The following is a 60,948-nucleotide window of genomic DNA, read 5'->3' as shown; positions in this document are numbered from 1 at the left end:
ATGAAAATATGCAATATTTCTGTACTTGCTAAATGCGTGTGGAATCTGTGCGAAAATCGCACGACATTTAATAAATGCAATAAAGAAATGGCAAAAATAAAAGCAAACACGAATTTCAGTGGTCAGACATTATTTGAGATGGATCAACGATTGGATGAGAACCCTAATTTGGTTGCAGACGTCAATACCAGGCTTAAGGCTGCAGGATCTCTCATTGCTGCTGCTGCGGTCCAAGGAGCCGCGACAAAAGCCAGAGAGCGGAGAAAATGAAAATCAAGAAATGGAGGAGTGTATGGCTGAGCGAATTGCTTTCGATGGGACCTAAGTATGCGATATACGAGAAGTTATTTAAGCACCACATAGAAAGTGATGTAAATACTTTCATGAACTTTGTTATAGTTGACCCGGTGTCATAAGGCACAATGGTGGAAAATATTAGGCTCGAAAAATCAAAAGAGAGAATCAAGCTTCATCTGTCCACAAAATTGAAGCTTGCCATCACGCCCATGTATCACTGGGAATTTGGAATTCGTACATGTCATGTTGGTGCAGTGTGGCCCACAAAACCGTCGGTCAGCATTCTAATTTCCAAAAACAGAAGAGAAGTGGAAGAAGAATGTGGAGGGTTTCTCAGAGCAATGGAACTTCCATCACAGCTTTGGCAGAATGGATTGCAAATATTTAAGGATACAAGCCCCACCGAGGTCAAACAGCGTCTTCTACGACTACAAAGAGGCTTGGTAGACTCATATATATTAATTTTGGCATCTATGGTGCTGACTATGATGCTGGAGTGTTTTGTGAGTGTGGCATAATCTGAGACTGACTCCGTTATTTCTATGTTGGACTGTCAGGTACACAACTCGGTCACCAGTCATTCCATTGGCTTATTTTGAAGTATAAAGTGGTGATTATTGAATTCCGTGAATTTTAAAAATATAAAAAAGTATTACAGATGAATTAAAAGCCGAAAGTAGTAGGTCAATGAACACCTAAACGTACAGGAACTCGAGACTTTATGAAAAGAATTTATGTATGTATGTATCTGCCGTTACAGGCACTTAGAGAACAGACCCCGGACAAGTCGCCATTTATGTCCTTAAAAATAATAATCTGCCAATACGCAGCCTCATTAATTCTCTGAATGGTACGTAAGTCGGTTTAAATTGACGTTTACTATTTTGATGAAAGGGAAGCCAATGAGACCATCATATTAATCATGAAAAAAATAATGCATTGCTGCCAAAATAAATAATCATATTTTTTGGATGGGCTTGAGGCTGGCTCAAATGACTGTATTTGTAAGTTTGGGACCAAGACCCGTCCATATTCTAAAGAATATGTCTCATATGGGGTTTTGAAAAAAGACTGTATTTCTATTAATGGATTTACCTTTTCAAACTTTCTACTTGAATAATGTTGAATCACCCTTAGGATATGTTGCCTGCTTTTTAAATTTGTCTTTTGACGTTTTATCTGTGATACGCAGGCTTCATAACCTCCGATCCCCTTTCAAAATTCTATTTTATTTAGTTCCGCCCATTGTTTTCTCGTTTAGGGCACACACTTTTTATCACTTGGGGACCATACGCCGCTTTTCATGGAATGGCACGGAAGTGTCACATTGAAGGTTCCATGATAACCGCCGAATGAACACATCTGCGGATGTTTCTTAATTCAAAATTTTACCATTTCATGTTTAAATGTTGAATTCTGCTTAAGCCGGTGCTAGGGGGCGTGGACGGTAACTTGCACTTTCCAGTACCGTCCATGAACAGGCTCAATCAAACCGAGCCTGCAACATTTTCAGTTTTGCCGTGTTGGGCTTTCTTTAGGGATTCTGTATTTATCTATTTTTGTGTCGCCTTAAAAAGGTGACATATAGGGGTTACTTTTGTCGGCGGCGTCGGCGGCGGCGTCTGTGTCGGCGTCGTTGTCGGCGTCGTTGCCTAATTTTTGAGTTATTGCCCTTTGTTAATTTTCATACTTTATTTTTGTCCGGGCCATTTCTCCTAATGTATAAAAGCCATGGACTTGAAACTTCATAGGATGATAGGTCTCATTAAGAAGAAGTGCAGTGCACAAGAACAGGTACTCTGCATTTCTTATTTTTTGAGTTATTGCCCTTTGTTTATTTTCATACTTTAATTTTGTCGGGGCCATTTCTCCTTAAGTATAAAAGCTATGGACTTGAAACTTCATAGGATGATAGATCTCATTAAGAAGAAGTGCAGTGCACAAGAATCGGTACTCTGCATTTCTTAATTTTTGAGTTATGGCCCTTTGTTTAATTTTCATACTTAATTTTTGTCCAGGCCATTTCTCCGAAAGTATAAAAAGTTATGGACTTGAAACTTCATAGGATGATAGATCTCATTAAGAAAAAAGTGCAGTGCATAAGAACTGATACTCTGCATTTCTTATTTTTTTGAGTTATTGCCCTTTGTTGATTTCTTACTTTATTTTTGTCCTGGTCATTTCTCCTCAAGTATGAAAGCTATGGACTTGAAACATCATAGAATGATATATCTTATTGATAAGAAGTGCAGTGCACAGATATGCTGCTCTGCACTTATTATTTTTTTAGTTATTGCCCTTTGTTATTTTTCATATTTCATTTTTGTCCTGGCCATTTCTCCTAAACTACATTGTTCACAAGGCGACACATCCGACTCGCGGAGTTCTAGTTTAAGAAATTGGCTGATATGGGAAAGGTTTTTATTTCACTTCGTTTTTAGGCAATCTTAAAGGCTTAAAAGTGTCCAACTTTATATTATCTGCTGGCTTAATTTGTAGAACCACAATGAGAACGGTTTGTGATGGGTTCGCGATCTATGCGATGATTTTGTGAATACATTGAGAGAAATTTAGTCGCACGATTTTTTCAACATGTTGGAAATTCAAGCGACAAGATAACGAAGACTTACGACTCGTGCGACGAAATTAAGAGCTTTCGAAACATTTTTTGAAACTATCCCGCGAATGCCGTTCGCAAGTGTGTCGCTCAAATTCGCAGCCCAGTGTGACTGGGGTTTATGCCCCCCCTCCCCCCGAATATTGGAACGCATTTCCACCAAAATATCTATTAAAGATCACAAATATGTCGCGAGAATATCGCACGACCACCGCAGACATCTTTTGTTATTTGTTTTTATGATTGAGAAATTTTTGTTATTTCGGAAAACTCGCAACAAATCATGCAAAAATCGCAAGACAATAACAAATAAAAAAATCAGAAAAAATAAAAGCAAACTTGAATTTTAGCGGTTAGACACCTTTAGAAATGTATCAAGTATTGGGTGAAGACCCGTCTTTGCTGCAGGCAACAATGTCATGCTTAAGGTTGCAAGATGTCTCATTGCTGCTGGTGCGGTCCCAAAAGCCATGACACAGAGCGAAGAAAAAGATAAAGAAATGGAGGATTGAATGGGTGAGAGAATGGTTTTGATGACTTTTAAGTGTGGGATGTACAACAAGCTAATGAATCACCTAAGAAAAAGTGATAACGTTCTCCCGGAGTCAATCAACATCATGGTGGAAGATTTTGACCCTTTTCATCAAAAGAGAGAAATTAACGTAAGCTGTCCACCCGACTTAAGCTTGCCTTCATGCACATTTACTCGTACCTTGCCACTGGCAATACGCACACATCGTTGTCATGTGGGATATGAGTAGCGTACAACAACGTCTCAAAAGTTGAGCGAGAGGTATGTCCGGTCATATTTGATCAAGATCAGCATCAAATGCAAACATGTAAGGGTACAAAATCTGCCGAGGTAAGACAGTGTCTACAACGACAACAAAGCAGGAGTTAATTGCCGTGTGGCAGTCGTAAAAAGTGTCCCGTATTTCACTTTATTGTTGCTTCATTTTCTGGTCCTTCGGGATCATTGAGTCCCGCAATATTGAGTATTGAGAATTAAGTATCGCTCAAGCCGGTGATAGGGGCGTGAGGATTGTTAAACTTTTTTAATTATCCCTCGTGTACAGACATCATAAAATTGAGTCTGCAATATTGGTGTATTTTTGCTGTTTTTAATGCTTCCGAGGGATCACTTTCTTTCCAGTTTTTTTTACTTGATTATCTTGGTGGCTCTGGTAGACACCAACTACAAGTTTATGTGCTATTATTGTTGCCATTTATGGTTGAGACTATGATGTTGTTGTGTTTCTAGAATGCGGCATACTCGGAGCCTGGCTCCATTATTTATGTGGAGAGCCTCTCAGGTAGATATTTTGATATTTACATTGTCATGGCATATTGAAATTTCAACAGCTTCTCTGAAAGATGTCGGGTACAGATTTTAGCGCGAAAGTGGAAGTTTGTGTTTATCTAGGGTCTAACCGCCCGTTACGCCATAAAAAGCTTTCCTGTTGGACTTCTATACCAAATATGTCACAAATTGATGACTATTTACTTCCGTGCAATAACTACAGCGTCCTAGCCGTGAGTTATTAGACGAAGTAAAAAAAAATACAAGAATAAAAATCAACAAAACAAAGGCAACGTTCACAGGAGGCAGCATCCGACACACCGTAGGAGGGAATCCAGAGGGCACCAAACCAAAACCGGGAGTGGATACAGTAAGTCACTGTAAAGCTGTCAACGAACACCTTAACGTACAGTAACCTGATACCATATGAAAAGTTGAGGTCGCTATGATAGTCCTTAGGTTGGAAAGTAGCCATGATAAAGACGCTTGTGCCAACCAAATAGTCTGTCTTGGTCAGCCGTACTAAGGGCCTACGCACAATCATATCTCCCTCCTTGCCATATGTATGGATGAAAGCATTTTATAATGTATATGCATGCATGGGTGTCTGTGCGTGACAGCAAATTATTTTTTTAAATTTTATTTTGGCATTCCACTGAAGGCAGCGTTAGTCAAACGGGAACATGTCTCCATTTTATATCTTTATCATTCTTTACAAATATAAAAAGGTTACCTCATGTGACTGTATTTGTTCAGTTTTAGGTCGAAAACTTAAAATATTCTAAAGAATATGAGAAGAAAACAAAAGACTACTATTTGTTTCTATAGCTTTAACATGTCAATCCTTATTGGAAGTTGGCTCCTATGAGAAAGGACTTCATCTAACCTGTCCTTAGGCAGTCTTAAGAGCCTTTAAGTGTCCAACTTCATATTATCTGCTAGCTTACTTCTAGCTTAATTCGTGCAAACTACAAGAAGAAAGGTTTCAGATCGCGATCTTTGCGATGATTTTGTGAAAACATTGATAGAAATATTGTTACACGATTTTGTCAACATGTTGAAATTTCAAGCGACAAGAAAATGAAAGACGAGAATTATAATCAGCAAGGCAATGGCAACGTTCACAGGACGCACCCCCTGACACATTAAAGAAGACATGCGACTGACTCGTGCGAAGAAACTGAGAGTTGTCGAGACATTTGCGAAATATTCTTGCGAATGGCGTTCGCAAGTGCCTTCAATGGAAAGGCAAAACAAAATCGTCGTCGTAGTAGACGCTGTCTGACCTTGGCGGAGATTGTATCCTTACATGTTTGCAATCGATTCTGCAACAGCAGTGATGAAAATTCCATTTCTGAAAAACCCTCCGCCACCTACCTCCATTCCTCTTCTGTTGTTTGAATTTTGAATGATTCTCATGATAACGGTCATTTATGACCTGACATACCTCTTGCATAACTTTGGCGACGGTTTCATTCTGAACACACATGTCATGTACGACAATCCCCAGTAGTAAGGAACCTAAGCGTGATGACGGGCTTCAATTGAGTGGACAGTTGAAGTTTGTTCTCTCTTTTAATGTCTAGGGCCTGAATCGTGACTGTCCTGTTTTTGTTTGGGGTCCGCCTGGGCTCCTTGCCACTAGTTCTTGTTGCTGGGTCATATGGGGGTTGCGTTCATTGAACGCCGCCATTCCTTGTTGATCTTGTTTATCATATTTTGGACCGTAGGAGCAGCAATGAGACATCTTGCAGCCTTCACCATTGCAATGTCGTCTGAAACCAAATTAGAGTTCTCATCTCAAAGGTTGATCCATCTCATGTCCGACCACTGAAATCCGAGTTTGCTTTTATTTTTGACTTTCCTCTCATTTGTTGTGCATTTAATGCAATGTTTGCATAAATTTCGCGCGTTTTTCGCAATTTTGCGAAACAGTTGACAAACAGGTATCACGAGAATGTCGTGCAATAGTCTCATGATATATTTGTGAACTTTGTTACGAGCTAAACGCAACAGAGAAGATAATGCAGCAACAAAGTTTACAATTTTTAATTAACGAAGAACAGTTATTTTCAATAATACAAAATAAATATGAAAGTAAAGTTTAACTCACATTTATCCACGATACAAATTTAACAAATGTCCTAAAGTTTAACTCACAGTTCGAAATTTAATTGTCCGCAACTCCAATGTAATCAATGTCCAATGTCCACAGCAGAATTATTACAATATGTCTAACATGTCCAATATGTCCTACACAGAATTACAGAATCCAAACTTATATATTTCTATGTTAGCAGTACAAGAACACACAATCAGTATATTAACATCACACAATATCACAAATTAGCACACACACCGAAGTACAAACATTCATCATATATATACTATCAATTAACAATCTAGAATACTTAGCTACTTAGAGGAAGAATATTCTAGAATGAACAGATCTTTCTTGAACGAAGATGAATGAACATGAAAAATTATATAAACATCAAATAAACAAAATTATTAAAAAAGATAGTGGCATGAGTAGGAATCGAATCCACGACATCGCGATTATCAGACCTGCGCTCTACCTTCTGAGCTATTCAGGAAACAGATACTAAACTCATTTAAAATAAAGCATATATTATACAACTTTATGATATATTTTGCAGGAAATGCATATATGTCATTGATATAAGGACGTGAAACCCCGATCGAGTTTTGTCGCTAAAAAATCGCAAAATGTGCCTAACATTTGTGTATCAAACAACTCGCGAGGTGTCGCAGTTCAGTGTGTCAGTACCTTAACTTATGATGCTTATAATGTTACATAAGCGTTTAAAGTAAAGAGAAATCTTTGTCTTAGTTGAACTTATGAAACATGTTTGCTGTTAATTTCTTTTTTTTCAGGTGTCGGATATTGTTTGTCATACGTGTCTTCTGTCATAATTATCAACTTATATTTCAAGAAAAGAAGGACTTTAGCAAATGGTGTTATGATATCAGTCGGAGGGGTAGCTATTCTATTGATCCCATCCCTTTACAGGTACTTTTTTAATAATTCCCACTATATATCTAGTTATATCTGTGTATGCACTTATGTATCTGTGTCTCATATAAATATTCACGTAAATATTCATGATGGCAATATTTTTAATTAAGGACCAATGCTATCAAATAGTTCAAAATCTGTATTCAGGTTAATATTGACAGATATTCGTAAGTATATTGTTCTCACGAATGTGTCTTCATTTCAGGTTTTTAATTGACAAATATGGTCTGTCACAAGCACTTTGGCTGATTGGTGCATTCCTTTCTAACATTTGTGTGCCAAGCTGTTTATTTCGGGAGCCAAATAAACCACCCCAAAGCAACAATGCACAGGCAGGAATTAAAGAGAGCATTTCGGTTAAAACAAATGAAAACCAGATAAAATGTTGCAATGAATCTAAATTGAATTTGTGTTTGTTTAAGAACAAACGTTTCACACTGTTAGTTATAGCTTTAACTATTTGTACATTTGGCCACATTAGCAATTTCATTTTAATTCCCGCCCATATCAAAACACTTGGGTTTAGCAACACTTATATTACAATAGGTGTATCTATAACTGGTGGTGCAGAATTGATTGCAGGGATTGCTGTAGGATGGTTTGCAGATCTGAATTTTATTCAAAAGAAATATATATTCGTAGTCTGTATGTTTCTTGGAGGAGTTTTTGCATTGATATCACCACTGTTCGATTCTTTTACGTTTATGGTAGTATACGCCGGAGTTGCTGGAGCGTTTCCAGCGTCATATCTTGCCCTTATATCAGTCTTAGCGATTGAAAGAGTGGGCATGGACAATTTCCCAGCAGCCTTCTCGATCATATATGTCTTTATGTCAATTACGTCTTTGATCTGCCAGCCTATAGCCGGTAGGTATAATATATTTACCCGGAACTTTTACAAATTTGACTTCATAAAACACACTGATTCAAATATTCATATTTATGTTTTAAGTAATTACTTAGAAACCCTTGTCTTATTTTTCTGTTATTGTATAACAGTTTTACAATGATTAATGTAATACTTAGAAATATAGTGACCGATCAGTCAGCCAACAAACATTTGAGGGACAGAAGCCGAAGGAACACATTTTTGTTAAGTATATTATACGTTTATGTAAATGGTTCAACTCACCCACATTTTCTTTAATTTGTTTTTCTTTATTTCTAAATATACATATTGTTATCAGGTTGGATGGCAGATTATTACGGAAGCTGGTATCCTGCATTTACCTTAACCGGCATAAGTCTAATTTGTGCTAGTGTAACACTTTTACTAGAACCAGTTGTCAGCCGGTATGGCATGGGCAAGACATGTTTTATAGAAAATGTTAATAATGAATTGGCATCTCGAGTAAAAGTAAACGGAGTACAAGACAGTAACGAAGGTAATTTGAAGAATGCCGATACAGCAGAAACAGACTTACCTTAATAGGAAATATGAATCCAGATATAATAAAAACATATAAAATGAAAAGTGTATAATTAACTATGAATATACTATATGACATCATTTATCGTAATATCAAGTGCAGGGATGCTTTTTAGATGACACTTATTTGAAACACTTAAAGAATGTATTAAACACGTTTCATAAAAGAATAAAAAGTATCATGTGTTCATGTGGTTAACCTTTTGCCTCATATAGACTTTTTTGACGGCTTTTCATCCCCTTTTGAGGCCTCAAATAATGAAAATGCCCTATTTAGACCCCAAACCACTGTAAAAAAAATATGTTTCTCATTCTGATACTCTTTTGTGTTGTAGCAAATACAACCTTATCAACACAAAAAAATGAAATGGCAGGAATCAGACACCATGGTTTTATAATTGTATACATCATCAATTGGCCAAAAAAGCAATTTTATTATTTCTTCACTTAAAGGACCTGCTTAAAAATAAATCTGTCATGCAGGAAATCTAAAGAATTCTGGCCTGTATTCAGAATTGATACTTACAATCTTTCTCATTGAGTAAAAACCATATAATTGCTTAACGTTCAAGACAGTACTGAGCTTCTCAGTAAAATGGTATTGAGATTATAAAGTCAATTTTGAGTAAACTAGGGTAAGTTGATAATTTGTGAGATTAGGAGAGGGCTATCTTCTTGCGTCTTCAATAAATAATACTAAATACCACTTAGGCTTGAATTATTTTAGTTCCATATACATTAAAATGGATCATATACAGGAACTGCAGAATTAATTCCCTGTAATTTTACATCAGAAGTTGAATTTTATCAGAAATTTCAAATGACATATTTTTAATTTGAATTAAATTAGCACCCTGAACATTAGTTCTTAGCTAAACTTTTTGCTGCCAAAAAGGAGTTAATTTTTACGATTTCCAAATGGAAATTTCTTAAATTTCCTTTTATCCATGAAAATAGCTGTGTTTATCAAATTGATTGTCGATGTTTCTGGAGTTCATTCCTCGGATGATTTGTCGAATGCATCTAAATATAGACCTATATAAATGTTTTGTTTATGAAATATTGAAAAATAACAGTAAAGTAAAAGTTACACCAAAATGTTCGAATATTGGGATTTACCTATAATTCCCAATCTATACATTGAAAGATATGTTAAAAAATTAAATCTAAAAGATATTTTCATGACGTCATGAATAACCATGACATAAACTTTGAAGACGTTGAAGTATTTTAAATTAAAAAAAGAAACACTATTAATTAAATTGTACGTAGAAAAACAATATCTTTCAGCTCAATATGAGTTAGCATGTATTTATATATTTTTTACTGAACGAGTATGATATAGAGGATATTTGATTTTTCATTGTGTGATTCACAAGTGACCATCAGAGTTTTATATTTTCACTCGTGGCTACTCCATTCGTGAAAATATTTAAAATCTGATGGTCATGAGTGAAATTAATTTCGATCACACACAAACAGTAAAATATACTCTATATCATTTCATGCATTTCGGAAAAAAGTAAAACACTGTGATAACATGAACATCTCATCCACCCGTGGTGCACCCAAATATTTACTATGTCTACACGTGCGAGACACTATTCAAAGTAGTTCTGAGAAATTCGATAAAAGTAATAAAAATCTGGGCTTTCAATGTTCGTTTCTTTACTTATAAGCACAATAATAACATTTTAACAAACATTTTTTTATTTTTATCTAATGTAACACAATATTAGAGAAACTGCAAATACATCAATGATATATATTCCTCCGCGTCAGGGTATGACGCAAAATTGAAACGTTCGCCATATTTTCTTACATATTTTTTATAAGTAAAATTGCGTTCTTGTCAAGAAAAAGTGGTTTCATATTCACCAAGTGTTTTATCAAAAAGATTCAATCACTGTCATCGGATTCTATAATGCGAATACGTGTATGTGCCGGTCGAACCAGGGGAGAGAAAACTTGGGAAGAAATGGAAGTGGATGTACATTGGTTGTAATTAACAGCTGACATCTGTGAAAGTGTTTGATTTTCAGACACCGAAGTGTTGGGGGAAATGAAAAGAAACCGGGCTATTAGGCCAGAAAACATTCCCATTCCACTAGGACCTTGATTCAATGAAGCAGCACTACTTTGAGGCTGACGAACATCCATGATTTCCAGGTTGGAATTTGTTTCTCAACTTCCTTATTTGACAGTTTGTCCGAAATTTTCTTGCTCTGTTCGTGACTTATTCTGCTGTAATTATTCACACAAATAACGATTTTTATGGTCTGAAACTTGGATTATTTGGTTCACTAGAGAGCCTTGTAAGTAGTCTCTTTGATGAACTGAAAAGATTTAAAAAAAAAAAAATAATACGTAGATTATTAACTAAATAATGTTTAATAAAATTCTTGCATTTTAAGTAATTGTTAAATTGATCAGACCTAGGAAAGTCGTATATTTATGGACTATTTATACATTTATTTATATAATCTGCAAATTTACAGATTTTCAATTAAGGAAAGCCTTAATATCTAGCTTGATGGTCTCTTACAAATAAATTGCTCTGGACGGTCACTTTTCAAATCTCAAAATATGTTTAAAATATGTCAGTTTATATCTTAAATAACTTCTCAATGTCAGAAGTTTTGAAGCTGAGACCTTAAACCGAGTGTGCCATTATCATTGCTGTAAGGAATAGGCATATTAAAAAATTCAAAATAGCATACAAACCCAGTTACCTGAAAAAAAACACGTTCGGGTGTTGTAAATATTCATGACTCGGTAGCCATTTTGTCAAGTTTGCAACCAATTTTCTCGCTTGAACCAATCGTTCATCCACTTCACGTCCCGTATGATAATGTATGTCCTATCCATGCATTGCACGCATCAAATTCATACCCTCGCTAATAAAAGCTTTACCACCACTTACATTGCTTTGATTTGTTTTGATAAATGTTTATTCTCTATTCTGTTTCTTTGCACTTATAATTTTAAATGAAATTGTTGAAGCAAGAACAAATTGCGTGTGTTTTTACCGGATATAAATATCAAAGTTGTTAATCTTTACATTACAACAATTGATGTGTTAATGGAATGCAATAATTGATTACAAAAAGATTCCCGGCAATATTTACGTAAGTTATCGATTTCTTTCTAAGTTTCTTATTTCAAAACCAATCAGGCGAGAAAAATCTAAGATGTATAATTGTTTGAGTATATACATTCATGAAACGTAAACATTTTGTAACATATTTGTAATTTACTACATGGTATAACTGCTAAGGCAGAGTCGAACATTCATATCTAGTAGTAGCAAATATGAACTTAGATGTTACGCACAAGGTCTTTTTCATACAGCATAGTTCACTAAGAAACAGTGTAGTTCTTTAATTCTTATTCAACTCTTAAAGATATAAAATCAGACTTCTTGCAAAATATAGAAGACTACGCTACATATATCACAGTAACTTCAAAGAAACATCGACTGGACATTGTAAAGTGACAAAAACAGTGGTTTGAGAAAATACAACTTCAATTGATTTGACATTTACCTGGAGATTCATTTCATGTCTGTCACTTTTTTAATACTAGCAACGTAGTCAAGTTTGGAATCCAATGTTAATGACAATATGAATATGACAAACTATTTAGTAATTTTCAGCCATGCTTTACGTGTTATAGACGGAAATATATCTTTTGAAATGAGAAAAACATCGTTTTCAATTATTTTGTACACTTATAATATAATTTTCAATTTGCATATGTTTAATTTTATAACAGGTTAACAAACATTATATCTCAGAAATTTGTAATATATAAAAGAAAATGTAGTCAAAGGTTTAGATGTTCAACTTACATGTAAGAAGTATAGTTAAAAACATGGATTATGTACTAAATATCATAGGATATTTTTGGGATTGCCAATTCTATTCTTGCGTAAGATCACACCATTTACAATTCTTCTTCATTTGTAAATATCGATAAATAAATATAAAATAAATTAAATGTTTTAATGAAATTGACATTGACACATTTAATGTATCACTAAATATAAGTATAAATATTGTCACAGTTTGAGGAGAAATTTAATGTTAATTTTCAATTTCATGCAAATGTGTTATTTTTGTTACTGCTATCATCATACGTTTCATGTTTGGTCAGTGTATTTTCGTAAACATGTTAATTTAAAGCCACCAGTAATGTCATTAGGTGAACTAACAGATACATAATTTCATACAATTTGGTTTGTGATGGAAGAGAAAGCAAGAAAGAATGGCAGACATGAAACAAAAGCTGAACAAGTCATGGACACGGGATATGCCTGGATAATACTGTTATGTTAAATATAAAATTATTTATTACATAAAATCACTTACATATCCGGCCATGTATATCTTCTCGTAATCGTTTCTTAAATAAATTAATAATATGTAATATATGGCTGTTACTAATTTCTTTATTTTAAAACAGTAAACAACTGACAAAAGGATGGAAATCTATATTACCAGACAATATTTGAGTATTAGATACTTACGATATTTTAGAAAGAATAATACTGTCTATAAAACTAATCATTATGATTAGAACTTGGGATACCAAAATAAAAATGTATATATTACAACAAACAACAGTGAAACACAATACAATCTGTTACTTTCCAATTGTGTTACACAACAAAATTACATTTCACTATTCTAACTTACTCACATAGATAATGGTTTCGTATTTACTATTTTCAAAGCAGTTATTATCTTTAACTGTTGGAACTCATGTGTCTCGGTGCTATTTCGTAACTGAAAGCATATGTTCTTCTGTCTGTGTTCACCTACATGTATACCTTCAAAATTAATTAAAATACTTGCTTCAAGACCACATTAATTCATTTTGCATCAAATTAAAAAAGAAAAACTGACAACACGATTTAACTAAATACCTACAGCACCTACATTAAGATAATCTTATGAAATTTAAAGTAAAGTCATTAATTACGAATTATTCAATGGATATATTCGATGTATATACATGTTACTGCCATTTTCTTTTTACTTATAGGAAGTGTTATCATTTACCTGCTTGGGATTGGCTCTTTGAAAGCATTTGGTGTGTTGTACACAGAGATGTTGGATCACTTCTCGGCAGGATCTGGAAATACAGCTTGGATAGGAAGCATAACCTGGTTTCTTGTACATGTCCTTGGTTTGTTTATATTTGTTTAAATTATCATAACTCATACATGTTGGCGGAGGAACAATGTTTGACAATTTCATTCGCTTTTATTTTCTTTTCAAAATCTAAAAATCACGAGATAATGAGAAAATATTAACAATGGAGACGTGTTAAGTCCTCGTAATATTCAAAAACATACCAGACCATATGAAATAATTTTCTGATAACTGAAGATTGTAACATTTTGAAAATCTGTTATTCAGCACCATTGGCAAGTTTTCTATGCAGAAGATACTCCTTCCGATTGGTTTCGCTTGTTGGTGGTTTAATGGTTGGATGTGGTTATTTCTTGTCCGGATTTGTTACTCTAATTGAACTTATGTACTTGACCTTTACGATAATTGGTATGTTAAAGATATTTTTACTATATAAGAAAACAACAAATCTAGTGACGATTCTGCTTATTTCAGTTAATCCACAAATATGCCATGAATGTACAATCTTCAAAAGCTGTCAATAATCCGCGAAATTTTTGTAATGCTAACTGTTTAATGCTATATAAGACACCATGTAAGTATGCCCGAAATTCTATGATCTACGTACAAACATATTAAAACCATATTACTGCAGGTGGCCAACACTACAAAAATTCGAAAATCTCACGATAAGTATTTGTATTACATTTGTATGTTGTGCATTGTAAATTTGTGTTACATATAGTACCAGAGATAGCACTACCACTAGATATAGTACCAATGTTTCATATCTTAAATTACCTTGTCTTTCGAACTGTTTTCATCAAGGTAATATGCTCCAGAATGAATCATATAAATTGTATAAATAAGATCGGTATGGCTTAAAATAAATAAAGTAATAAATAAAGTTATGTTTGTAGCTACAAATCACAATATTGTGTGGTACTAGTTTGGCACACGTTTTGACTGTATACGCGGGATAAGAAGTTTTGCAATGAAAGGGAAATAACTCGCACAAAAATAGCCTATACACACTTGCAGAATTCTCGCCCCGACAATACATTTCTGATAATTGTGCACAATGATTATGTTATTTACATAGAATTACAAAATACATATTTTATTTTAATATGATTGGCTTTCGTCATTTAATGAACTTCTCTGTTAACATATATAGATAGATAAACTTTATTCATACAAAGACAATATGCTCATCAGTACACAGTAATAATACAATCAGCAGTAAAATAACATCAATGGCATGATATAGCATGCTATACATAAAATAGGTTTATTAAAAAAGCCAATTCTGATTCATCATAACATATCTAGACTATAATTATATATGTGATACATATAAAATGTATATGATAACATCAATGACATGATATAAGCATGATATACATGAAATAGTTATATTACAAAGTCGATTCTTATTCATCATAACCTATCTAATATATTATATATATGACACAGTGAGAGGACAAGGTTAACGTTGATACAATGCACTGTCTCTTTTATCAAAACTTTTGCAAACAAATATTGCTAAATTTTAAACAATCCAAATATTTTCAGATTCAAATAGTTCTCTAAATTTAATTACATTAGGTCTCTTCCAAAAATATTTTTTCATATGCATTTGTCTAATATCTTGGTACAGGGGACATTCAAATAAAAAATGAAACTCATCTTCTAGAGTGTTACAAAGTCTTCATTTTCTTTCGTCAAATGATATTTTTGTGGCCTATGCCATCTACCCGCTTCTACCTATAAATAATGTGATGACGCTCTCAGTCTTGTTAATGCTTTTCTAATTTTAGTAATTTTTACAATGTCTAAATATAGCTGATATCAAAAACATGAAAAAAGTTTATATGTCCTGGCTCTTGTCGAATTTTCTAATTGAGCGTTCCATAGTTGTAAACAATTATCATACAGTCTTTGCTTAAATACATCTATAAAAATATTTTTGTTTCCAACTCCTTGGAATAGCCACACATGATTAAAACCAAATGAGTCTAGTAAAAGTTTAATATTATATGCCCATGAAATCTTATTAAGATACATTTCTAAATCTCTTAACATCATATCGTATACATACGTCTTATATATTTTGTGCATTCGCATTCTAATATTTTATACCAGTATCTTACTACACATATTAACCTGTAAGAAAGTAAACTTGTTCGACCTAATTCTCCATAGACAAAATTATTCTGGGTTTGGGCACGTACTCCTAAAAGTTGTTTACAATATTGTAAATGTATTCTTTCAATAACATTTGTTTCTTTGAAACCCCATATTTCACATCCATAGTTTAATATAGGATCAACTAACTTATCAAACAGTTCTAAGGAGTGCTTAACATCAATATTAGTGAATTTAACTAAATAAGACTTGAGTTTGTATATTGCCTTCAACGCCTGGCCTGGTAATGCCTCGTGCGTTGTGCTTAAAGAACCACCTGTGGTAAATTTAATACCGAAATACGAATTTTTTTTTAACAATGTCTACAGTGTGACCTTATAACATATAATATATTTCCTGTAATGCCTATCTTAAGTAATTTATACCGTATTATATCACGTACAACAAAATCAAATACCTTGGTAAAATCTACAAAGGCTACAAAAAATATTTTTTTATTGTTAAGCATATGATAAATTATTCCTTGTAGAATAAACATATTATCAATCGTTCCCATACTTTTTTGGAAGCCTGTCTGTGCTTCAATATACACATTATAATCCTCGGCCCAAAAATTTAATCGGTTATTCAAAACTTAAGTAAATAGCTTGCCTATAGTACTAAAAAAGTAATTGGTCTGTAATTTCCGGGTTCATCTGTATCACCTTTTTTGTGTATAGAGATGATGTATCCTTCAGTCCACTTTTCAGGGAAATAACCGAGGATAAAAATTTTGTTAAATGAATTTTTACGGAAAGATAGGAAAAATCTATTTTGCGACCCATATTTAAAATTTCATTTAAAACCCAGTCTGGACTAATCTTAACTCATTACAAGCTTTTAAAACCTCAGCAGAAATCACGTGTCTCACTTTTGCACTTTTGCACTATTTGATGTAAATCGGCTATAATTTTGTTGTTACAATTTTAATGTCGAATAATAATTATGTTATGTTTAGAGGTAAAAGAGAAATCTATGTCTAAGATGAACGTGTATTATTAAACATGTTTGCTGTTTAGTTAATTTTATCAGGTATAGGAAATTGTTTGTCACACGTCTCATCTGCCATTATTATCAACTCATATTTCAAGAAAAGAAGAACTTTAGCAAATGGTGTTATGGCATCAGTCGGAGGGGTAGCTGTTCTTTCGTTCCCATCCCTTTACAGGTATTTCGTAAATAATTTTAATTGTATTACTAACCAACGATAGTGCTTTGTTAAATTGATCTTTAAACGTCTGTTGTGTATAACTTCGAATAATTTAAACGATATCGAAACGTACTTCTATATGTCATGAATAATACTGACTTTAATGTCATTCTCTTCTTGACTCCATGATGAATCCGATGCCATTAAAGCTGTACACCTCAAGATGAGCAAAAATATTTCGATATAATCAAACCTGAGAAAAATGTACTAAGATTTTAGGAAAGGTATAAAGATTCAAAATACAAGTAATAATTTTCATGCTATTAGCGATTAATGACCAATATTTAAGTATTTATAACTGCGTTACCAACGCAGTAAGGTCTATTTTTGCATATTTTGTCCTCTATATAGCTATTTACATAGGTTGTTAGTGCCATTGATAATGGGAAAATTGCATTCTTTTGGTAACTTTACAATACTATACTGTTAAATACAATTTCAAATTTTCATGAAAATGAGCATGAATCTGAAGGCGTGCTACTTTATTAAGCTGCACGACTCCAGATGAGCAAAAATATTTCGATATAATCAAGCCTGAGAAAAATGTACTAAGATTTAAGGAAAGGTATAAAGATTCAAAATACTTGTAATAATTTACATGTTATTATATAAGTTACACATGGGTTTGTGGGTAACAGTAAAAATATCATCCAGAGGAAAATACTGTAACAGTATTTTTACCAGGGATGATATTTTTACTGTTACTCACAAACCCATGTGTTATTTATTTTATTACCCCGAACAAAAATACTGTGATGATCTGAAATTGTCAACTAAATCTAACTGTAACAAAAATAAACCAAGAGTAACAATAACTGAACTGTCCTTACCTTTTAGGTTTTAAGTGTTCTTTAGGCCTACTTGAGAAGTTTTCTTTTTCTTTTATTCTTTAAGCTAGTGATGATATCTACAAATCATAAACATACAATAGGCTAGGTTTTATTTAGAAAACAAAACACTAACCAATTTACACGGTTATGATCTGTTAAATCTGATCCTTCTGTTTCCAGAATATTCTTAGCATGGGTTTGACAAAATAACGATGATATCCTATGTCTGTCCACCATATCTGTAACGTTTCACTGATTAAAATTGTTAAATAATCCTTTGTTGCATGCTTAAATCTTCTGTATGTTCGAGTTTGATACATAATTATTTACATTGCAATTACTTCCGTTGGAAACGGATGTTCATATTTTGACTATTCAACAAAAAGATATTTTATACGCGAAAAGCACACAAGGGTGCGATCAACTAAATTTTATGATTGTCATAGTTACTCCAGAAAGAAATTGATGTCCTATCGGGGTTTAACGTCGTAAAAAAGAATGAATAGAGAAAAAAATGGCGGCCATTCATTTAATTTTATTTAGAAAAAAGACCACGTGACCAGATTTTATACTGTTAAAAAATACTGTTACCTATGTAACAGTACAAAATTCTTAGTCACGTGGTACACTTGCATTAACAGTAAAAATAACTCCCAGAGGTCTAGGGGAAATTAGCATTACGAAAAAAGTGAGGGGTAATTAATAATAGCGAATAATGACCGATTTTTCAGTATTTATAACTGCGTTACCAACGCAGTAAGGTGTATTTTTTGCATGTTTTGACCTCTTTATAACTATTTACATGGGTTGTTAGTGCCATTGATAATGTGTAAATTGCATTCTTTTGGTAACTTTACAATGCTATACTGTTAAACTCCAGAAACTGAAATCTTCAACCACTATTTACATGTTTTAGCGGCATTTCTCGGATATATTAACAAAGTCCTTGTCAAGCATTTTTAAATTTACAATAGATAAATACTTCATTTCAGGTATTTGATTGACAAATATGGTCTATCACAAGCACTTTGGGTGATTGGTGCATTCGTTTCATTTGTGTGGCGAGCTGTTTATTTCGGGAGCCAAAAATAACAAGTCCAAGTAACAACGCACAGGCAAAAATTGAAGACAGCATTCCAGATAAAACAGATGAAAACCATAAAAATGTTGCAATGCACTTAACCTTAATTTTTGCTTGTTAAAGAACAGACGTTTCATACTGTTACTTTTAGCTTTCACAATCTGTTCATTTGGCCACTTTACCAATTACATTCTAATTCCTGCCCATATTAAAGCACTTGGGTATAGTAACACTTACATAACAATAGGTGTATCTATAACTGGTGGTGCAGAATTAATCGCAAAGATTGTTGTAGGATGGTTTGAAGATATTAATTATATTGAAAAGAAATATATATTCGTAGTTGGAGGAGTTTCTGCTTTGATATCACCACTGTTTGATACTTTTACGTTTATAGCAGCGTATGCAGGAGTTGCGGCATCGTTTCCAGCGTCTTATATTACCTTAATACCAGTGTTAGCGATTGAAAGAGCGGGCATGGAAAATTTCCCAGCAGCCTTCTCGATCATATTGGTCTTTATGTCAATTCCGTCTTTGATCTGCCAACCTATAGCCGGTAGGTGCAACATATTTACCAAACACATTTTCTTTTTCTTTTATGCATAAATACTAGTTAAAATGAAATTTCCTTGATATCAACTTTAATATCAAATCTGTTTTCCCCACTGGTAGCCCTCAATTTAAGAGTTTTTCTCATAAATACATGAAGTATTGAGCATGTCTCCAGTAGTTCAAAAATCAACGTTTGTGATGATGTTATCTAATTCATACAAAATGAACGATTTCTGGTTTTAATAATTTAACACTTCAATTTATAAAATTACAAACTGAAATCATGGGAAACTCATTGGCTTTTCTAAAATCAAATGTAGTTCTTGTCATACTAAAATAGAATTGTAAGCACAGTAAACGTAAAGTACAGGTTTAAATGAAATGTAAAGGATTGTTCTAAAATAAACTCTTGCACAGTTAATGTGGTGGGTGGATGGTTTAAAACACATACAAGTTAATGTATTTCGGCTGAATGTCTTTTTAGTGTGATTTTTAGCGACAGCCATTTTTAAATTTGTGTATTTAACCGGATGTAAAAACAAAATGTGTTTGATTCAGCGTGATTTGTTGGATTTGTTAATTCTACATGCATAAGAAAACTTATTTGAGGTTTTTTTACAGACAATAAATAATTGTTGACAGATGAGTTAACGTTCGAGAAGTGTTTAGAAATGTGAAAACATGGATTTTTTGGAGACTTTGTGTTTTTACTTATCCTTCCTTGTCATTGCTTTTACACACTGCACTGTATTACTTAAAAATGCTCATCTTATTATTATCTTTTCGATTTTGGTTATACTAATTTCTAAGAAATAGTACAAAGCAATGAGGGTCTCATAGAATTATAGGGACCAATCAGTAGGCCCACAAAGATGTGTAAATGGTTGAACCCGTCCATATTTCCATAATTTTGTTTCGTTTTTCTTAATTTTTTATGTTTAAACTTATTATAAAAAACAAATTTTGATCAGGTTGGATGGCAGACTATTACGGAAGCTGGTATCCTGCATTTATCTTAAATGGCATTATTCTAATTTGTGCTGGTGTTATACTTTTGATAGAACCAGTTGTCATTCGATATGGCATTGGCAAGAGCTATTCATTAGAAAATGTTGATAATGAATTGGCATCTCGAGTAAACGGAGCTTATGTACAAGACAGAAAAGAAGAATACTGATTTAGTAGATGAAACACAATTACCTAAATAGGAAATGTAAACCCAGATGAAAAAACCAAACAACAAGAAGCATATAAATTGAAAAATTTTGTATATGTTAAACGACATCATTTATCGTATTGTCAAGTGAATGGATTTTTCTTTGGCGACGCTTACTTAAAACACACCAAATAAATGTATCAAACACGTTTCGTAAAAAAAAATAATAAAAAAGTCTCATGTTTCCCGATTTTTGTATAGTGGATATGCTGTTTTGTCTTTTATCATATACCTTTATTATGCAGGAATTATCTATTCTTTAAATTGGCGCAAAGATGTGATTCTGCATTAGATCAGTGGAAACTTAGATAATTTTTCTTAAATGTTATATAGTTTAAAGGAAGGAGGCTTCGTTTTTACTTTGTATTCCACCTTTAACACTTAACAGTCTTGTTAGGTTCATGACCATGTTATGTTGTTTTGTTTGCTTCCGAGGGATCATCTTTTTTTCCAGATTTTCATACCACAGAGCAGCAGTTGTCGAGTGCCGTGTGGCAGCTGTAAAAACTTCCTCTTCTTCCCTTCAGTGTCATATTGTTCTGGTCCTTTGGGATTATTGATTCCAGCACATTATATATTGAAAAATGAGTACCTATCAAGCCGGTACTATGGTTTGTGAGGGATTTTGATGTTGCACTTTTTCAAAATCCCTCATGTACAGGCTCGATCAACCCGAGTCTGTAATTTTCGTGTCATTTTTTTATGCTTTCGAGGGATCTCTTTTTTCCAGATTGTTTACTTCAAATGACAACAGTTCAATCCCATAAATGCACCATCAATTATACGTTGGCTAGTCCTTCACTTAAGCCATTACCTCTATCATTTTCTTAAAACCCTAACAAATTATCTGATATGCCAAATTACGTAAATATATATATATATATATAGTGTTCAGCGTTTTGTTTTTGCAACACAATCGGTATGTCTAACAGGGGACCAAGCGATGTTCCAACGTTTCTGACTCGAAACCAGATACGATTTTTGAAAGGCAAAACTACAGTGTAATGAGATTCATCGTCTACATCTGTTTACTAACGTCATTTGGAGGGAACTAACGTCATTTGGAGGGATGTTTATACGCAGCAATGATAAACATGAACTATCAAGGTATCTGCTTCATGAAAAATACACAACCCGTACTTAAAAGTTCTTATTTTATGTTCAAGTGATACTTTGCATTCAGAAAATTACATATTAAGCAGTGTCTTCGGTTTTTTTAATTTCAATAAAATATTCTTCAAAGATGTAAATCACTTGAAGTTATGAACTATTACAAGTTGATATCCTCACAAGAGGAATTTAAAAAATATCAATTTAATGTTACTTTTTTATTTCTACATGTTCTGAAAATAAATACTCATTGATATCTATTCCGTGTATTATACAAAATACGAAAACATTGCTGAATTTTTTCAGTAAAGGAAATAAAGATAAAGAATGGGAGGGAGTCCAGATGGAGGGACTCCCTGATTTCGTGTCACTTGAGTAGCGGCGACACATAGAATCACTTCTCTGTCGTCTGTATATCCGTCCGACCGTCCCAAAGCTTCTGTGGACTGCTCAACAAACTTCTACTGGTGCAATTTTAACTGTACAACTTTACAAAATGATCAGTACCAAAATAGAGAAAAACATAACCCCTAAAGTAAGCCAAAAGCGACAAAATTGAAAATGTTGCAGGTTCGGTTTGATTGAGCCTGTTCATGGACGATAGTGTCAAATGGAAACTACTGTCTACGCCCCCTAGCACGGGTTTAAGCAGAATTCAACACTTAAACACGCAATGGTAAAATTTTGAATTTTAGAAACATCCGCAGATGACTTGTTTTACATGTAGTCGGCATGTTACAATTAAATTTTTTTTTCTTCAGAATTATGGCGCATGTTTGATTTTCATTTTTAAAGATTGTCCGGACTACTTCTCTGATATGACTTACGCAATTGTATTTGATCCGTAACCGGACTGATCATTGCCTCAATTACTTGAACATATTACATGGGTTTTTGGTTGAATAGTTTTTGGCTGCAGTATGGCCATTGAATAAAATATTGAGTTTTTTGTCGCTTGCAACATGCTACAAGTAGCCGCGACATATTGGGGACAAACTGTCAAGTCACCTAAAGACAACTGCTTAAATGGTAACCATCAGGCGACTCATGTGATCATTCTCGTACAGTTGCAAAGCAAAAAAAAACAGCAACCGTTTGGTTTAAAATTAATAGTGGTAATTAGAGGACTATGGTGAGTGGTCATGATAGTAAATATCATTACCCTCCTCCCCCACAAAAAAAATAACAAAAAACAAAAAAACAAAAACATAAAACACACATGATATCGACACTTGAACCAAACTAGACATATTCGTTACAATAACAAACAAACAAACAATCAAATAAACAAACAAAGAAACTAAAAATAAACAACAACAACAAAAAGAGCACAGAATATTAGTTCATAGACTGGTATCCTTTTGTTCTTTTGTTGTGTTCATTGTGATATGGTAATTTTTGTAAATCAACAATGCAAACAAAGCATTACGATATGTTATCTAAATTAGGATTAAGATGTAGAAGAATAACACAAATAAATCTATAAGACGAATAATTTGTTTTCTTGAAATATGAAACCTTAAGCACTTGTCGGGAGTAAAGTGAAAAGGTGAACATTGTAGATTAATCTTTCAACGTCGCATTTAATATAACTTTATTCCCTACAAACAAGTGACGATAATCTCCAATTTTACTGAAATGAAATAATTTTGAGGGAATTATTTGTTTTGTTAAAGAATTTAGAATTTGTTAGGATAAAGGTTTCTATGTAGAAATGTAATCAGAAAAAAACTATTTTCACGTCTTAGTGAATCGAATATAGCGTTCAATTTTCACCAGGACAAGTTGGTATCATGATGTGCAAACATTGCGTGTGTTGCCAACAGCTTTAGGAGGTCGAATAGAATCGAGAATAATTATGATTTATAATTTTCATCAAATATCAGAAATAACCATGTCATGCAATATTTGTGTAAAGAAGACTTTTTAAAGTGCTTTATAACTAAACTTTATTTCTACGTGCGATCCTTTGACTTGATATTTTTGTAAGGGGAAAAAAACAACTATTATATGCGTTTTATTTTTTAACTTTGATTATATTGTACACTACTCCAATGTAAGAAAAAGTCTGAACAAGTTTATTTGTTAGCTGTAAAAGAGCCTTTATTAGTATTTTTTTTCCAGAAAAATCCATTAGAGTCAGAACAATGTTTTTTTCTTTAAATTCATAACAGTTTCATTGAATCCTCAAAAGTTTTCTGTTATAGTAACCGAGTAAGAAAATAAATCAATCTAAAGAAATGTTTCTGAAGATATACTCTAGCCATAATGATCCATTTGAACGGTCTAAAATGATCTAAAATGATGATGATATTTTGTTAAGAAACATAATTTAACTTAAAGATATACTATGCTCATGTTTGAGTTAAATAATATAATCACAGAAAGTTATTGAAATATATTTTAATCACAGAAAATTATTGATATCTATGAAATTCTTATTGAACATTTTAACTATATAAAAGAACGAATAAACTATGTATGAGAAGCCTTGATATTGTGACCACCTATATTAATTATTATGTAGAATTTAAAACATAACAGATCTACTTTGTGTGAAGTCAAAACATGTTTTTTTATGTATTTTATTATATATTTATTAAGAGACTGTGTAGCAATAATCAATATTTTCTTACATTTTAGCATATTAAGTATATTTTTAACTATTTCCTGCCGATATTATACAGTGATGTTATATCAAAATACCAACTTATGATTGTAAATTAGACGTACATTTGATTTTCATTACATAACTTAATTTGGATACAATTCTTTTTCATTACACTTTGCTATATTTATTATGCTGGCCAGACACCGTCAATTTAAACATCGCCTTCACCTAGTCACCAACGTTATGTCGTTTGTTTACATACATATGGACCATCAAACTTTATGTTTAATGCCAAATAGATATGTATTTGATAAAAGGATTTAATTTTGGTGCCCATAAGTATTCGTTAATTGATAGTCAGAAGTTTACTTTTAGTCAATGTTGCTTGTTATTCAAAATTGACCACTGCATTACCCGAAACACATGATCTGAATGAAAAACATTGACACCTTTGAGTGTTTTAATGGTTCTCTTCGATTGTTTACACATCATTAGTGTTATATCAGTACTTTAAAATTTTTATTTTACATATCTAGCGGATTCAACGGTTTTTCATTGTAATGTTAATTATTGTTACGTTTATACAAAAAAACTCGATCAGGTTACCTTTCTTCAGTTTTAAAAAGTAAGTTAAGACAAAGAATGGGAAGATAATTTACATACAGTCACGCAAATCTTCAAGAAAACACACGGGAACCATTCGGCACAATATATTACCCGACATCGTCACGGGATCCAAGAGCCTATGACATACATAGTCACTATAAAAGATTTTCTTTCCTACACAAATATTAAAGTTTATTGCGTTGTATCCGACCCCCAACACTTCGTCCACAACCGTTTTACTTCTATTTCCACTTTGGAAAAAGGATGTAGAAAAAAAGTTATCATTATCCATGCCATTAACTTTAAAGAAAACTTCCACTTGAGTAAAATTTCTTTATAATACTATCATAGAAATATATTTTTTTCATAATAATCATTCGGTTGGATTAACAAGTTGTTACCTACAAAATTACTTATTGTTGGCCTTTGAATTCTTGATTACCATTCTGTCATGCATTTGTTGTGGCACCCAAATGTATTCTTACATTATGATTAGGATATTGTCGTTTGATATATCTTAATGAAAATTTAACAATTATTTACGCTTTTACCATTTTTACCCTTCCGTGCGAAAATGCGACAATTGCAAACTGACGTTTTTAAATGAAAACCATATACTTTTCTCAGTGATTATGGTAAATATCAGGTACTGTTCTCTTCTCCAGAAATTGAGCTCACAATAAATATAAAAAGCGTGAATATTTGAAAATAATGCATATTCCTTGAATCATGTATTATCTAAAAGTTGAAATAAACCAATTTTGACTTGATTGCATAAACAGTTAATCTAAAAACAAGTTTAACTCTAGTTACTTTACGATTAAATGACCTTTATTACCTTTGTACATAAAATGCATAAAAATAATTCGACTTTTGCTACCCTAATCCATGCCCTTGCTTATAGAAACTCTACCATCATTTACAGTGCTTTGATTTGTTTTGTTAAGTACGCCATAAAACTGTTTATTCGCTCTTCCGAAGCGTTTGTACTTCAATAGTATATAATTGTAAATTAAATTGTTGAAGCAAAAACGAAATGTGTATTTCTTAATAACCGATATGAATATCTAGCAAAATTGTTAATCTTTACATTACACCGGATAATGTTTTCATTGTTTTTTATAACTGATAATCTTAAAACGAAGGTTCCCGGCAGGCAATATTTACGTGAGTTATCGTCTTCTTTCTATGTTTCTTATTTTAAAACCAATCGGGCGAGAAACACTTAAGATGTATAATTGTTTTGGTATATACATACATGAACATACTTGTATTTTACTACACGGTATAGTAGTAGCAAATATGACTTAGATGTTACACACAATATATACATGTAGCGTAGTTAACTACTGTGGGAAATAGTGTTGTTCTTTAATTCTTATTTCAGCTCTTCAATATATAACGCCACACTTATTACAATATTTAGTAGACTACGCAACATATACCACAGTAACTTCAAAAAACCATTGGATAATTAGAATGTCCATAAACAAAGTTTTAGAAACAGCAAAGAACAACTTAACATTTGAGATTCGTTTCATGTCACCTTTCACCTTACGTAGTCTAGTTTGAAATCCAATGTTAAGGAAAATATGAATATAAGTTCAGCCATGCGCTACGTATCACAGACAAAAACAAATCTTTATAAAAACTCGTTTTCAATTATTTTGTACGTCTATAATATTATGTTGCATCTTGTCTAGGTTTAATTTTATAACATATTACCGCTTCAATAGATTTTCTTACATATCTGGAGTATTTAAAAAGAAAATGTAGGTTTAGGTACATGTAAGAAATATAGGTAAAACATAGATTATGTATTTATATGTCAGAGGAAATTTATTGGGAAAGAAGTATAATTCTTTGCCCATTCTATTCTCGCATAAGATCACAAATAAAAATAAGTGAATATAAATAAATAAATTCAACGATATAATAAAATTGACATTGAAACATTTGATAATTAATATAAGTCAAAATATTGTCAAGGTTTATACAGAAATTTTATGTTAAACTTCTTTTTAATGTCATGCAAAGATGTTATTTTGTTACTTTTGTTATTATACACCGCGTTTCATGTTCGGTTCATGTACTTTTAAATGTTAACTTTAAGCCGCTACAAATTTATATTACATTGTAGTTAAGATCCGTGACATAACACTGAAATTTATATGAAGTACATGCTGCTATGATCATGCATTTAACACATAATTACTTCCGTAACTTACAGATGCATAATTTCATACAATTCGCCTGTTGTGGATTCACCTTTAGTGATTGATAGTATTATGGCATCTGATGTACCATCAAGTGAAAATATCATGAACAAATTTATACCACTAAATGAAAAAGACATAATCAAACTTGTGAGTGAATCAAAGTCAACAACATGTGAGTTGGACGTTATGCCAACACCAAAGCTGAAAGAAAATCTTCATTTGCTTGCACCTGTTGTGACAGAAATCGTGAATCGGTCATTGTCGTCTGGTGTTTTTCCTGAGACGTGGAAGAGCGCTGTTATTAAGCCCCTTTTTTGAAAAAGAAAGGCCTTCCCTTAGAATTGAAAAAAACTATCGGCCTGTATCAAACCTGTCATTCTTTGTCGAAAATTCTTGAAAAAGCTGCAATGAACCAAATTTCAAGCCACATTGAGATCCAACAATTTGTAACCATCTTTCCAAAGTGCATACCGTACATTTCACAGTGTTGAGTCTGCTATGATGAAAAAATGTACAGTGATCTGCTAGAAACAGCTGATAGCCGCCATGTGACAATAGTTGTAATGATTGATTTAAGCGCCGCCTTCGATACTATCGATATTACAATATTACTTGAAATCCTACAGAAAGACTTTGCCAAACAGGGTATTCCATTAAAGTGGATCGAATCTTATTTTAACCAACAGAGATATGAAAGTTGTCATTGAACAGTCCTCATCGGATACTGAACCACTGAGGTTCGGGGTTTTCCCCTGGGTTCTTGTGCTGGACCGGTGATATTTACTCTCTATATAGCTGCCCTTAACAAAATAGTCCAGAAAATATCCGGCGGATTTGTATGGAGTATGCAGACGATCATAAAGTGGCATTTAAAATTAGAGCTGGTGACCATCACAGCGAAGAAATCGTTCGCTAAAAACTCACTGACTGTCTTAATGATATTGTGTCATGGATGACTAGATTTAAGTTAAAAATGAAACACTAGCAAAACAGAAATCATCATTTATGGTACAAAGACATCAGCTGAAGAAATTAACATTTCCAGTGTCAATGTTGGTGGGGTCGAAAGTCAACTGTGTTGACAATGTGAGAGACCTTGGAGTAACAGATGACCAGCACTTTAAGTTTTGACATACATATTCAAAAGAAGTGTCAGAATTGCCCACATGCAGTTAAGAAAAATTTGAAAAGCAATCAGAAAACATCTCACTCAGAAATCTGCAGAAATCCTTGTTCACGGTTTGATTCATTCACATTTAGACTTTTGCAATGGATTATCGCTGATATTCGCTTGATAAATTACAACGTGTGCAGATTATGCTTCTAGAATTGTCACTGGAGCTGCTTTCTATCAATCCAGTGCTTGAAATTCTTTAAATCACTCCCCTGGCTTCCAATTCCAGCAAGAATCATGTACAAAATTATTGTGACTGTGTTTTCGTGTTGCAAATGGCACCGCTCATTGTATCTTCGTAAATTGTTCACTAAAATGCCAGAGTCAGTACAGGAAAAGACTGGAGATCCTCATCATCTAGCCACATTCGGTTTTGATATACCATCAAACAAATTCAAAACTTGCTTATAGATCCTGTGCCACTGTGGGACCTAAATGGTGGAATTCATTGCCAGACTATCTGAAGGACATTACCAATGAAAATCAGTTTAAGGCCAAACTTAAAACATACTTGTTTGGACTGTTTTTCAACTAGAGTTGTAGATTGGCTGTGCCATCGAGACTGGGTTTGGGAGTGTCTTGATCAAGCATATGTGTATATAGTCTTAATAATGTACAGCGCAATCGAATATTTAATACATTTTTGCGCTATATAAATGTCTTGTATTTGTATTTGTGCTAGTAGAAGTTATTTTGTTACTTATGTTATCATACATCGCGTTTCATGTTCAGTTCATGTACTTTTAAATGTTAAATTTAAGCCGCTACGAATTTATATTACATTGTAGTTAAGATCCGTGACATAACACTGAAATTTATATGAAGTACATGCTGCTATGATCATGCATTTAACACATATTTACTTCCGCAACTTACAGATGCATACTTTCATACAATTTGGTTTGTGCTTGTAGAAATATGCCGAAAGAGAAAGCAAAAAAGAATGACAGACATGAAACAAAAACAGAACAAGTCATGGACACGGGATATGCGTGGATAATATTGTAAGGTTAACTATAGAAATATTATTACATAAAAACATTTACCTGTCCGACCAGACACACCTTGTCTTTATCGTTTCTTAAATAAATTAAAAGTATGTTATATTTCTTTTTAAGAAACATATATTCATAAATATTAGTACATGAAGAAACCTTTTCTCTTTTATACACTATTTGCTATTTAAAAGCTGACAATCAAACTAATTGTTTTACATGCCATGTGTTGTAGTTAAATCACATGATGCAAACATTAATTATTTAGTATTAGATACGTATATTTTAGAAATAATTGTTTATAAAATTTATTATTATTATTGGAACTTGGAACACCAAAGCAGAAATAGTATTTCTCAACATAAAACTCATATTTCTATTTTTCAATATTCAATACGTTCTAAGCATTTTACCATTTTTAAAGGAACCTTTGTCTGCATTAATAATTTCAAACCTCTCAGTTAGATGAGCACTGAGCAAAGTTTCTACAATATGCTTAACGATATCATGTATTCAATAGTTGCAGTTAAGTTTAATCATGTAATGCCTTAGATGTTTTTTTAATGGAACAAGATTTTCTATCTTTGTTCTGTAGCAGCATCTCAGTAGTTACAATAAAACTCTAAATTGTAAAGTACAGAACTTAAAAAATTGTAAAAATGAATATATTCTATTGTATACATTACAGATATAAATTATTCGATAAGATTTTGGAACGAAACAGACCAATTTTGCTTTTTACTACAAATCGTCACAGTGATATATACATGTTTATAATTTCTTTAACACCAATAATTACGACTATTTCACAATATTTTAAATCACTTGCTCAAATGCCAAACTGATATATTTAGCGGTAATTAAGAAACAGACTTAATCATTATCTAACGTAACACCTGAATGATAATGTAATGAAAGTAACAGTTAGGTCATTAATGATGAATGATGCCATTTATATGCATATAAATGATGCAGCATTTTTTGGTATACCTATAGGATGTGTTATCATTAACCTGTTTGGGATTGGCTCTTTGAAATCATTTGGTGTGTTGTACACAGAGATGTTGGATCATTTTTCGGCAGGATCTGGAAATACAGCTTGGATAGGCAGCATAACCTGGTTTCTTTTACAGGTCCTTGGTTCGTGATATGTATTTGAAATATCACAATTCTCACATGTTGACTGATAAACAATATTTTGACAATTTCATTTGCTTTTATTTTCTTTTCAAAATTTCAAATTAAAGAAATAATGAGACAAATTTAACAATGAATACGTGTTAAGTATTCGTAATACTAACTTACATACCAGACCAAATACAATAAAAGCCTGTGAACTGCATAGTCTAATATTTTGAAAAATTTATATTCAGCACCATTGGCAAATTGTCTATGCAGAAGATACACCTTCCGATTGGTTTCGCTTGTTGGTGGTACAATGGTCGGATGTGGTTATTTCTTGTCCGGATTTGTATCTCGAATTGAATTCATGTACTTAACCTTCACGATTATTGGTATGTTGAAGATATATTTAATTCAGAACAGAGCGAATTAAGAAATGATGCTGCTAATGGCAAGACTGTATTTCACTTAATTCAAAATGCACGTATTTGATATTGACAATTATTGAGCCTTAGCAGTAAGAATATGCCATGTTTGTACAAATTTACAAAAAACCGTCAATTATCATAACAACTTTGTAAAGCTTACTATTGAATGCTATTTAAACATTGTAATGCTAACAGATGGATTTTATATAAGATATTAGTGTTTACAGTTAAAGGGGAACTATTTATATTAGTTCGACGTGTTTTATGAAACTTGTTTGCTGTTAAATTCTTTTTTTCCAGGTATCGGATATAGTTTGTCATACATCTCGGCTGGCATTATTATCAGCTATTATTTCAAACAAAGACGGACTTTAGCAAATGGCGTTATGGTATCAGCAGGAGGGGTAGCTGCTCTTTCGTTCCCATCCCTTTACAGGTACTTCGTAAATAATTTCATCTGTATTTCTATCCAACGAAAGTGATTTGTCAAATACATCTCTAAACGTTTGTTGTGTTTAACATCGTAAGTATCTATACGTTATCGATACGTTCTCATTACGTCATAAAAAATACTGGCTATATAGCCATTATCTTTCTTGATTACATGATGATTTAATGCTCTAACCTTCAACAACTGCTAAACTGCAAGCACTGTTCGCATGTTTTAGCGGCATTTCTCGGATAATGGCTTTAACGAAGTCCTTGTCAAATATTTTTTAAATTCACAATGAATAAGGTAGTTATATATCTGTGTCTCATATGCATGTTTGTGTATGGATGACACTGACCAAGGACCAATGCTATCAAATAGTTTTAAGATCTGTATTAAGGATAAGAATGACGGCTTGTTCGTACATATATTGTTCTCCCACGAATATGTCTTCATTTCAGGTTTTTAATTAACAAATATGGTCTATCACAAGCATTTTGGGTGATAGGTGCATTCGTTTCAAACATTTGTGTGGCAAGCTGTTTATTCCGAGAGCCAAACAAATCACCCCAAAGCAATTATGCAGAGGCAAGAAAAGAAGACAGTATTTCAGATAAAAACCAGAAAAGATGTTGCAATGTACTTAAGTTAAAAATTCATTTGTTTAAGAACAGACGTTTCACACTGTTAGTAATAGCTTTCACTATCTGTTCATTTAGCCACATTATCAATTACATTTTAATTCCTGCCCATATTAAAACACTTGGGTATAGTAACACTTATATTACGATAGGTGTATCTATAACTGGTGGTGCAGAATTGATCGGAAGGATTGCTGTGGGATGGTTTGCAGACTTGAATATTATTCAAAAGAAATATATATTCGTAGTCTGTATGTTTGTTGGAGGAGTGTTTGCATTGATATCACCACTGTTTGATACTTTTACGTTTATGGCTTTTTACGCCGGAGTTGTGGCAGCGTTTCCCGCTTCTTTCCTTGCCCTTATATCAGTGTTAGCGATTGAAAGAGTGGGCATGGAAAATTTCCCAGCAGCCTTCTCCATAATATTTGTTTTTATGTCAATTACGTCTTTGATATCCCAGCCTATAGCCGGTATGTATAACATATTTATCGGGAACTTTACAAATTTTGACTTTCATAAAACTTTTATACAAATGCTTTCTGTATAACAAATATTTATGTTCACTTATCCTGTAAAAACACTTGAAATCGAGTTTTTACTTAAATTCGTCTAATTATTTTTTCCTTTTTCTTTAATTGTATTACATATTTAATACTTTAAAATATTACACAGCACGGTTCATGATTTATTATTAGTGTGAAATAAGCATTTAAAGGGAGTCCGAAGCCCAAAAGAAACACGTTTAATTGTTAGTTGATATATAAAATAGTTCAAACCACCTATATCTTCTTAATTTAGTTTTGGGTTATTTTTCTTAATTTTCATGTTTTAACTTATATTAAAAAAGCACATATTTTTTATCAGGTTGGATGGCTGATTATTACGGAAGCTGGTATCCTGCATTTATCTTAACCGGTATAATTCAAATTTGTTCTGGTGTTATTATGTTACTAGAACCAGTTGTCATTCGATATGGCATGGGCAAGACCTATTCATTACAAAATGTTGATAATGAATTGGTATCTCAAGTAAACGGAGCTTATGCACACGATAGAAAAGAAGGTAGTTTGAATAAAACTGATAAAGTGGATGAAACACACTTACCTAAATAGGAAATGTGAATTCAGAAGGAAAAACAAACAAACAAACATATAATGTGAATACAATATATTTACTTTTGTTTGTTTTGACATCATTTATCGTATTATAATTATTAAGTGCAGGACACTTACTTGAAACAAACTAAATACATGTATCAAACACGTTTCGTAAAAATGATTAAACGTGTTATGCGTTCTTTTTGTTAATTGTAGCGATATCGTTTTGAGTGAAATATTTTATATCATTAACATAAATGATTTATAAAAAAATAGAGATTTGTGATTGTAAGTAAGTGATGTTAAACTAACCCAATTATGCCCTCCTCATTTCGACGATGCAATCATGGAGACTGAAAATATGTTTAGAACAATAATATTGATATGAATGGAAAAGTGAAAGTACAAAAAATAACTAATTCAAAGGTTATTATGAGCTACATTTTTGTTAAAAGGACATTAAAACTGTAATTTTTTCAATAACATTTGTGAATTTGAACTTAAATAAATTTGCATAAGCGCAATCTGAGTTCGTGTTTAATATTGTATTAACATTATATTAAGTATAGGTTTCTATTATTAACTTTTATATATTTTGATAAAAACCAAATGTACATTCGAAGTGTTGTATAGTGGTTATGTTGTCTTGTCCTTTATCATATACCTTTGATAAGCAGGATTTATATATTCTTGAAATTGGCGCGAATATATTCTTCCTGTGTTAGATCAATGGAACCTTAAATCATTTTTCTTTAATAATACGTAATTTACAGGACGAAGACTTCGTTTTTACTCTTTGTTTCGCCTTTTACAAAAAATAAAAAAAAGTATTGTCGGTTTCACGACTATGTTACGATGTTTAATTTTGTTTGCTTGCTAGGAATCAGAGAACTAGTCATTAAGTTCAAGGGGAGCGGTGGCCTAGTGGTTAAGGTGCCCGCCTCTCAATCCAGGGATCATGGGTTCGAGTCCTATTCGGGTCACGACCATGTTTCTTCATATGACACCAGTACTGGTTGGTATCAGGAAGCGGATTCGAACGTGATTAATATAAGTTGCAAGAACTTCTTTCGAACTCGAGCTTAAATAAAACATGTATGTTTAAACCAGTTATGTTCATTGCCTCAATCTATTCAGTAATATCGTTTTGACTGACGGATGTTTATGCACAGCAATGATAAACATGGACTATGAAACTATCTGCGTGATGACAAATACACAACCAGTACTTTAAAATATTTTTATTTTATGTTTCTGTGAGAATTTGCTTTCAGCAGATTACATATTTATCAGTGTCATCGGTTTTCGATCACTAGATATTCTTGAAAGATGTAACTCACTTGAAATTATCTACTGTTTTTCAAAAGACTAGTGTTGAAAATCAGATTTCATTTTGTTGGTATCAGTCTCACGTCACTGTGTTTCTTTTATTTATAAGACCTTAAATAATGATTCATAGATATCTGTCCCGTAGAATGTACGTAATATCAATGTTTGCACGAAAACATCGAACCGGTTTTTGCTTTAGTTTTTTCATTAGTAAAGGAAGTAAAAATAAAGAACGTAGAGGGAGTCTATGCCTCCTTATTTTTGTGTCTCCTGCTATAAGTAGCAACGACATATGACAATGTCCACTCTGTCGTCTGCCTTCCCGTCACAAAACTTATCAGGACTACCCAGGAAATTTCATTAAAACTTAACAGGAATGATCAGTATCAAGTCTTGTTGTACACATAGTCAGCATGTTCCAAATTAAATATCTTTGTTAGAGTTATGGGTTATAGATGTTTTGTATTTTAAAAGTTTGTCCGGACTACTAACATGACTACTTACAGGACTGTACATATAACACGGGTTTTCCGGTTGAATATTTTTGGCTGCAGTATGGTCATTGAATGAAATGATAATTTTTCAGTCGCCTGCTACACAGAAGCTGGAACATGCTTCAACGTAGCCGCGACATAAGGGGAACAAACTTGACAGTCACCTCTCAATACAACTTCTTCAATGGCGACACATGTGGTCATTCTCATACAGCTGCTCAGAGTCTATCACAAAACTAAAAAGGACCGCTGGGCTCAAATTTCAGAGTTGTAACACGAGGACTTTGAGGAGCGGACATAAATATTATTATCCAAAAAATACCACACAATTGAATATCAGTTCGTAGACTTGTATTTTAAAGCTAACTCATTTCGTTTCGTTGTTACATTTATTTATCATTATGTAGTTCGTTTAGCAAATGATCAATGCAAACAAAACAATACGGTATATTACCTAAATTAAGTTCTAGGAGAATAACAAAGCAATATATATAGGACTAATTCGTTTACTTGAAATATTTACACTTAATACTCGTCGAGAGTAATGAGAAAAGGTGAACATTGAGAATAAGTCTTTCAACGTCCCCATTAAAGTTCCATGATAACCGCCATATAAACATCTCAGCGGATGCTCTATATTATGAAAAAATGCCATTTTATGTTAAAAGGCGGTGCTATGGAGCATGGGAGTTGAATTTTCAAGTTAAATTCATGAACAGGCTCAATTAAACCGAGTTTGCAGCAGCTTAAATTTTCTGTTTTGGACGTACCTGAGGGGAAAAAAAAACAAACACACTATTATTAGTTGGTTTGTTGAATTTTAAACACATGTCGGTCATGCATTTATGTTGACGTTAACTTAACCGTCCATATTTGAAAAAATCTAACCGGAAATAACAGATTTCTCCGCAAGTAACTGACTATTGATCCAACATAGTTTCAGAATCAGGCATATAAACATTACAAAATTGATAATAAGTAAGCAATTTAGAAAGTTCAATATGTTTATAATTAAACCGCTTTTTTGAACATTGTTTCTATTATTTATATAATACGTAAAAAACTTCCGCCAGGAATATGCATTTAAGAATAATTAACAGATAACAAATAAATATAGGAGTAAAATTAAGCTGTATGTTAAATGTCTACATTTTAATTGTCGATTTCTAGATACAATATGTTGTTGACTAAGGTGCACATGCTCTGGTCATTAGCTTTTTAATAGAAAGCTCAATTATATCAAATTAAAATAAGCATTGGATACGGTTAAAAACTTATATCTAGTCAGTTTGTTTTCATATTCCCATGAAAATAACATCCTAAGAAAAATGCTTACGGTTTAACAGTGGCAGAAAACAAAAAAAAAAGTTTCTTGTACAATTTAATAAAGTAATACCAATAAAAATTGATATTAATTGACAGGTTTAGTTTCGCGCTAAATAGAAGATTTTTTTTTTTTTCTTGAAACAACCTAAACTATTTTTTCTTTATTTTCTACTATATTAAATGGGTGTAGGTATAAAAAACAAATTGACCACAGGGCTAAGTCAATTCTGCCAACACAAGCATGATTTTGTAGAGGACTTAAAGGTGATGTTACATGCAAAATATATAAACTGTCTTAAGGCATTCTGTTTTTCTCTATTTTAGGCCTCGTACATTTAGAGAAGATTGGTTTTAAGGCATTTGTCCCCCAGGCAGGGGCAAATTTTAGCTCCAATAAAGGCTATTTCTTGTCGGCGTTGGTTAAAAGTTTTGTTAAAGTGCATTTTCTCGGAAACTTTAAATTTTATTTACTTCAAACATGTTATACTTTTAGCCCTGATTAAACTTTTTGATAAAGGGATACTCAGACAAATAAATGACAAAAATATTAAAATTATCTTATGTACTAAAATAACGTTACATGACATTTGTAAAAGTCCAAGCATGCATTTCTGTATGAATTCTATATATTTCTGGTTTGAAGCATAATTATATCTATATAATATTATGTTGAACGAAATTTAGACGCCTACAGAATCGCCGAGTAGTTTTAAAACTAGTTATGTGACTTAAACAAACTCTGGAAGTAACAATTACAGATATTGTAGATGTTGAATGATTTAAACAAAACTATATCATTCATTTGACATGTTATTTAACGTTTCCAGAGTTCCCTGCGACAACTATCGTGAAATCTATCTCGTTTTTACTCAAATTCAATAAGCTGCTTACGTTAAGCACTTGAAACACTTGTGGCATTTTTTTCAATGGAATGCATTTTTTAAGAGTAGGCATATTTATTTCGCATTATTACGCATTTTCTCATATCAGTTATACCCCCATTAAGACTTTGAATTTCTTGTTTAACTTTTAAGCTCACCTGAGCTAGCTCACCTGAGCTAGCTCAGTGTGAACTTTGAGGATCGTTACACTCTGGTGGTCACATTTTTTTTGACTTAATTGTCATCAAACATGGTCAGCATGCTTGTCTAGGTAATTGTTCGGATGAGTTAAATGGGTCAGGTGAGCGATCTACGGCCATCATGGCCCTCTTGTTTGTTTTTTTCAGATTTGAAATGCATGTGTAGGCGGAAAAAATAATCCTGAAAGTATTTTTTTTGTTTCATTATTTTCCTTTGACTTAGAATACTTGCCTTTTTTCAAAAACAGTTGAAGGTAATACTTCAAACCTGTCATGCCCCCTTTTATAAATATTGCTTTTATTTTACTATCCAGCACTGATAAACTGATAAAACTGAAGTACGTTTCACCCAAATTGCTGGACTTAAATCACTTTGTAGCGGTCCACTAGGCAATGCTTCATGCTAAGTATCTAAACTCTTGGCATTGTAGTTTCATTTTTAAAGCATGTTTTAGCTCCTGTGACCTACTACATCAGACTGGGACCATTTATATAATTTTGTAGAAGACCACATACGGATCATTCCTATTTTAAAATCCATCAGGACTGTGGTTAGAAGGAGATGCTATTTAAAGACACTGTGTTCAACCACGGAAGGACCCCAAACAAAACAGGACAGGGCGCAAGACAGAGCACGGACAGGATAATCACTTAAATGATACTGTAAAAAAAATAATAGTTACTGACAAGGAAATAAAGGAAAACAAATAATTGATTAATGAATAGGCCCACATAGTAAAAGGGTACAGGGGAAGGGACACGAAATACGGGGAAGGAAGGGTCAAAATTAAAAAAAAACAAAAAAAAACAAAAAAACAACAACAAAAAAACAACAACAACTAGGGGAAAAAAATATGATAAACAAGATCAACAAGTGAATAACAGATGAGTTCTGGTATACAAAATGTAATGTCTACTGGTAAATAACTTAAACAATATTAAAAAACAAAATCAGCTTTTTACTAAAAACAAACTATACATTCACTGAAAGTTAGGTATAGGTTAAATATTAAAAATAATGTCTCTCTGGGGATAAATATATGAAATTTTATTTCTTCGTGCGATCCTTACTTGATGTATTGATGAGGAAAAGAACAAAAAAATGCAAAAAACCCTATCATATGCTTTATATTTGTAATACTAATTCCCTATTCCAATGTAAAAGTGTAGTCTGAACAGGTTTTGTCACGAGATGTAAAACAAAAAGTACGAATGACTTTATGTTATTTTACGAGAAACGTTCATAAGATTCTGAAAAAAGCTTTGCCATTTCAAGAACATATTCACAGGATCTTAGAAGACTCTCTTTGAAAGATTTACTTTAATATTACACTGGAAAGAAAATAAAGAAATCTGAAGGTGAAGTAATGGTTTCTGAAAATATTTTGACGTATGATAATAAAAATGTCGGAATGAATTATTGATATTTTCTCAGAGAAATAATTAACTTTACTGTTACGTCACAGTGTCTTTACAAATGTACTTTACCAACTAATGACTGTAAAAACAGACGTAAATTTGATTTGGAAACATTATTATATTTGGGTACAAACTGCGCAATATTCATTATGCCCTAAAATTGTTATTGTAGAAAAAATTAGCTTATCGGCATATTTGAGTTGTCCAAAATTCAGCTATATAGCATATAAACAAACTCCTACATACCGGTTGGTTTTACGCCTTTTTGGTCATATATCTAGTCATTGTCCACCTAACCGGCTTCCCTTGATTACTAACCAGAAATTACCGATTCCTCTGCAAGTAACCGACTACTGGTCAAACATGACTCCTGAGTCAGCGATATGAGACAACTGAGCAATGTTCGGAATCAATTGCATCAAAGAAATTTGATCGAGCTCGAGGATTGAACTAGCGACCCCAGAATTAGAAGTTCTTTGCTCTTCATTTTAAGATGAGTCGGCGAAACAGTTAACATTCCAATTAGTATTAGAACAGAAAGCGACAGATCATTAAAACTAGCCACACTTACTTTGTTTTCCGACGCCATCTTTGTTTAAATAACGTCTGACATTTGTCCGCAAAAATTACGTCACGTCGTGGAGCATCATGGGTAATATTATAATGTACAACAGTTTTGCGTATTTGGGTAACCGTGTGGTTAATTTGTCGAATCAATTGTAAAAGCGCGCGGTAACATGCCCCCGATATTTACCACTGTATTTAACATACTGTGGTAAAATATAACCATCGTTTATACAATTGGCTGCAGAATATCAGTTATGGTTAAGATTCAAAGCTGGAGGTATGTAGGGAGGAGATTCATTATAAAAAAAAGGGTTAACAGCAGATTTATTATTTTTACAAACATAAAAGCACATAACAATAAACATCAAATAAAATGTAATCATTTCAAATGGTCCATTAAATCAATATTAAACACTTTTCTTCGAGAAAAATTTCTGACTCTTAGATTATTAGCAAATATTTTATATATTAAACTTATGTTTTAAATGTATGTTTATACGCAGTGAGACAAATTTTACTGATTATCTAAAACGTCATATAAAAGAGATATAGGCACTATTCAACATGTTGATTTTTTTTGTTAAGTGGTTCCAGTATTCCTCACTTGAATACTGTTGAATCACACTTGGCCTGCTTTTTAAATTTGTCTTTTGACGTATTTTCTGTGATATGCAGGCTTCATAACCTCTGACCCCTTTTCAAAATTCCATTTTATTAAGAATTGTTTTCTCGTTTAGGGTACACGCATTGTTTTACTTGGGGACCATATGCCGCTTTTTATGGAATGGTACTTAGTGTCATATTGAAGGTTCCATGATAACCGCCATATGAACACATCTGCGGATGTTTCAAAATTCAAAATTGTACCAGTTTATGATAAATGTTGAATTCTGCTTAAGCCGGTGCTAGGGGCGTGGACGGTAGTTTTCACTTTACAGTACCGTCCATGAAAAGGCTAAATAAACCGAGCCTGCAACATTTTCAATTATGTCGTGTTGGACTTTCAGTCTTAGAGCCTATGAAAGGGACCGGTTTCGTGTTTTATTAAATGTATATCTAACACCATCGTATATCTAACACCATTGTTTTGTAATAGGGTTATAACGTGCATATCCTTTTCTTTTATCTTGTTGTATTTATCATCACCATTCAAGAACATTTTTACACAAATGGATACTTTTTCCATTTCAAGTAATTTACAGTTTCATAATCTGCAGTGAGTTAAGTCAATAATCAGACTTAATTAAACAAACCAGAGATGCGAATATTCAATTTTGGCATAATGTGCCTCCTGCAATGCTTCCTTATTTCTCCTTTGATTCAAAGCTCTGTTCCATCTCAATTGATGTATAGTGAAGTTTTGTGTATCGTTGGTAGAATTTCTATTGTTAAAAAACTATCGCTTAAAAGTGCTGGACTCTTGGATCCCAAGGAACCAGAAAAATATATGAAGTGAAGTACCGGGCTTCCACACAGCACTTGACGCCTGCAGTTGTGATATGGAAACTCGCCAAATTGACAATCCAACCAGAAAGTACTTACAGTGCTTTGATTTCTTTTGATAAATTATGCATGAAACTGTTATTTGTTTTTTTTTCTTTAATAGTAATATAATTCTAAGCACGAACGAACCGCGTATGTTTAAATGTAGTATGAAACAAAACTGTTATCTATACATCACACTGGAAACTGTGTTAATGGTTAGCTATAGGTGATCATAATCTTAAACAAGTTTCTTTGTCGGCAATATTTACGTGAGTTACTTTTTCAGCTATTTATCTCAAATCCGGACCAGGCGATGAAAACATAAGATGTATAATTATTTGAGTATATTAATTCATGAAATGTAAATACATGTGTGTATGTTGAAAGTTTAATCATTTATGACACATTACAGAAATGAATAAGCTGTTATTATTTTATATGTCATTGTAATTGTCATACATAAATGTATTATTCCCTGCGGTCTGGAGACCGCAGGGTATTGGTACGCGTTTAACTTTTGAGGCATGGAGGAGCACGTGACCTGTTTTCGGTACATGGAGGAGCATGTGATCTGTAAACCGTACATGATTGGTTAATTGACATTTTCGAAAACCTAGCTAAATACCGTTTGCCGGTACGTTACGGATTTACCTCTAGGGAATTAGTCCGAATTACACCTATTAAGAACAAAAATCTATTACGTGATATTTCTAATTTTTTATGATTATTTTACCGTTTAAGGTGGAAAAACTTGAATGATGTGTTTGAAAATTATCAATGTTTCTTTAAAATCTAGCTCAAATTTTACAAACAATAAATTGTTTACACTGAAAATCTACAAAATTAAAATATTCGTAGTGGCATCTGCCATAATAAATAGAGATATTTTCTGCGTAAACTTGTGTGTTTATTTTATTCTTTGTTTGCTCGGAATTATTCATAAAATGGTTGGCCTATTTAATCATTTTCTTGAAAAGAAATAATTGTTTTATGTTCTTCAACGGTCACCAGTTCCAAAGACCTTCTTCTATATTGATCGATTATTGTCAAGTATATTTCTGATACAAACGTTTATTTATTCCCCCAACAAAAATGTTGAAAATAGTTCAATGAAATATCTTTATATCATTAAAAATGTTCCCCGCAGGAAACCATTTTACTTGTACAATTATTGACTACTGTGTCATATAATTTGATAATTATTGACTACTGTGTCATATAATTTGATGTGATATTCACCGGCAGATAACATTTTGACCGAGGCGATAGTCAATAATTGTTTTATTATATGAATAGGCTTTAAGAATCTTAAAAAAGTCACAGTAAAAGACAACAACGTTCGACTGATTCGTTGAAGCGTGGGAAAAAGACGCACGCTTACAAAAGTAATTCAAGTTTAAACCCATCATTGTTGTGTAGCCTTTTATTTAAGTAATGATATTCTTATCGAGAAATATGCCATAAAGAACAAAACGCAAAAATTATTTTTAATTTACAGTCTACGATACATGGTCATTGAATATGAGTCTTTATCTATTTTAGAATGGGAAAATCCGATTCAACCAGTGAATATGATACATCACCCAGTGAATGTGATTCTATAAAAAGTTCTGTTGACTACTCTTTTGACCAATGAGATTGCAGCTATATTTAGATCATATGATAATGAAATTTATTACACTCTAAACATGTCAATATATATCAAAGTTCATTCACATCCAGTTTAATATCTGCCACTTTATTTTCTTTTATTTCATTTAAATGATCATGCAATTAACACATATTACTTCTTTTACGGACAGATACATACTTTCATACCATTTGGTTTGTGATTGTAGAAATATGGTGGAACAGAACGCCAGGAAGGATGACAGACATGAAACAAACACAGAACAAGATATGGACTCGGGATATGCGTGGATTATATTGTTAGGTGAAATTATATCTTACCCACTTACATGATCGACCAGTCATAACTTGTCTTGATCGTTTCTTAAATAAATAAACATTTTGTCCATGATAATGATACTTCGTACTTATTCAATTTATATAAAGTTATTCCTTTGTCTGTAATAATGTTAAATAAGGCACTATGATATCTTTTTTTGTAAACAACAAGTTTTTGGGTTCTAACTTCAATATACTCGTATGTTGATACGTGCAATAGAGTAATATATATCTTATTAACGTTATTATAATGATTAGAGCATGGAACACCTAAGCTGTGGAGATACCTTGTATGCCCAACAATCTAAATTTGACAATTTTATGTAATGTAACACAAATCAATTTATTATTTCTCAATTGTATTACACAGCAAAATGATATTATTAACAAAAATGAGCTATAACTATTGTAAGTTACTTACACAGAAAACACTTTATTTTTGTGTCGCCTGCTACAGAGCAGGGAATATATATTTTTTGTCGTCTGTCTGTTTGTCCGTCTGTCTGTCATCTTTTTGTCACAAAACTTGTCTGCATTACTCCTTTAAAACTGCTAATCGAATTTGATTATCGCACTTGTTGCGCATATTTAAAGGGATTTCCGGTTGAATGATTTTGGCTGAGTTATTGTCATTGAATAAACAAACGTTTTGGCCTGTTAATGATTTTGTGTCTCCTGCTACACTGTAGCTGCAACATGCTACAAAGTAGCCGTGTCATATAGGAAACAAAACTGTCTTATCACCTCCCAGTACAACTACTTTATCTACTCACACTGGTCGCTCTTGTTTGATATCATAAAGCAGTTGTAATTAAAACCTTTGGTAAACAGGCTTGAGTGGTACCGAATTTTCAACACTTAATGTGTTGGAATCAGTGATCCCAAAAGACCCGAACAATATATTAACACTAAAGTGTACAATATGAACAGTTATGTCACACTTTAAAACCAGTTCGATTACTTAAAATTACAGACCAAAGGCCATTGAATATTCAGATGTCTCAGGTCAATTTTGCCAATCAATATATTCTATAATAGTAGTTTCAAATATAAGTAGATTCTAAAAAACAGTGACGAATAAAAATTTCACTAACATTGATATGCATACTATTGTTTAGCACCTATCACTAAAATTACTTCAAAATAATTAGAAGTCACAAAACTGTCTGCCAAAAGACCGATATCATTGGCGTGAAATAAGATACAGACTTTTTCACTACCTTAATGTCACCTTTATAAAGAGCATCTAAATGAAATATACAGTTATTTATGTAAAAAAGATAAAATGTATACGTATACATATATAAATATGATTGCAATTTTCTTCTTAAATATAGGAAGTTGCTTAACTTACCTGCTCGGGTTAGGTTCTTTGAAATCATTTGGTGTGTTGTACACAGAGATGTTGGATCATTTCTCGGCAGGATCTGGAAATACAGCTTGGATAGGCAGCATAACCTGGTTTCTTTTACAGGTCCTTGGTTCGTTAAAATTTGTTCAAACTATCACAATTGGACTTGTTCACTGGGAAACAATGTCTGAAATATTCATAATACTATAAACATTCGTTTTATTTATTTTTTTACAATATGTAACAGTATGCAGGAGCTACATTTTATGAAATATTTAAAAAATAGCATTATAGTTTAACAGTAGAATTATATTGTTTCAATAATTTTTGGTCGATTTTTAGATGAGTTGTAACATAGCATACTTCTGTTTTTTATCACACACGAAAATTGTACACAAACAGAATAAAATGCCCCGAAACAAAATGGCACACTCTGCTGTTTTAAGTAGGTTTTATCTGTTTAGAAATGATGTAATGATTTCGTCTTTAAAGCCAATTTACTTTCATATTTCTTTTTATACAAGCATTTTGGTTGTGTAACTTTTAATAAAGCAATTACAGTTTTTGCAGTAGAGATATACATATGTAGCTTTACACTTTAAAGAAAATGATAATTAGAAAAAGTAAACAATAAACACGTGTTATTTATTCGTAAGACTCGCAAACACACAAGATTATATGGAATAATTGTCTATGAACTGCATAGTTGAATATTTGAAAATCTGTTATTCAGCACCGTTGGCAAATTTTCTAAGCAGAAGATACTCCTTCAGAACGGTTTCATTTACTGGTGGTTTAATGGTCGGATGTGGCTATTTTTTGTCCGGATTTGTTACTCGAATAGAACTTATGTACCTAACCTTTATGATGATTGGTATGTTGGAGACACATTTTATTTTTAATAACAACTTGCAAGATTTTATGTTACAATGTTCACAATATTTGATATTGACAAGAATTCTTGTGCAGAACAAATCCATTTAATAGATATTTTTGTGTAAAAATGATAAATTTATATACAAACATGTACATGTCTCTGCATTGAGATTCATTTTCAGGTATCGGATATTGTTTGTCAACCACATGTTCTGCCATAATCATCAGCTTATATTTCAAGAAAAGAAGGACTTTAGCAAATGGCGTTATGTATTCATCCGGAGGGATAGCAGTTCTTTCGTTTCCATCCCTTTACAGGTACTTTGAAAAGAATTAAAACTGTATTTCTAACCAAAAATAGTGCTCTTAGATTGAAACTAACCGACAAAGGTTTTTTCCTTTCTTAACCTCTGTTGTATAATACTTCTTTAATGCAACAGTAAAACCTTTGTATTTGCATTCTGACAACATCATATAAAAATCGATTCTGTACGCCTTATGTCATGAATAATTCTGACTACCGAACCAATCTCTTTTTCAAATTACATAGTTAATTTATAAGTTTCAATTTCAGCAAATACTTTTCTACTCCGACTTCATTCTTCATTTTACGACCTTTCTCAGATATTTGCTTTAACGAGGCCTCTGTCAAACATTAACCATAGTGACGATTATTTAAATAGTTCAAATATCTCTGTCCTAATTAATATGCATATTTATATAGAAACTTATGTATGTTCAGGTATTTCTGGGTGGCCATATACAAAGATCAATATTATCAAACAATGTTATCATCTACATTCAAGTTAATAATTACGACTTTTGAGCAAATAAAAAACAATCTACAATATTTATATATTTCTTTATTTCAGGTTTCTTATTGACAAATATGGTTTGTCACAAGCGTTGTGGGTGATTGGTGCATTCCTTTCAAACATTTGTGTGGCGAGCTTTGTATTTCGGCAGCCAAACAATGTTTTAAATTACCAAAACAAACCACTCCAATCCAACGATGCACAGGTAGAAATTGAAGAAAGCATTTTTCTTAACCTCTCGGACGAAACAAATGATCAACAGAGAAAGCTTATTGAAAGGTGTTGCAATGCACTTAACTTAAATTTTTGTTTGTTTAAAAACAGACGTTTCTCACTGTTAGTACTAGCTTTCACTATCTGTTCATTTGGCCAAACTAATAATTACATTTTAATTCCTGCCCATATAAAAACACTTGGGTATAGTAACACTTACATAACAATAGGTGTATCTATAATTGGTGGTGCAGAATTGATCGGAAGGATTGCTGTGGGATGGTTTGCAGACTTGAATTTTATTCAAAAGAAATATATATTCGTAGTTTGTATGTTTATTGGAGGAGTGTTTGCTTTGATATCACCACTGTTTGATAGTTTTATGTTTATGGCAGTCTATGCCGGAGTCACGGCAGCGTTTCCATCGTCTTTTCTTGCCCTAACGTCAGTATTAGCGATTGAAAGAGTGGGTATGAAAAATTTTGAAGCAGCCTACTCGATCATGTTTGTCTGTATGTCAATTCCGTCTTTGATCTGCCAGCCTATCGCAGGTAGGTATAAAATATTTTCCTGGAACTTATTATCGTAAAGCATCAATTCAAATGTTCCTTTATGATAAATATTTACACATGAAAAGACTGAGGAATTACTTCAGGAGAAAGTGTCGTGTTATTATTTCTTTTCGGTCATGATAAAACATTAATTGTGTCACAAATATAAGATAATGTAAATGGTTCAACACACATATAATTTCGTCCGTTTTTTTTATTTAATCAGGTTGGATGGCAGATTATTACGGAAGCTGGTATCCTGCATTTATCTTGACAGGTATTATTCTAATTTTTGCTGGTGCTATACTTTTGATAGAACCATTTGTCAATCGATATGACATGGGCAAAACCTACTCATTTAAAAATGTTGATAAAGAAATGGCATCTCCAGTAAAAAGGATACATTTGAAAGCTCATAAACAAAACAAAGAGGACAGTGCAATCGAACTATCCTGATATTATCGAAGAAACACACGTTCTTGCATTGGACATATCAATCCCGAAGAAAAAGAATAATATGAATTGAAAACAGAATAAGTTAACTTTGAGTATGTTATATGACTACATGTATTTTATTATCAAATGTGTTGTATATGCATAAATTTTCTTTGGAAACATACTGGCAACATAATGAATGCTAATATCAAACACGTGTCGAAAAAAACGAAAAAACAAACAAAAAGCAATCAGACTAAAGTTCAGATGATGTAGATCTGATGACGACCGTATATGTTTCACCTTTATAATTCGGATCTCCCTTGAAAGCTATTTTAGCCATGCAATCACACTCAGTCTGGTTTTTACAGATTTTTGTGAGAAAAAAAGTTTGAAGTAATTTTTAACAAATTAACCTGAAATTATAGAGTCAATTTTTAATGGGCAAGATTGTATTTCCTGTTTAACTGTCGGCTATATATTTGTTGGAAGAAACATGATTAAACAGAACCTAAATATTAAAAAAAAACTTAACTAAAAAGTGAAAGAACTTCAAAATAAAAAAAACAACAACACATAATAAGAATGAAATCCTTTAGATCTTTAGATTAATTAAAAATAAGCCACATAAACCATTTCAGAAATATTCATTATATCATTTTACTTATTTTAAAATGGTCAACAAGATTCTGCCAAGATTTAAGTTTGTAATTATAAAATGACCAATGAAAATTCTACGAATACTGTTATACCTGTAAATTTTTCGGCAATAAAATTTCACTTTTTTGTTTTGTCTTACGTTGCACAGTAAAGATCATTCAGCTGCAAAGCAGTAGTGTCTTTTTGGATTTTGAAGAAAACGCATGATTTATTGTGGAATGATACGATCTCCTTTGCGAGTCGTCGATAAAAACAAAAGCACAACAACGGATTCACATACATAAGCTTTTCAATTCGTGATCAATGTTTGGTTTTGTTGCAAAGCATTTTGATTTACATTTTTCTCATATAAAACCACAATGTTTTCTAATCTCCGTATACACAAAATGAAATGTGCAACAGTCTATAGTTTACCGATATCTGAAATCGTGGAAACAGGTTAAAATTAATCATACGTATACACCTGTCATCTATAAAATGCAAAGGTAAGTCTTATGACTGAGTGCCCTGTCTCCACCTAAAGGGGAACTATTTCACATTGAACAAAATGCGTTGCTTTTGCATTGGAGTGTAATAAAACATCTGAATGTTTTCAATCTATCCATTAATTTACTGTTAGAAACAATGAAAAACATTTGTTTTGAAGAAATTAATTCAAATGTATATCCTTTAAAGTTTTGTAATTTTTCTTTTTACATGATTTAAATTGTGTTGTGCGGCTTCAAAAAGTTTGTTAGCCGCTTTTATATAGCAAAGAGAGGTCTGATGACTTGATTGGAATTATTTATGATTAAACTATTGATTCTGTTATAGATAATGTACGATACATGTATACCATGTTGTTGCTTGAATTTGATTTTTTATTGTTGGTCATTTGCTTATTAACAATTTATATTGTTTAATTGGGATATTATTCATGTCCAAAACATTAAAGTAAACCATTACGAGCGTGTCTGATCTGTCTAGAATATAAACAAGTTACACGGTGTCGGATTTTCTGGCACAATACGACTGGCACATTGACTAAATCGTACCCGTCATGCCAATTATCAATAATCTAAAAAATATGGTGGTTAAGCTAGGATATTGTATTTACATATACTCGATACTTACTATCACCAGTGTCCTCGTTTGACTATTAGAATATAGAATGATTTAAACATATGTTGTAAAGCTTAAAATAGAACAACATTATATTCTTCAAATTGTCGAATGTAATGTTCCTCTGTGAAATCAATACTTGTTCTTCAATTCTAAAGATGTTGAAAGTCCTCCTGACATCAAAAAATAAAATAAAGAAAACAATAATATTGATCCAAATTTATTTACACGGATAGCTCAAAGGATTTTTTACAAAGTAGGTGCAGCCGTCCTTAAAAACCATTTTACATGAAGAATATAACTACAAGAAACTCATTAATATCTACTTCTGTTGCAGACGCCCTTAATTAAGCCTTGTCATACATCTCACCACCTAATTGTTATAAATACATATATGTAATTTTCAAATTTACTCGACGTATTATTATCAGTCAAAAATCGGAAAAACATAATATCATGGGTAAGAAACTTCTGTTGCCATTTCATGAGATTTCAAAACTCAGATCATAATGGCTCCAAAACCATGAAGGAATCCGAGGAAAATATTGATGGTCTGGCTAAAGAGTCATAAAGTACTCAAGGATCAGACAGATATTGACGTCATATAACCTATACTGCGTTAGTGCAACGTAAAACCCAACCATAAATAATAAACTGACATGTAACCTTCCATTTATAACCTGTAAGGAAATCAAATTTGGACAAAAAAGTGTAAAACAAACATTTTGATTGATATCAACCCCTGCCTTGAAATATCACCATCTTTATCTCTATGAACCGTCATAGTCAAGTTGTTTTTCTTATATGTCGAAACAAGCAAAACATGCAATTGAAAAAAACACAAACAAATGAATATTTTAGAAAACATAAAAAAGAATCATATTGAAGTTTATTTGAATATATACAATAACTATACAAAACATTCGTGCAATAGAACACCAAGAATAACAGAATTTTGATTTAGACAAAACATAACATGACTTAAGTCAAACAAAGTCAGTTTATTATGCTAACTAAAACTCTGGGAATGCGAGGAATTCACCTAAATAGATCACAACAAATCTATGATTTAGTTAATATAATTTATCCCTTTTAGATGAAATAACGAAAATATGCTATGACCCTAAGGGGATATATTTTCTTTCCAAGAGAAAATCGTTATTAACTTGCAATGGAAATTCAGGCAAAATATTCTATTTAGATGGATGCCAACAATGAAAAATGCCAATAAGTATTTATATTTTTTCTTAGTGTTATAACAAATTACCTCTGAAAATGCGACAATTCCGTTGAAAATGATTGAAGTGATTGTCTTCATCGCGTTTCATATTTTATAACAGAGATACAATTGCTGAATTTTATTCAGCAATACTATCGACTATTTGAATTAGTTTCATAACTTTAAAGTACAATATATTCGATGCAGATTTCGAATCAAAACAAAATGTTTTCATCTGTCTTAGTCAGTCTGAATTCACCCGAGTGAAGCTGGCATCGTTTGCTAATGATTTAACAAAATGTTTAGGAGGCCAACTTGATAAAACAATTTTATAACATATATTCATTATCAAATATTTAAAAAACATAACGTATGGAAGTTGTGTGCACAAGAGATTATTACTTTCATTATCGAACAGTGATATATATGTTGCAATGGAACTTGAAATATTTTAAAGGGAATAAAAAAAATGTGCAAAAAGCCATATAATTTATATTTTGATTACACTGTTCACTATTCGAACGTTAAAGTGAAGTATAAACAAGTTTCTTTACAACACGCTGTTAACGTGCCTCTATGTTTAATTTGATTATAGTTCACGAGAAACTTTTATTGGCTTTTTTATTTCAAGCAAAATATCATAGGATCTTTAAAGACTCTCGTAGGAACGCGTTTCTCTTACAATACCCATGTAAGTTAATAAATCAATCTGAAGCTGAAGTAATGGTTTCTGAAATTTTATTCTAGACAAAATGATTCCTTTGGACGGTAAGATGATAAAAATGTCTATATAAATCATCGACATTTTCTAAGAGTGAGAATTTATTAACTATGTCCTGTGGGTGATTCGAAGTTAATTTGATATCATACTGTGATGCTATGTATAAAATATCTTCACAAGGAACTATACCAGCTAATAAATGTAAAACAGACGTACATTTGATTTTTTGTAACATCATTGTATTTGATTACAAATATTATGTAGTGAAACTTTTTATTTGTTATTGAACAAAACAATACTTATCCGCATATCTCTTTTAGCCAAAGTTCCGTTATAAAGCAAATGCTAATCCCGTATGATTTCATATTCAGCGATGAGAGAATTTGTCCATTTATCACTAAGAAATATGACCCTGTCCAATAACTAAGACATTTCTGTCAAACGGATTTCTCTTTCTATCATTATTATTAATTAGTATATAACTATTGCCAGCAATAGAATGTAATGAACATTTGACTGATAACAAATGAACAATAATTAACCTTTGTTTAAAATGTTTGTAACACATTTAGAAAAAAGATACTCATCCTCTTACACTGATGTATAACAGAGTGATATAGGGACTTTTCAAGATTTTCAATTTTTATTATAAATATGTTTGTTTAAAAAATCATTGAAAATAAAGAAAAGATCGGTTTCACATTTTGATTTAACGTACGTGTTTTGTTGCTGTTTCTTTATCTTTACCTAAACTTATGACTTCGTTCAGGTGACGCGTCTGTCACAACCATCATATGCACACATTTTAATCATACCTTTCATTGTAAAAATAATCAAATGCAAGTTCTTGTTTTGAGCTGTCCATAAACATGTATATTAAACAAACCGAATTCACCGACCAAATCAAAATTCAATTTTGCATGAAGTGCCATTTTTTCGTGGCTTCAATTTTATCTGACATGGTACCGTTGAAGTAAATTTCTGTTTTATTACAATTAATGTTTAGCAAAACCTTTGCAGAACAGTAATAAAATGTTTTATGAAACAAACACTCTTATCACCGCATGTGCTCTTACGTTCGAAGGGTCTTTAATAACTTTATCAAGCACGAATGCATCAGGCATGTTCTTAAACAGAGCATGGTTAAATTGCTCAATAGAAATACTACTATTCAATACATCATTATTTTCTGTATCGGTTAGTCTTATGTTTTTCGACAAATTTAGTTAGTGTCGCAAACAGGTACATGAATATTGTTTGTACGAACATTTGTTCAAGCCTCGTTATTGCCTAATTTTGGTATCGCATTATTAATGCCCATTGATTCCGGTTACAGCATCTTGTTAAAAATGCATTTTATTCGCTTTTGAAATATTTCTTTTCATTCTGAATTTAAAAGAATTGTTTGTATTGGCAATATAAAATTATCCAGAATATTAAAATACATGTTGATACTATCAACATGCTCTTGATATGAGCCGCGTCACGACAAAACCAACATAATGGGTTTGCGACCAGCATAGATCCAGACCAGCCTGCGCATCTGCGCAGTCTGATCAGGATCCATGCTGTTCGCTATCAGTTTCTCTACTTGTAATAGGGTTTGTAAGCGAACAGCATGGATCCTGATCAGACTGCGCGGATGCGCAGGCTGGTCTGGATCCATGCTGGTCGCAAACGCATTACATTGGTTTTGTCGTGACACGGCTCATATTTTTATCGAAGAAGTAGAAGAATTTTAGAACACGAATAAAATGGAATAAACTATATTAGCCTAAGGGCATAAATGTAAGTTTTCACAAATGTCATGTTTACCGATGGTTATGCTGGAAATTGGATGCATGCCAAAAAAAAAAAAAAATAAAAAATAAAAATAAAATAAATAAAAGCTAAACTAATAAGATTTTATTAATCTCTTCATAAGTTTTTAAGAACTCGACTTTGTTTGAAAAATGTTTTAAAAGCAATATACTTTTACATAAGGAATAATACTAGAATACGAGTATATATGATATTCAAAAAATTATGAGAAAATTATCAACATTTAAAATGTTGCCTACTACCGGATAAATATAAAATAATATTTCAATGGTACAATATTAAGTGGTGTTGCAAAAACTGTGGCCTTACCTCTGACAAATAATAAGAAAACTTTTAGGCTTACACATGTTGTAAGTCATATTTACTTTTTTACATTACACCAGACCATGTTTTAGAGGAACTGTTTGGAAGGACTATAATTAATAATATTCCTAAAGGAAGAAAAACAACTAGGTTATTCGTCGGCAATACTAACTAACGTGATTTAAATTTTCTTTTAAGCTCCTTATATAAAATTAAAACAAACAAGAAATAATTTAGATATATAATTCTTTAAATATATACATACATAAAACCTTATTAGTTTATTTTTATATTTGTATATAAAAAGGAAGTTTAATAACATCAAAATATTTAAATAAGCCACTATTATTATGGAATGTAGAACACAGAAAATTGAAACAAAGTTAAAAAGCTTGCAACATATTCTAAGTGTGATTCAACATTATTCAAATAGGTATATTGGAACCACCAATTTGAAACTAGAAATTGCAATAGAGTTAAAACTAAAAATACCACAAACACAACAATAATGCCATGCTGAACAATCTTTAAGGATCGGAAATATAACATCTCTGTTACAGCCACCACACGACACAAAACACGCTGATAAAATAGATAAAATAAAATAGAGAAAAATAAGCATCCCTAAAAAAAAGTCCAAAACGGCAAAATTGAAAATGTTGCAGGCTCGGATTGATTGAGCCTATTCATGGACGGTACTGTTAAGTGTAAACTACCGCCCAGGCCCCTAACCGGCTTAAGCAGAATTCAACATGAAATAGTAAAATTTTGAATTCAAAAACATCCGTAGATGTGTTCATACGGAGGTTATCATGGAACCTTTGATGTGACACTTCCATGAAAAGCGGCGGATGGTCCACAAGTAACAGAAAGCGTGTGCACTTAACGAGAAAACAAAAGGCGGAACTATACAAAATGAAATTTTGAAAGGGGATCAGAAATTTTGAAGTCTTCTATCACAGATAAGACGCCAAAAGACAAAGTTAAAAAGCAGGCAACATATTCTAAGTGTGATTCAACATTAATCAAGTAGGATTATTATAACCACCCAGCTAGAAAATGCAAAAAAGTTAAAACTAAAAATACCACAAACACAACAATAATGTCGTGCTGAACGATCTTTTAGGATATTATTATTATTATTCAAGTAGGTATATTGGAACCACCAAAGTAGAAAACGCAATAGAGTTAAAACTAAAAATACCACAAATACAACAATAATGTCTTGATGAACGATCTTTAAGGATCGGAAATATAACATCTCTGATACAGCCTCAAAGCTGATATTTCTATAAAATTCCCTAAAGAAAGTCAAAAACGGCAAAATTGAAAAAAATGTTGCTGGCGCGGTTTGATTGAGCATGTTCATGGACGGTACTGTCAAGTGCAAATTTCCATCGGGACACAGGATATGTGTAGATGATAATGTTAAAGGACCTGTAAAACCCTTGATGGCACACTTGTATGTCTAATATGGAATAATCGTATTATCAAGATCGTGTCCTAGATAAATTATGATAGCATTATGTTGGATTCTTTTTTGGTAATAAAATGAGTTGCTTTATTGTTTTGTTTGTCAAGAGCGCTATATTTTATGTAATCGAAACATGTTGATGGCTGATATTCGGGCCCAGGTATTTAATTACTATTTTACACAGCCATAATTTATGTTGAAAGTACCCATCCAATGTCAGTGGTATAACGTTTTATATCAAACTTTATTCTGGATTGCAGTGCAATTTTTATGTCCCCAAACTTTGCAGCATACCCTGGCAATACAACAAAATTACGGAGCTTTGTTTTACATTATCTGCAACTCTTTACCTTAATTCGATGAAAAATTAGACCCAATGCACGGCAAGCGCCCTCTCTTATCCACCGAAGCAGTTACAATGAAATCCAAATGTTCAGTACCGGAAAGTGCTAATTCATACTCTTAATAACAATAAGTATTTTCTATCACATTAGTTCCAGAAAAAAAAACATGATTAACTATTGACTTGTTTTTACAATTATTGAGAGATGTAACATTTCTTTTACACCATGAAGTAGAAAGCAGACGCCGTCAAAAATATCTTCATAAATTTCGGATCCATTAATCAAAAATATATCTATTAATCAAGAAAATAATACAGACAGTTGTTATCTACAGTTTCGGATGATCTTATTTCTGTGTCCTTGATAACTAATGTAATGCGATATTTACCAACCAAATTGTTTTCTTACATGTGATTAGGCTATGGCGCACTAATGCACATACCAATTATAGACATATTCCAGCGCAATTATTACCACCCTTAAGTGACTTAATGCCATCTTTCAACGTATGTTTGTTGAAACGAATGTTTATTTGTAATGAAACAAAGAGTAGCAGAGAAGAGAACTTAAAAGTTTATTAATACGAGTATTTACCCTTAAATCCTCAAGATAAAGCGTATAAATCAAGTACTTGTGAATTTAAGTGCATTGTGTAATACTTTTTGTATTATTATTATTATTATATAAAATGCGAATAATTATTTTAATATATTTTTATAATAATTTTACATTCACAGTAGTGAATTTATACGTTAAAGCAATATTTGCAGGTAATTGAAAGCAAGTTATAATCAATATACATATATACATTTCTTCATTTATATCATATTGATTTGAAAGTAATAGTTTTTTTGTTATTAAGAATATTACGTCGTTTAAATGAAATGTTGAACGGGCAAAAATTTGCAGGAGGGTACCAAAAGTCTATTTTGAATAAGCAAATGATTACTTAAATCCGTTTATTAAAATAGAATATGTTTTCAGGTCAGTATTTAACAACTATAAAGATATTTGAAAGGAAAATATGATTGTGATTTTTTTTGAATTTATGGGGTTTGATTCCAAGTCAGAGAATAATTATTGAAATTGACCCGTAGATTCTCAAAATATATCAAATACTGGTGATTTAAGAATAAATATTCTGTATTCATTATACAAATGTATGATCTAAATAAAGCTGCAATCGCATTGGTCCAAACAGCAGTCAACAGAACATTTTATAAAATCATATTCACTGGGTCTAGTATCATATTCACTGGCTGAATTGGATTTTCCCAGTCTTAAAATAGATTGCGACTCATATTCAATGATCCTACACCGTAGACTGTTAATTACGCGTGTTAATTAAAAAAAAATTGTTGCTTTTGTTCTTAATGACATATTTCTCAATAAAATCTCATTACTTTACTACTATACAGAAAGGCTACACCGCAATGATGAGAATATAATTGAATTACTTTTGTATGCGCCACATACGCGTAGTCGTTGCATGCCTCGCGTCTTTTTTTCCCGCGCTTCAACGAGGCAAAATCTGTATTTGAATATAAGGTTGTATTAGTGAGCTATTGAATATGATTTGATAATCACCGGCAGAATGTCATATTGACCTCTGCTATCGCCTCGGTCAAAATGTCATCTGCTGCTGGTGAGTATCACATCATATTCAATGGTTCACTAGTCAATAATTGTAAATTAGTATATTGTGTAATGTCAGTATAAACGTTTCTGAAAACAATGTTTTCATTGTAACAAAAAATACGCAGACAACGTTTCAAATCAAATTTTAATAATCTCAAAATATAATATACCAAATAAGGATATATATGTAAGACCTCTAGATGCCCCATGGATAACAAATACTATCAGGTCAAATATTCGTAGACGTAAACGATTGTACAGAAAAGCCAAATTAACTCAATCCAATATGCACTTGGTGAAATTTAAACAATTAAGAAATCAAATAGTATCTCAGATTAAAGAGGCGAAAGCTATTTATTACTCTAAATTATCGGACAAACTAAAACAGGAATCGTTATCTTCAAAAGACTGGTGGAAAATATTAAAATCTTTTATCTCACCTACACAGACAACGTCAATTCCCCCATTACAAAATCAAAACACCCAGGAAATTGTATTCTCTGAAGACCAAAAGGCAAACCTATTGAACGAGTATTTCTTAAATCAAACCTATATTGATAATTCTGACTCAAATGTTCCTGACCTAGGTCCACAAACAACGTCCACTGTTATTAACGATCTTTTACTAACTGCATCTGAAACTGAAGATATTCTTAAATCTCTTAAAGTCGACAAAGCATCTGGACCAGATGGTATTAGTAATAAAATTTTGCGTGAAGCCGCAAAAGAACTCTCTATTCCTTTAACTAATCTGTTTAATCAGTCTCTATCTTGCTGTAAAGTACCAGCCTCTTGGAAGGAAGCCCATGTTACTGCTATCTTTAAAAAAGGTGATGCATCTCTCCCTTCTAATTATAGACCAATTTCACTGCTCAACACTATGGAAAAAGTTTTTGAACGACTGATCTTTAAGCATTTATTTAATCATTTGAACGAGAATAGAATTCTTACGCCTGTGCAATCTGGGTTTATACCCGGGGATTCAACTGTAAATCAACTTGTTTATATTTATGACATACTTTGCAAAGCACTTGATGACGGTCTCGAAGCTCGAGTTATATTCTTCGACATAATCAAGGCATTCGATAAAGTCTGGCACAAAGGCATTCTCTGTAAATTAAAATATTATGGTGTATCTGGCAGCATATTTGAATGGTTTCAGGATTATTTAAGCTGCAGACGTCAGTGTGTTGTTCTTAGAAATGCCAAATCTTCTTGGGGTGTTCTCTCAGCTGGTGTTCCACAAGGTTCGATCATTGGTCCTTTACTTTTTCTCATCTACATAAATGACATAGTCCAAGATCTTCAATCCAATGTTAATCTTTTTGCTGATGATACCAGTCACTATCTTGTTATTGAAAACCCACAAACTGCAGCACAACAATTACAATCAGATATTGAAATAATAGCTGCATGGGCAGAAAAATGGCTTGTCACTTTCAATCCGTCTAAATCAGAATCCCTTATTGTCTCTAGAAAAAGAAATTCATATCACCAACCACTTCAAATGCTTAATCAAACTATACCTGAAGTAAAAGATCATAAACACTTAGGATTATTTTTGTCTCACAATTGCCTGTGGCATTCACATATAGAATATATTAATGAAAAAGCATGGAAACGGGTGAACATAATGAGAAAACTGAAATTCATGCTAGATCGTAAATCTCTTGAAATTATTTATATATCGTTTTATCCGACCAATCCTTGAATATGCGGATGTGGTATGGGGAAACGCATTTCAGTATGAACTTGACCTCTTAGATAAAATACAAAATGAATGTGCTAGAATAGTGTCTGGTGCAACAAGACTAGTTTCAATTGAAAACTTAAATAATGAAGTAAATTGGGAAACATTAGAACAAAGACGTTATAAACATAGATTAACATTATTCTATAAAATCAAACATGGCATTGCACCAGAATACTTGTCAGAACCAATACCGTATCAAACAAACACTCGTTATAACCTTAGAAATTCAAACGACACTATTGGTATTTCAGCAAGGACATCTTTATACTTTAGTTCTTTTTTCCCATCTTCAATTCGTGAATGGAACAACTTGCCCCTTAACATAAGGAATCTACCAACCCTTTCAATGTTTAAAAATTATTATCTATTACGTGATAAGAAAACTACACCAAAATACTTTTATTTTGGTGATAGAAAACTTCAAATTCTTCACACCAGGTTACGCACAAAATGTAGCTCCCTAAATTATCATTTGTTTCTTAAAAATATATCACCATCGCCATTATGTGAGTGTGGTCAAATGGAAACTAACTTTCATTACTTCTTCGAATGCAATCGCTTTCGTACATGTAGAGAAAAAATTATTGGAAATCTAAATAATTTCGATATTACCCTCAATACCCTACTTTTTGGCAACCCGAACATCTCAGATACTGATAATGCCAATATCTTTAAACATGTTCATACTTTTATCTCAGAATCAAAGCGATTTCTCTGAACTTAAAGTGAAACAGTGAAGCAATCTTTCTTTTCTCTTTCTTTCTTTTTCTTCCTATTGAATTATTTGTTTTCCTTTCTTCTTTTTTCGTTATTATAATTTCTAATTCTTATCCCGATGATTACTTATAAATATAACGTTTACTTCGTCACAAATATTTACATTCCACTTTTTTGATAATTGTACAAAATATTATAAAATCGACTCATTATAAAGTTACACTAAAAGGAGAAGAATTTTATAAGACTTAGTCTTTCGTTCTCATCCTTTTCTTTGAATATATTATATATTTGTATTCTGATTGTATTGTATTATGTATATCATGTAAATATTCGGGAAATAAATATGTTTAAACTAAAACACGGGGGAGGAAATGTTACACGAATGATGGAGTTCTTATGATAACTTGTTCAGGAGTTCTTGTGATAACTGCCACAGAGTTCGTCGGAAAATATCTGTATACATTACAAAAGCACTCGTCAAAAATGGTTATTTTCATCGAAAAAATGCGTTTTAGGTTAATAATTAAGCTTGTCTTACATCTTGTATTATGTGTCAAAAACTAATTCATAGGCCATTTTTTCATCGACTCCTGCTCAAAATCTGGTAGTTTTGAGTAAAAATTCCAAATTATTTGCCAATTCACAAGTATTGACCTGTTTATTTCTGGTATACATCCTTGCAATACATAATTACCTAATTATAATGCAAAATTACAAACAAAAGCACCAACTAACAGACATATACCCGATTTTTAAAATGTTCTGGAGTTCTTGTGATAACTCTAAAGATGTCACAGAATTCTTATGATAACTTTTGTTATTGTCATTGTGTTTCTTGTTTCAAACGGTGAGAGTACTACATTTCAAAATGATTTACAATCTCAGTGAATAATAAAAAACGCTAAAATGTGCCGTGATTTAGCGCAAGAAACACACTGGCAATAACAAAAGTTATCATCAGAACTCTGTGACATCTTAAGAGTTATCACAAGAACTCCAGGACAACTGAAAAATCATGTATAAATCTGTTAGCTGGTGCTCTTTGTTTGTAATTTTGCATTATAATTAGGTCATTATGTATGGCTAGGCTGAAGACCGGAAATAAACAGGTCAATACTCGTGAATTAGCAAATAATTTGAAAATTTTACTCAAAACTACCAGATTTTAAGCAAGAAGCGACGAACAATGGCCTATGAATTAGTTTTTGACACATAATACAAGATGTAAGACAAGCTTAATCATTAAAGTTTAATTTAGCACCTAAAACTCATTTTTGAAAGTTGTAAAAAACCATTTTGACGAGTGTTTTGTAGCATATAGAAACGTTTTCCGACGAATTCTGTGACAATTATCACAAGAACTCCTGAACAAGTTATCAGAAGAACAGCCTCCTTCGTGTAACTGTTCCTCCCCGTGAAGAAGTCACTTTCACTTGATTAGACGCCGCATGCAAGCGGCGTCTAGTAGATATGCATTTGTCCATACAGCAATGTGGAAAAATTTAGACTTCACTTTGTGCATTTTATTTTTGTTTAATAAAATCAAACTGTTTTCAAAATTTCTAATGAAAATAGCTTTTCTGATGTACACAGCGCTTTAAGGCATTATAATAAACGTTTAACTGAAGTGATAGTGCCATGTTTGAATATCATATTCCTTTAATCATGATCTAATTTTATCCTCATAATAAATGACGTGCCAATGAGCCAGTCTATAGTCGATCGTTCTAAAACTTAACCGTTGATAGAGGCAACGACTGAGGCAGTGTCACTTACTTCATTTGCTCCGCTTCTGTTGAAGTTCGGCTCCGCCTTAAATTGTCGCCAAAATTAATATGATGCTCCGTATGCTAGCATTTAGTCTTCGTTGACGGAGCCAAAGTGAACCAGGACAACTTTGATCTATATCACTTGTCGAATCATTAAATTACAAGTTACAAAGCCTAAACCATGCCCACTATCAGAGAGGCGGTTC

At 32.3% G+C, this 60,948-nt stretch overlaps 4 protein-coding genes across 11 annotated transcripts; all 4 read left to right on the top strand.

Moving 5' to 3' along the window:
- Positions 1–422: 422 nt before the first annotated feature.
- Positions 423–8,683, top strand: LOC132727460 (monocarboxylate transporter 12-like). Its single transcript, XM_060712987.1, has 5 exons — positions 423–800; positions 4,176–4,227; positions 7,113–7,248; positions 7,460–8,205; positions 8,442–8,683. Exons 1-5 carry the CDS (start codon positions 423–425, stop codon positions 8,681–8,683), a joined length of 1,554 nt encoding a protein of 517 aa, XP_060568970.1.
- Positions 8,684–11,283: 2,600 nt separating this feature from the next.
- LOC132727463 (monocarboxylate transporter 9-like) lies at positions 11,284–20,951 on the top strand. Of its 5 annotated transcripts, none has more exons than XR_009625357.1 (7): positions 11,284–11,811; positions 12,887–13,015; positions 13,730–13,873; positions 14,107–14,247; positions 17,097–17,173; positions 19,038–19,682; positions 20,650–20,951. XR_009625357.1 is itself a non-coding variant. In XM_060712990.1 (5 exons), the coding sequence occupies exons 2-5, from the start codon at positions 13,690–13,692 to the stop codon at positions 19,135–19,137; spliced, it is 561 nt and encodes a 186-aa protein (XP_060568973.1). In that variant the 5' UTR covers positions 11,284–11,811; positions 12,887–13,689; the 3' UTR covers positions 19,138–19,895. The 5 variants fall into 5 exon arrangements, 1 of the variants encoding a protein (XP_060568973.1); XR_009625355.1 differs by having other exon boundaries at positions 17,038–17,173; positions 20,650–20,946; XR_009625356.1 differs by lacking the exon at positions 12,887–13,015 and having other exon boundaries at positions 17,038–17,173; positions 20,650–20,946.
- Positions 20,952–26,111: 5,160 nt separating this feature from the next.
- LOC132727464 (monocarboxylate transporter 12-like) lies at positions 26,112–34,105 on the top strand. 3 transcript variants are annotated; one of them, XM_060712992.1, is made up of 7 exons: positions 26,115–26,388; positions 29,529–29,623; positions 30,606–30,749; positions 30,983–31,123; positions 31,460–31,595; positions 32,051–32,703; positions 33,098–34,105. In XM_060712992.1, the coding sequence occupies exons 3-7, from the start codon at positions 30,671–30,673 to the stop codon at positions 33,343–33,345; spliced, it is 1,257 nt and encodes a 418-aa protein (XP_060568975.1). In that variant the 5' UTR covers positions 26,115–26,388; positions 29,529–29,623; positions 30,606–30,670; the 3' UTR covers positions 33,346–34,105. The 3 variants fall into 3 exon arrangements, with proteins under 3 accessions (XP_060568976.1, XP_060568975.1, XP_060568974.1); XM_060712993.1 differs by lacking the exons at positions 29,529–29,623; positions 30,606–30,749 and having other exon boundaries at positions 26,112–26,388; XM_060712991.1 differs by lacking the exons at positions 26,115–26,388; positions 29,529–29,623 and having other exon boundaries at positions 29,644–30,749.
- Positions 34,106–41,148: 7,043 nt separating this feature from the next.
- Positions 41,149–47,805, top strand: LOC132727466 (monocarboxylate transporter 12-like). Of its 2 annotated transcripts, none has more exons than XM_060712996.1 (7): positions 41,149–41,300; positions 42,870–42,959; positions 44,316–44,459; positions 45,063–45,203; positions 45,388–45,523; positions 46,078–46,784; positions 47,011–47,805. In XM_060712996.1, the coding sequence occupies exons 3-7, from the start codon at positions 44,381–44,383 to the stop codon at positions 47,238–47,240; spliced, it is 1,293 nt and encodes a 430-aa protein (XP_060568979.1). In that variant the 5' UTR covers positions 41,149–41,300; positions 42,870–42,959; positions 44,316–44,380; the 3' UTR covers positions 47,241–47,805. The 2 variants fall into 2 exon arrangements, with proteins under 2 accessions (XP_060568979.1, XP_060568978.1); XM_060712995.1 differs by having other exon boundaries at positions 42,870–42,964.
- The last annotated feature ends 13,143 nt before the right edge of the window (positions 47,806–60,948 follow it).

The sequence above is a fragment of the Ruditapes philippinarum genome, unplaced genomic scaffold (genome assembly GCF_026571515.1).
Source record: "Ruditapes philippinarum isolate M1 unplaced genomic scaffold, ASM2657151v2 ctg5261_1_1_1_1, whole genome shotgun sequence".
NCBI classification, from domain to species: domain Eukaryota; kingdom Metazoa; phylum Mollusca; class Bivalvia; order Venerida; family Veneridae; genus Ruditapes; species Ruditapes philippinarum.
This window is presented reverse-complemented; position numbering and strand designations above follow the sequence as displayed.

Excerpts from the sequence above, each read along its gene's own strand:
- LOC132727460 (XM_060712987.1), top strand. The coding sequence starts at position 423 with ATGGTGGAAAATATTAGGCTCGAAAAATCAAAAGAGAGAATCAAGCTT. Across the intron at positions 4,228-7,112 it reads TTATGTGGAGAGCCTCTCAG|GTGTCGGATATTGTTTGTCA; the intron begins GTAGATATTTTG and ends CTTTTTTTTCAG. Across the intron at positions 8,206-8,441 it reads TATTCATATTTATGTTTTAA|GTTGGATGGCAGATTATTAC; the intron begins GTAATTACTTAG and ends TATTGTTATCAG.
- LOC132727463 (XM_060712990.1), top strand. The coding sequence starts at position 13,690 with ATGTATATACATGTTACTGCCATTTTCTTTTTACTTATAGGAAGTGTT. Across the intron at positions 13,874-14,106 it reads GTTTCTTGTACATGTCCTTG|CACCATTGGCAAGTTTTCTA; the intron begins GTTTGTTTATAT and ends TCTGTTATTCAG. Across the intron at positions 14,248-17,037 it reads CTTGACCTTTACGATAATTG|GTATAGGAAATTGTTTGTCA; the intron begins GTATGTTAAAGA and ends TAATTTTATCAG.
- LOC132727464 (XM_060712991.1), top strand. The coding sequence starts at position 30,521 with ATGAAAGTAACAGTTAGGTCATTAATGATGAATGATGCCATTTATATG. Across the intron at positions 30,750-30,982 it reads GTTTCTTTTACAGGTCCTTG|CACCATTGGCAAATTGTCTA; the intron begins GTTCGTGATATG and ends ATTTATATTCAG. Across the intron at positions 31,124-31,459 it reads CTTAACCTTCACGATTATTG|GTATCGGATATAGTTTGTCA; the intron begins GTATGTTGAAGA and ends CTTTTTTTCCAG.
- LOC132727466 (XM_060712995.1), top strand. The coding sequence starts at position 42,874 with ATGGTGGAACAGAACGCCAGGAAGGATGACAGACATGAAACAAACACA. Across the intron at positions 45,204-45,387 it reads CCTAACCTTTATGATGATTG|GTATCGGATATTGTTTGTCA; the intron begins GTATGTTGGAGA and ends ATTCATTTTCAG. Across the intron at positions 46,785-47,010 it reads GATCTGCCAGCCTATCGCAG|GTTGGATGGCAGATTATTAC; the intron begins GTAGGTATAAAA and ends TTATTTAATCAG.